We start from the raw sequence: 72089 nt of genomic DNA on the forward strand, positions 1-72089 counted from the left end.
AGCCTGCCAGCTTTCTTGGGACAATCTTTGTATGCACCCCAACTCACGCCATACCCACTTCTTCACCCTTCTTACCATCACACCCTAACTTCCACAAATGGCCTTCTCTATTTGCAAGGATACACAGATTTTTTAACTACTTGATTTCCTAACAGAATAACCAACACACCCCCTCCAGTTTTCTTTTGATCAGTAATGCCACACCAAAATAAAAAAGAGAGGGAGGGGATCTTTGTATTCACAAGTCCAACAGTGCAGACAAAACACGTCTGCAAACACAGTGCAGCTTTCGCACATTAAGAAATCTGTCCTCGGTCCAGAGGCATTTGATAGTTTCATTTCGGCATGGATCCCAGAGGGGCCCGGGTGCAGCTGCTTCCATTCTACTCATCTATATTGAAGGAAGAAAGGCAGACAGGCCTGTCATGGCAGCATACGAAGTCTGTTGCTTAAAAACAAGCAGGGGTCTAAATGTTACGTCTGCATAACAATGACCATGACCAATTTCTATTGACCTCCATGTTTCACCCTGAATCTACTATCAACACAACGTTCTTCGGTCTCACAGTTCAACTGCGTACATTAAGTCATGTTTCCTGTAAATATTTGCAAAATATGTATGACAACATTTTGTTAAGCACTGCTGTTGTAATACGGTGGTATTTCCAGATGTATATTTTGTCACTATTTGTGTAAATATCACTGACATTTTTGTTTGTATAGTACATTGTATCTACAAAACAATTCAAAGTGCTTCACATAAAAAATTACAGCAGGGTGCAGAAAGCAATACAAGTGCATTAAAAAAACAAAGACTAAATTAAATAAAATTAATTAAATAAAAACAGACAGAAAAACCTCAAATAAAATAGATAAAATGCAAGAATTAAAGTTCCAGTGTGAGGAAAGACAGTTTTAAAACATGATCAAGTTTAGAGATTCCAGCTTAAAAGAAACAGATGCAGATCTGGACAGGTGGGACTTTAACCTGGATTTAAATAAACTGAGTGTTTCAGCTGATCTGAGGCTTTCTGGGAGTTTGTTCCAGACATGTGGAGCATTGGAGCTGAATGCATCTTCTCCATGACTGGTTCTGAGAACTGATAAGAAACTGGATCCAGATGACCTGAGGGTTTTGGTAAGTTTATACTGGGTCAAGAGGTCACTGATGTATTTTGGTCCTAAACCATTCAGAGCTTTATAGACCAGCAGCAGAACTTTAAAGTCTACTCTGACAAAGAGGCAGCCATTGTAAGACCTCAGAGCTGGAATGATGTGGTCCACTTTCTTGGTCTTAGTGAGGACACAAGCAGCAGAGTGGTTTTTAGGTGTATAGATGAGGGTCTGTGGTGACCTTCAATCATTTATCTTTCGCTCCAAAAACAATCACCTCAGTTTTGTTTTTGTTTAACTGAAGAAAGTTCAGACACATCCAGTCAATAATCTCTCAATGCATTTACCAAGAACCTGTACGGGGCCTCGGTGTCCTGATGACATTGCAATATATATCTGTGTGTCATCTGCATAGCTATGGTAACTAATTTTGTTTTCCTTTTGACCTGGGCTAGCGGGAGCATGTAGATGTTAAACAAAAGAGGGCCCAGGATGGAACCTTGGGGAATTCCACATGTAATTTCTTGTCTGCTCAGATGTAAATTTGCCTGTTGACACAAAGATTTTCTGTTCTCTAAATAAGATTTACACCAGTGTAGCGCAGTGCCAGAGAGGCCCACCCAGTTCTCCAGTCGTTTAAGCAATATATTGTGGTAAACTGTAGCAAATGCAGCACTGAGGTCTTGTAAGACAAAGACTGACATTTTTCCATTGTATTCAAACAAATGTCATTAATGACTTTGGTCAGAGCAGTCACAGTGCTGTGGTGCTGTCTAAAACCTGACTGGAAGACATCATAGCAATTGTTTTGTGTTATAAAGTCATTTATCTGATGAAAGATGACTTTCGATGATCATACTTAGAAAAGGAAGAGTTGAGATTGGCCTGTAGTTGTTCATTTTTTTTCTTGTCTAGATTTCTCCTTTTTAGCAGACGTTTGATTACAGCTGTTTTTAGAAACTTTGGGAAGACGCCTGAAATTAAAGACAAGTTCACAATCTGTAACAGATCTGGCTTTAGTGCCATTGAGACCTTTTTAAAAACAAACCTGTGAGCAGGATGTCCAAACAGCAAGAGGAATTCACCTGACATAAGATGTCGCTCAGATCTTTGCTGTTAATGGGATTAAACTGTGTCATGGTGTTTAAACTGGTTTTCAATCGACACAGTATGTTTGTAGAACCTGCTGCTGATGAACCAACTGCTTGTCTGATATTCTGGATTTTTTTATGAATAATTTGGCAAACTCATTGCAAGCCTTGGTGGAATAAAGTTCAGGTGCTACTGACACAGGAGGGTTTATCCTGTCCTAAATAGCAAATAAGACCCGAGCATTATGATAGTTTTTGCTAATAATGTCAGATAAATAGAACTTCCTTGCATTCCTCAGTTGTAAATCATAACAGTGAAGTTTATTTTATACTTGTCATAATGAACCTGTAGATTTGTTTTTCTCCATCTGCACTCTCTTCTTCCATTTTTCATTAGTATGGAATTTCTCCAAGACTTTTTCTTTCCATAGACAATCTTTATCTTAATGGGAGCAATAGCGTCCAATTAACATTTTAGCATTAAAACTAGTGACAAAGTCATTGACTGAACCCCCTGACAAGGTAGGTGTTAAAGAGAAGATCTGGTTAAACATCCCGCTCATGTTTTCAGTTATACACCATTTTGTGATCACCTCCACTGAGACAATTGTGTGAACAGGAATTGTACTATCAAAGAAAACACAGTAATGATCAGACAGGCCCACATCATACACAGTAACCTTGGAAAAGTCCAAACCCTTCGAAATCAGTAAATCTAGAGTGTGTCCTTTAGTGTGTGTGAACTCTGTTATATGCTGAGTCAGCCCAAAGTTGTCCAGACTGTTTTTCAGGTCTTTAGTCCCTTTGTCCTGAGAGTTGTCAACATGGATGTTAAAATCACCAACAAAAACTACACAGTCAAAATCTACACAGATTGTAGCCAGAGGTTCACTAAACACATCATGAAATGCCAAGCAGTGTCCTGGTGGCTTATTGTTACTTTAAAAAATTATTAATCTTAAATTGGCTTTCAGCCATTCTTTTTATAAACAAATTTTCTATACTGCCTTAATCACATTTGTGACATAGAAGTCTGATGTCCAACATGCTCCATTCATGTGAAACATCTATGGGCAGAGAATACAGCAGCATTAAGCCAGATGTTTATCACTTCTAGTATTTTACACCTTCATTCAGTATTTTTCAGTATAATTCTACTTTCATGTATGTAAAGGTTTTTTTTTTTTTTTTTAACATGCATTAACAGAAATACGCATGAATGATTTTAATCATGTAAAGCACTTTGTGTTGCCTTCGGCATGATAAGCGCTTTATAAATAAAGTTTGATTTAATTTGATTGTTCAGAAACAAATACTGTGAGATCTACCCAAAACATTTACTAGAATTTGCACTGACTGCTCAGGTTTATTTGTTTTTTATATATATTTTTTTTCTATAATGTTTTAATCTTGTATAGTAGATTTTATATTGGTACATATTTTGATTGTTTGTCATTCTTATTGTGAAATTTTGTAAGAACGAGCCAGTCTTTTGAATAGCTCTTTGGAAGGAACGGCTCCTCAGGATCTGGCTCTGCCCTGGCACCAAACTCAATTCCCAAGCAGTACACCGCCAAGGTGGAACAGCATGGTATGCGGCATTCAATATGACCTGGACAGCCAGTGGATCGCAACGCTGCAGAGAAAAAATCAGATGTAACTACCCAAGAGCTGCCACAGCCCCAACAGAGAAGGAAAGAGACCACGGCACTTACGATTGCGTGGGAGATAATGTTGACACTGTCACACAACTGGCCAGCATAGAGCGCATACTGCAGGGACAAGCACCTGCCCAGATATAAAGGTGCTCTACTCCACCCATTATTCAGTGCCATATGTGCTACACCTTGCAGTGGCAATGTGTGAGTGAGGAAATTGGAGTGAGAAAATTCCACTCAACTACACAAAGAGCAAGAGCAAAAGCAGCAAGCAAGTGCATAAGAAAGCAGGAAGCAGTAACCTGTCACTACCAGACATCCATGTTGGCTAAACATTTTTTTTTTTTTTTTTTTTTGCCTTACAATCTGGACTTAAAACTAAATTGTTTTGTGATTTTACATACAGAACCAATACAACCAAGTTAACATGGGTAAAACTTAATAAAAACAATAAAAAATAAAAGAAAAAATCAAAAGAAAAAATGAGAAATATAATACTTAAATCCTACTGCTTGTTTCCAAATTAGAACAAATGCCATTCTGAATTGTTTCCTATTGGGTGGGGTTCAACAATTTAAAACTGTATTTTAACTTTATATGAGTTAACTTAGTCAATTAGTAAATATTAATTTGATAAACTCAAATATATTTGACAAAGAACAATGAACAATGGTGGTTTATTGTTAAAAGGTTACAAATAGGCAGTATGAATTTTAAACCTGAGAGAAGCTGCCTTCCTTCTAAACATAAGGGAAAAATATGTATGTCATTGTATGTCCAACGATTAGGTGTGTTTCCCTGCTGGAACAGATAAAAAGCAGGATTAGGTCTTTGATACACCTTATGGTGCCCCTGGACATAAGTGATGTAACCATGGACTACAAGGGGGTTTCGGGTTGTTTTTTCTTTAACAATCAGACTTCCTCCCCCATCAGACTATAGATGGTGTCCAGGTAGCGCTACCCTACTTGCCACACCTTTCCTCTCCTAATCCACAACCATCACAACCAACCAGGTCAGGGGAGGTACTTCGGGCAGCTGCTGCAGGCCTCTCCTCAACTCTGACGAAAGTGATGGTGTTCCTAACTGGGCGAACGCTAGTGCTGTGGCTGATCCCACTGCAGATAGCATCCGCTATGGCCTTCAGGACCTGGTCGTGTCTCCAGCGGTAGTGCACTTCACCCTGGGTTCTCAAACAGCAACTGAGGATGTGCTCCAGGGTTCCTCTTTTCTGTCAGGGGGGCCAAGATGATGTCTCCATCCTCCCCAAGGTAAAGAGGTTAGATGGGCTAGGCAGCACATTGTAGACCACCTGGATCAATAATTTTATACAATGGGGTTCAGCTTTCCACAGCTCGGTCCATGTAACCTTGCGCTCCACAGCTTGCTCCCATTTTGCCCAGGGTCCCTGCTGCCTCATTTCCATCTGGCTGACCCTCTTCTCCATTACTCCAGCTCACACCTCCTCAAGGATTAGTGACCTCCTCTCTTTACCCTGTGCCCTACCATAGCGAGGTGTTATCCACACCATCTCTTCCCTGTTCCACTGTGCCCACCAGCACCCTTTACCTCTGACTCTGCAATGTCCATTGCCTCAGAAGCTCTCCATTTATGCCCTGTCCTAACCTTGATCCCAGCCTGGGCGACCTTTGGGTCACTAGACTCCCGGTTGAAGCAGCTCTCTCGACCGGAGTGACCATGAACTTCTCACTCAGGCTGCTGATAGGGAGATTCATCTTGTTGGTCTGCCTGTACAAGACAATGCTGCTCAGGCCTCGTGGCAGCCCCAGTCACCTGCAGAGAAACCTGCTGATCCTCATCTCAAAGCTTTCCACCTTTGAAATTGGGACTTCGTAGACCAAGAGGGGCTAAAGGATACAAGGAAGTATACCATGCTGGTAAATTCAGGCTTTGAACTTGCCAGGGAGGCCAGACTTGTCCACAGCAGCTAGCCAGGTCTCCAGCTCTTGGTTGGTTGCTTGTGTGGAGGCTGCATCTCTCAGGCTGCAGTTGAACACCTTTCCTAGGGTCTTCACTGGTTTCTTTGTGAGTGATGGTATCTTAGTGATGCTGAGTGAGTAGCAGAACTTATCTGTCACCTTCCCTTTCTTCAGCACAAGAGACCTTGATTTACCTAGTTTGAAACTCATACGAGCCCAGGAGATCAACTCTTGGAGGCCACTCAGGATCCACCTGCAGCCTGGAACAGATGTGGTTTTTACTGTCAGGTCATCCTTGAAGGCTCAAATGGGTGGCTGTCGGACTCCAGACTTGGTGAGGGGCCCCCTACACTGGACTTCTGCAGACTTAACCAGCATGTTCGTGGCGAGTGTAAAGAGGATGACTGAGATTGTACATTTGGTGATATTCCCTATTTCAAGTTTGTATAAGTTGGAAGTTGTTGATCTGGAGAAGACTCTCAGGCTGAAGTTCACATAGTAGTCCAGGAAAAAGTCTCTGAACTTTTTCGGGATGTGATGTTGGTTCAGTGCCTCTTTGACTTCTTTGTGTCACCTGGAGGCTTCGGGCACTGTGGGGTGACTCCAGGCCAGGCTCCTCCTGCGTCTCACCAGGTGTAGTTTCTCTGTGCTGTGACTCTAGAACCTTCTACACACACTTCACCTTGATCTGGTGGATCTGCATGCCATGTCGGTTCGTGCATATCTTGCCACAAATGCATTCCATAGTCATTGTTGGATTTCCATTGCAAAGTATTGTATTGTTCCTGTAGGTCAATCTGTAGCTTGTTAAGGGTATCTTTTTCCCAGAAGATGCAGCTTGGGATGTTACCCCTCACTGCCCCAGTTGCCGTCTTTCTGAGCTGTCGGCTGTTTCTCCAGCTCTCACCAATCTGTACTTGATTGTCAATCAGACTGTTCTTGGTAGTCAGTCCTGGTTTCAGTAAAACATTTCTTAGATACACCTTATGGTGCTCCTGGACACATCATCAGCAGTGTCACAATTTTCATCACATCTAGATTATCAAGGAAAGTCTGTTTTTTAATGACTTTTTAATGAAAAAAAAGAGAAAGAGAATTTTTGGGCTGAACACTTTGCATGGAAACTCAGTGAAATGGGAACAGTATATGTCTGGAAGTAGTTTTCAGTAGCTGTGTTTCCATTACACCTAAAACTGTGCAAAAACTACATATTGCAATAAAAAAAACTGGTAAACTGGTAACACCTACATCTAGAAAAAAAGTCTCAAATATCGCTAAAAAGTTTTTCTGCTATCATGAGGTGTTTTTTCAGATGTGGCAGTGTAGAAGTATATCATAAAAGTGTAATGGAAACACTTTTCGCATTTACACATCACTAAACGTCATGTTGGGGGTCACGTGACCAGTTCATTTCAAGTAATGATGTTACGGTATCAGTAGACGCAGGAGGAGATAGAAATCGTTTTACAAATAATTAAAGAGAAAAGTATAAGCGTCATCCTTGATGGCAAACACAGTATTACAAGGAATTAGAAATCTCCTTCCTCCTTGAAGTGGAGTCTTGCGGGATGAGAATTTACAAGAATTACAGTTAATGCGCTAAACACCATTTAATGTAAACAACAGGAAACCTGCAAATCACAATTGTACTTTGTCGAAGTTTTAAAGAAATCACTTTTATTTTGCGAAAAACTGTAATGGAAAGCAGCTAGTGATTACATGCTTCTTTCCTCATGAAAAGTGCAGAGATTCAGCGGTTTAAGTGGAATGGACAGAAAAGAGTCGTTTTAACCAGGAAGACCTGCTGAGAGCAACGAAATATGTTAATGATGCCAATACAGTCATATATTTTTTACATGGAAGATAATGAGCAGAGTGATGAAAAGAAAGTGCACAGTACATCATGAGACTCCCCTCAGCAGTCTAAGCCAATGGCTAACCATCCCCAACTATAAGATTTGTCAAAAAGAAAGGTTTTAAGCCTAACCTTAAAGGTAGGTAGAGAGGGTGTTTGCCTCCTGAACCTAAACTGGGATCTGGTTCCATCAGAGAGGAGCCTGACAGCCAAAGTGCTCTCTTGGGAATATATTGAACTATGAGATATTTGATAAACAATGAAGCTTATGATGATGTCCATTTCAAGCCAGAAGTCCCACTCTCTGTGAACCATGGTTTGTATGTATGTGAAATCAGAGCCAGTGAGCAGTGGATTAAGAAAAAAATGTCAACATTAATTAATTAATGGGTTGAAGCCCAGCTCTATAGCTAGACATATACATAAAGGGATCCCATGCTGTTCATCAAAAAAAAAAAAAAAAAAAATCCTGGGATTTGGCCTGTGTTGCATCAGAGAGTAGCAGAGTTGGAGAAAAAAATCATTTAAGTCAACTTCTATGCAATCTGTCAAATAATCTGTCAAAGTGTCAAATAACCTTATATTAGTATACCTGTCATAAAAGACCCTTAAGCAGGGATCTCAAACTTCAGTCCTCAAAGACAATTATCCTGCAGATTTTAGATGTTTCCCTGCCCTGGCACACCTGGTTCAAATTAATGGATCAATTAAATGGATTTGAGATCACTACCTTAGTCTGAAACACAGTTAAGTTAGCAACACAGTGAAATTGTAAGAAACTTTCAAACACGGTCGGGAGGAAGTTTTTGAGAAGCTACCTTATCATTATGCTGTACACTGTCTTCACTTAACAACACACTGAGAATATTAGATGGGTCCCTTATTTTTCTAATGTAATACCTCTATATGTCCTTCCATGTTCACAACATCCACAAATCCTCCAGAATAGTTGCCCACAAGGTTATATATTGTGCAACCATCTGTTTTTCCAAAGATTTTACAAGGGTCCTGGATGAAAAAGTTCCAAATAAAGTTCTAGAGCAAATGATATAGGCAGTTTTGTTCTCCCATGCCACTATTCTGGAACATTTCTAGAACATTTTCATGACTCCATGGATATGTGAAAGTGGCTAAAGAGGTTAAAGATAACCCCTACAAAGCTCCAGAGCAGACACTGGAGCCTGGACCAATACGCCGGAAATTTTCAGGGAAATCTTGCCTTTCAGCTTAGCTTGAGGCTTAGGACACCTGGCGGCCCTGATTGTGAGGTTGGATTATCAAGGAAGGCAAGAGCTTATGGTCTCCGCCTCCACAAAAAAAGACATGTTGACTATGATTATCTTCAGTAACCAGTTTCAACAGTTTTTGCCAAACCTTTACATTTACAATGTGCTCACTTACATCTACAGATTTGTTTCTTATTCTTTTGTTTTGTTTTGTTTTGTTTCATGTACATCCTTTTCCCAAGTTACCTGCAGTAAGAACTGCCCATCTTTACATGTGCAAACAAAGAGTAGATGGTGCACAACTGGAAGTCAAATGTGCAACTTCTGTCCCAAATTGTTGACACAATCTGTGCTGTGTCACCTAATTCCCGGATGCCGAATCATCCTGTCCTCCAAATCTCCACAAATCCCATGGACAGTGTTCCCTGAAAGGCCCTGTTTACCCTGGGCCTGCCAGCCACAGCAGCCCCCGACACTTTGCCCATTTTCTCCCGCACACAACAGTCACGCACTCATCAGTTAATGCCGAACATCTGGAGGGATTAGCAGTGTCAGGCCAATCAGAACTGAGCTGACAGATCCCAGTGAAATGCCATTCTGCAGCTGCGCCCAGCATTCAAGCGCTTTTGGATTCCCATTTCTCCTCCTCTCTTTCCTCTTGTGTCCTTTCTGTTTCCATTCATCTCCTCCCTCTTTTTTTTCTTCTTGTCCTCATTACCCTCATTATTCTTCTCTTTTTAATTTCTTTTGTCGACTTGGGTCCCCCTAAGGTAAAAACTTATTCCGACAAGAAAACTACAAATATCTTCATGAAAAATCTGAATGGATTTTATAGATAATTTCTTTACATGTAATGCGTTTTGCTTTTCTTTAAACTCTTCCATGGTTGAACAAGTTGGAAGACATGTTACTTGTTAGATAGGAGAACAAGCGAAGGGAAACATGAAGAAAAGGGTTAAGTGAAGTGGGTTTGAGGCACCACCTGCTCCAGATGTTTTTCAGCTATAAATGATCTGTTCTGCTTTCACCATGCTTGCTGCTACTAAGATGGATAAACAGTGTCAAAAGTGCAAAGGAACTTGTTGCCCAATTGCTTATTTGAGTAATATATCAAGGAGCCATGTCATTTTAGTTGAGTTAGCCGCTAGTATTTTATTGTTTTCACATTTTTGCTGGAGTTTCAGCTGCCATGACAAATAGTTATGTCAGTTAAAAGTTATGGTTTTACAATAACATAACCATTACTGGTATCTCCAAGGCTATATATTATTTTAATAAATCTTCATGATAGTTATATAATAGCTAACTTTGTTAGTTAATATCCAGATAGATTACAGTGGCTGGAACTAGCTACTTAATGTAGCGAGAGAAAGCTTTAAATTTAACCATTAATTTGTGGGGAAAAAGGTTTAAGAAAAAAATATATATACAAAAGAAGTTTTAATTAGTCAGCCATAAAAAGATAGCTATAATGCTAATACATCCCTAAAGAGTCCTTTATGGGTCTGTTCAAGACAAGAAGCCACCTCTCAGGTCCCGTTACATAAGCTCTAATTTTAAATCAAAAGCTAAATTGCATAAACAATTCTAACTTTCCAGCTCAGGCTCTTCTGACGTTTATCCCCCTCCACTAGTGATGAAATGGGATGAGATCAAGTTGCTGGAACACATTCGTGGTCTTGTTTCTACTGGGACTAATCAGAGGGTTTGCTGAGCCTCGCATGGACACGAGGAGCTCGCATCTGATCCCACACAGCTGCTTAACAGACAGGCTTTGCAACTGAGAATGCCCCAATCCAAAACCCTGCTCTAGTCCAGGCATTTGAAAAACATTGCTCTGACCCTCAGGAGGTCTTGACCCTGCAGTGAAGGCATTTTGTCGTATTTCATTGGGGAAAGCACCTGTCTTCTCATGGGGTTGGGCTTTTTTGGAGCAAGTTATTTTCAGCAAACAAGCATGCCTTTGTGCTTTTAGCAGGCTAATGCTGACGTACTGAGAAATGTTTATGTTGAGTTGGAAACTTTTATACTTCAAGAAGTATGGAGAGTTGCATTTTAGATTGCTTCTATTAAAAATGTGACCACATTTTACACAATATAAATAAAAATGAAAATTCACAGACCAGGGATAGCAAAATGAGATTATCCTGCTACTAGGAATGATGGGACAAAGAATCCACCTTTCTATGTAACCATGAAAAAGCTTTATGATAATCTGAGCTGATAACTGTCTGTTCTGAAGACAACATTACATTGAGGCCTGGCTCTGTCTCAGTATGGAGTAGTTGATTTCTACTTACAAGGTTTTTGCTCAATCTCAGGCCCTCTGTGTGTCCTTGTGAAAGACACTTTCTAGGTTTCTATTACTGATTTAATTTGTGTTTAGAAGAGGTGATGAATGATAAAAAATAATAAAACAAAATAGTAAAAAGAAAACTTGCACCAATGGGCAAAAAAGTTTATATGCTCTGCTGAGATGTTTCAAAGACATCTTTTTGTGTATTTGTGGGAATGGGTACATGTCTAGTACATCAAAAAATAAAATGATGTGACCAACTTTAGTTTTACAATCTAAACCAGCAAACAGTAAACTCACCAGACTGACTGCCATTGTCTCAGTTATGATTTCATGTCCCAAATATTTCCAGAGATCAAGAAAAATAAAAATGGAGACTTATTTGCTTTTTTAGTGTCACCAGGAACAGTAAAAACTAAATGTTTGCCAATGCACACTATACAAAGTGGATTTCCACATTTATATAGACAATTGTTTTGTGCCATGTCTTTTTCCTGTTTTATGCTTTGTATATTTTACCAATCTAAACATGTATTTTTAAACCTTTTTATCAACAACAATTCTAACCATAACCATGTATTTTTTTATTTATTTATTTATTTTAGGATAGAGTAGTAGAAGAGGAAAATCAAATGGAAAAAGGAATAACTTTTCTAACCCGCAGTCTCTCAGTTGAAAGTTGGGGGATGCAAACAAATGTTTTTCCTCTTGTCCACCACAGGTATTGTTTTGTTTTCCCGTCCTTGATTTTTTTTTTTTTTTTTGGTTAGGAAAACTATATTTTCTATTGAATTACAACCACTAAGGCAGGGCTACTCAGTTCAGTCTGACAAGGGTCGCAGTCCAGCAGGATTTCCATGTATCCCTGCTCCATCATACCTGACTCAAATTAAGGAGTAATTGTGCACAACCTTTATAGGCTTTTAAATCCATTTAATTTGATTCAGGTGAAACAGGAATACACTGAAAATCTGCTGGATTGCAGCTTTCGCAAGACAGGGTAGGTGCAGTAAGTGTTCATTAATGCTCCCTTTACAAATAAATAGGTACACCTATTTCAAAGATCAGTGCCATGCTTTATTTGCATCGGGATGGTTGTTAGGCAATTAATCTAACATATATGTCCTTGGACAGTGGGAGGAAGCCGGAGTACCCGGAGAGAACCCACACATACATGGGTAAAACAAAGAAACTCCACACAGAAAGACCCCTGTTGGAACCCCTCCCCAGCTGAGGCTCAAACCAGCAACCTTCTTGCTGTGAGGTTGGGATGCTAACCACCACACCACAGTGCAACCCTGTTTGGATTATGCATGCATATTGGGTTAATTGGTCATTCTAAATTCCCCCTATGAGTGGGAGTGAGCGTGTTTGTCTCTCTGTGTTGGCCCTGCTACAGTCTGGCAACATGGCAAGGTGTACCCCACCTCTCTCCTGATAATTTCTGGGATAGGTTACAGCTACCCTGCGACCCTGAATTGGGTGGATAGACGAATGTTATTCAATACATCCACAAGAAATCCATGTTCACTTCCAAGTTGTAACATCAGTTTTGACTGCACAAATATGCCTACAGTGGAAGCGCTCATGATAATTTACATTTTCAAACAGTAATAGTGCAGTTGACAGCAGTGGTCTGTGCGTAGCTGTAATGTGGGAGCTTCTTCTTCTTTATTCCTTTTGTTGTTTGCATGTGAGCTATACCACCCAACACTGCTCCCACAATTTCCAGTTAATGCTGTGATGACTGCGTTTAGATGCGTTTCCACAAATTCTCTGAAAACATACCATAATGCGTTCAAAATGAAAACAGAGGACGGACAAAAGGCTCCATCTTTATGTTATATATTTTTAACATTGAGCATAAATGAGCCTTGACCAATGTAGCCTGGTTTGCAACCTAATGTAGAAGCTGTGTAACTTTATTCACTTCCAACCACTGAGCCCTTACATTGGTGTGTGACTGGGGCAAAAAAAAGAAGCTCTGCATTCTGTATATAGAGTGCAGAAATATAAATATTTATGTGTTTGTATGAACATTAGTGTAAATGAATGAAAGACAAAACCATTAAGTACAATTAGATAAAGTTAGACAGCACTATCTTCATGAGAACCATTTTGCAAGGAACAGTAGGAACATCAGAGTTCTGACACAATAGGATTAAAAAATGTTGCTTATTATACATGGAATTATAAGTGAAACAGTTACATTAAAACTATAGTTCATTTATATTTTACAAAGTTATAATGTACACAGACTTATTTGGGATGGTATGTTGTGAGCATAGATGGCTAGTTAAGCCAAGGGGGTGGAGTCTATAAAAGGGAGGTGGAGAGTTAGGTCTTTCTCCCTGATGCACCACCCTTGAGAGCAATGTGCAGGAGTGGCCTTTGTGTGGTAGAATTTAATGCTCAAGACAAAATCTTGAGTAGTTGCTTCAACAGAACAGTCAGGACATAAGGTATGCCTAATGAGTAACAGGAGCATGTGACCTCCTTTAGTAATTAGAATGTTAGCATTTACTGATTTCATTCATACATTGTTTTAAACAGTTTTCAGTCACCTTTATGTGCCTACAGAAGTGAGAGAAAGGAGTGGGCGTCTGTTTGTTGACCAGGTATATTGTTTTTCCATTAAACATACCTGGACAATTTAAGCTTTACTTTATGTTAATTGCTTTTGCCTTGTGGCTCTTTTATTAGGATCAGCATAGGTGTACTAACCCCTGTTTTTCCCACTCTTGGTCATTTTCTGTATTTGCTCAATTGATCCATTGGACGGACCACGTTTGTTTTGGTTTAGACATTGGATAATGTAAAAGGGAAGAGTTCAAAAGGGAGAGTGGTCTTTGCATTTGTTTTGTTGTGTTTCAAGAGTTATCATTTGGTTGTTTGTTTTAATTCCATGCATGGTAATGTGGTTTGTAACACTGCCCTGACTGAGCCTCTCCAAATATAGTATTGCCTTATTTTGTTTTTTCTTTGTTTGGTCCATTTCTTTGGTCTGGAATCCATCAGCACAGAAATACTGTCCACCCTTTCATTTGCCCAAGATCCAGACCATTATAGGTTTTAAAAAGATTTTATTCTGTTTATAAAACAATTGTTTATTTAAATATAGTGGTCTCTTGTTCCAGTTCATTCTTGTGTTTTCCTGGATAAACAGCAGTTAGTCACACATAGATAAAGTTAATGCTAGAAATGGATCGAACTAGTTTATATCAATAAGCCATGTTTTAATTTGAGTTCAGCTTTAACCATGCTAATTAGGTCAACAGCTCCATTGATTATATCAGTGTATAAGGGGCAAATGACCTACAATTTTGAGTTGTGTAAATGGCAGGACTTTTTGAATAAAACTGCTCCTAACATAGTTATAAGTCAACTTTCATCTTAAAAGTGTTTCCTATAATTGTATTTGTTAAAGTGATCATACTGTTGAGTGAGTGTGGTTTTTTTTTTAATCTAGTGATCACTTTACATGAAGATAATTAGAGAAATTAGCCACCACATGGAAAGTTTTTTCCTGATAGAGAGAGAGAGAGAGAGAGAGAGAGAGAGAGAGAGAGAGAGAGAGCTTCCAGGAGTGCTCTGTTTTTGATGAGGACCCTCAATGCACACACATACCTGCAGTCTTGATCCCTAGTTTTACAGCCACTATCTTACCCTCTTTACTTCTTTTAGATCGCACACCATGCTTGCATGCTCACTTACAGACACACAAAATCCAGTGTGCCTTTAAAACTGAATCAGATGTCTTGCATTAAAACACAGCAAAACTCTTCTGAAAGCCTCTGCTGAGGAGTACAGTCACTCCTCAATATTTACTTCAGTTTCTCTTTTATTTATAATTTCATTGGATTGGAGTTTGCTCCTTTGTTTTTAACTGACACTTTTGGAGCAAGGATGGTAACAATATTAGATGTTGTCAATTAAGTTTTTGGTCAAAATATTTCCCAGTAGAATTATAGAGAATATCTATGGAAATTATAAAATATGTTATGAGACCTTTTTATGGCTGCCTGTCATTTCATTAATTTCCCTCTGTGTGTCATCACCCATCGGAGATTGGTTATGCTCTACACACCTTGCTTCCTGCCTACCGAGGACTGGCTCCATACACCACACCTCTGCCTTCACCCAACTGATTGGATAATTGCCAGGCCAATCATCATCACTACAGCCACACGATGAGAAAATAAAAGCAAACTGCAGCTGTGGATTCTTTGGCAACTGTTTGCACAGTCTGTCCTTGGCTTGAGAACTTTGGTTGTGATCGTGTGCTTTGCTTGGTGGTTTTGTGCTTGGTGCTTAGAAGAATTTAGAGTTTTATTGTGGATTTCCCCCAGCGTTAAAACTGTTTGGGCTTTTGTGTTCTTCTTTTGTGGTTTACTGACTGATAGTCTTGATTTATGTTTGTGGTAAGTCTTAAAGCCCTTTTGGCTTTTCCCTTAGTTATATTTTGTTAGCTTAGTGGTAAAAGTAGAATGCGTCGGGCTATTTCTTTTGGTTAAATTTTAGATATTGGAGCTGCTTCACCTTTTGGTACTACATAGAAGATTACTTGGCCAGTTTTTGTTCACCTTTTTTTTTTTGCTTATTTTCGGTTTTGCTTTTTACTGGCTTGTTTTGAGTTTAGAAACTTTAGAAAATAGCTGTTATATTGGTTTCTTAGTTTAAGCAGCTTCGCTAACCCCAACACATGATTCACCACCATTGTCTTTGTATTTATCCTCATTCCCACTTGTACCAATAAATTCTGTTATCTCCCGGTTTTGCATTTGTCCACAATTCTCATTCTTTTGTTACGCCCATCATACCCCTGTACTGGGTTGTAACAAGACTCTTTTTCTATCTTATTGTGTTTCTTATAATGATACACAAAATACTTTCACCTGCTATCAATGTAATGTCAGCTGTAAATGTCGTGTCTGAATGAGGGCAAAGCAAATTCAGAGATTTTCATGAAAGCATTTTACACATAAGAGGCTATTTAAATATGCTAAAAAGTAATAAAGATATAATTTAATCTGTAATACAATGTTTAGTTAGATCTATTTAACAGTTTTCAATCATTTTTTTCTGTTCAGGATTTTAAGTCAGAGCTCCATGATGCCAGAAAACGAGAACTAACAGTTCCCCCAATGCTATATTGAAGAATATATTAATTAAATGCATTAGCCTAAATCTCATTATGTATCTGACAACTAGCTAACAGTTTTACCTTTCTCGAGGCAATTAATCTATTCTGGATGCTTGAATTTGCAGAACTTGCTCTGCCTGTTTAAATTGCTGAAGGATTTTGAGATGAAGTGTGGATTCATTTAATGATAAGCAAAGTTGAAATATGAAGAGTTTAAGTTTTGTTCCATGCTTGTTTCAATGCAGCTATTGCATGCACAGAAGAAACCCATGGGTTAATTTTAAAAAGCAACAATCTCAAAGAGCCAAAGTTAGAGTAAATGGAAGCTTGGTGGTTTTTTTTTTTTTTTCACTAAACCACAGAGAATTGAGAATCACAAATATTTGCCTCACTTATTTAATCCCTTAAAATCCTTATATTTTTGTCTTTAGAAAGTGAATTTTGCATAATATGTGACCTTTAAGAAACCAGGAAGAAGGAAAGAGCTACACAGTGCGCTGAAGTTATTCCGTCACGTAACTCTTACGTTGAAAGGAGAAAAAACTTGACAAAAACATTGTTGATGTAGAGAGACAGATTGTTTATAGGGAGGCTTCATTTTATCCCTTGCAACAAATGAGAACATTTTGAATTATTTTTACAGAAAAAAATCCTAATTATTTAGCCTTTAAGCAAACTCACTTCCAGTATTTCAAGAGTAGTCTCACATTTAATTGTGACTTTAAAATCTAGTTTTATATACTTAGTGATTGTTTACATTGTTTGCATTTGGCTAAGTGGTAAATGATACATATTTCTTTGAATGTTGGAGATGTGGCAGTGTCAGCCCTCTATTATCCTATAATTCTTTGCTAGCTTGTTTTTAACTTTATCAAATTTCTTTTATATTTAGACTATCAATCTACTAGGTTCAGATAAAAGATCATATACTGAATTTAAATGAAGCATTTCAAAATCATGCACATTCCTAAGAAGTCTCCACTCCATAAAGGAGTGACATCGGACTCTTTTGGCAAAATCAAAAAATGAAAAAGAAAAATAGTTGAGATTATAATTTCGAAACAGGGACTGCATTTTGCTCTTACAACTCAGCTGCTACTATCAATACAGAAACGTTTCATTCAAGCAGCCCAAAGCTGGCATCTATGTAAAGCCAACTACTGCTAGAAAATAATTACCACTTTTACCAGGATATGTGTTTCCATGTTTTACTCCTAGTAATTTAGTGTTTTTCACCTTTACTTTTTGAGGCACCCATGCTGTGAGATCACTAGCATGACTGCTTGCTAGTGATCTCATTAGGATGTGCAACAGCTCAGCTTACTGTTCCTCGTTTGGTCAGTGTCCCAAATTCTGCAGATGTCCAGACTAAACAGTGAAGATTGTAACAGAGGCATTTTGTAATACCACAGTTTTTAGTTTTATGAATAAATGTTGATACAGGAGAAAAGAAAGAGAAGAATTTGCCTTATTTAAAGATTTTTTCCTGTGTAAGGAAAATTCATTTGGTAATTTTACTTCTTTTGAATATTTTAGTTTTATTTTAAGGGTAGTTCCTAAAATCCAATTTTTTAATAATCTACAGAACTCCATGACACTGCAAGTTTAATTAATGAATTTTCTGAATTGTCATTTATCTTTACTGATTTTAACCATTTTATCTTAACTGGGGGGTTTTAACATTCAAATAGATAATATGACAGATGGTAATGCCTAGGAAAGTTCTTCTGTGTTGAACATGTTTGGTTTGTGGCAACATGTAGAAGAACCAACCCACATTCAGGGTCACATTCTGGACATGGTAATTTCTAAAGGTGTTGATATTTCCTTTGTTACGGTCACTGACTCGTCCTCTTCTGAACATGTATGTATTTTGATTTACTGATCACTTTGAATGTCCAAACAACCTGCTTCTCAGTTAGGAAGAGGTACATTAATGAAGGAACAAGTGTTCAGTTTGTCGTGGCCATAGCTATGTTACCAACAACCGGTGCGGAGTCAATTGGACTCCTGGATCGTTTCAATCTAAAGATTTTGAATGTTATGGATACTGATACACTGATAAACAAACAAAAGACACCATGGAGAAACACAATATGGCCAAAAACCTAAAAAGAGAATGCAGGGAAGCTGAACGTTAGAGGAAAACAAAACTTCAAATTCATTATGAGCTGTAGAAACAAAGCCTGCATAACTATAACAATGAGCTCTGCAAGGCCAGAGAGCTGCATTTATCTTAAATGATTAACAAGAATGTCAACAATTCTTACACTCTGTTTGCTATGATTGGAAAAACTTAGAAATCTTCCTAAACAGTTCAGCCCAGAGCTACTTTCCACTGAGAAATGCAACCAATTTGCCAACTTTTTTAGCAAAAAATGTAAACAATTAGAGAAAATATTAATGCCACATAGTCAAACACAAAAACTACTCTGTCTAAAACCTGGAAATAACTTAAATTGTTAATAATTACGTCACAATTTAATATGGGCGATTTAAAAATCCTACAAGAAATAGTTTGGCATTTGAAATCAACAACATGCACTCTGGACATGATACCATCTAAGTTTTTAAAAACAGTTTTTACCTCAGTAGAAAGTGATCTCCTACTTAAAGTTAACAGCTTAAGCCATCAGACATTTTCCTTACATTCTTTTCTTTTTTATTACAGATAGCTGACATTAAGCCACTCCTAAAGAAAAGGACTCTAGACGCCTCTACAATGAACAACTATAAACCTGTCTCTAACCTCTCTTTTATTTCTAAGACCATTGAGGAAGTTGAATTTAATCAGCTTAATGACTTTTTAAGTGAAAGTGGAAATCTGGATCAATTTCAGTTTGTCTTTCAACCTCATCACAGCATTGAAACAGCTCTGGTCAAAGTGTTAAATGACATTAGGTTGAACACTGACTCTGGACAAGTATCAGTCTTGGTCCTGCTGGATCGGCTGGAAAACTGGGTTGGACTTTCTATAGCATTAATTATCAAAGTTATGCAGATGATACACAACTTTATGTGTCTCTGTCACCAGATGACTGCAGTCCAATAGACTTACAGTGTTACTGTCTGGAGCAAATGAACACCTGGATGAGAAAAAATTTTCTACAATCAAATGAAGACAAAACTGAGATTATTCTGTTGGTAGCAAAGAGAAGAGGGTCAGCACTGGTAAACACCTGGAGACTCAGGCTCTTAAATCACTGACCAAGTTTGTAACCTTGGAGTGTTGATAGACTCAGATGTGACTTTCAACAGCCACATCAAAGCTGTCACTAAGAAGCTTTTTAACAGCTCAGAAACATCAACAGAATTAAAAGTTTTGTCCTCAAAAACGACCAAGAGAAACTCATCCATGTTGTCATCTCAAGTAGACTGGATTACTGTAATGCTAGTTTTAACAAGGACAAAGAGATCTGAACATATCACATCAGTTTTGAAATGTTTACACTGGCTTCCAGTCAGTCACGATTTTAAAACTCTCCTGATTGTTTACAAATCCCACAACAGCTTAGGCCCAGAATTCATCTGTGATATGAATATAAACCTAGCAGAACTCTTAGATCCAAAGACAACTAGTCCAGACCAGAGTCCAGACTAAACATGAAGAAGCAACATTTACCTGTTATGCTAACAAGTGGAACAAACTGCCAGTGGAGATTAAACTTTCACCAAATGTAGACACTTTTAAATCCAGGTTTAAAACCTTTTTTTCCTCATGTCTTATGCATGAAATCTGCATGGTAACCTTTTAACTAATCTTGCTTTCAATCATTTTAATTTATTTTAAGATTCTATTATGCTTTTTGCTATTTGTTGCTGTCTTTTACTACATTTAAATGCTTTCTTTGCATCGTCATTTTGAATGCTTTAAATGTTTTATGTAAAGCACTTTGAATTGTCTTGTATGTGAAATGTGCTATACCAGGCATCGGCAATTTTTACCACTCAAAGAGCCATTTGGACCCATTTCCCACAGCAAAAAAAAAAAAACAAAAAAAAAACACTGGGAGCCAAAAAGTCCCTTTTGACATTTAAAATTAAATAGCACTGCATATAATGTTTTTCCCTTTGCCTTCATTTTATATATAAACAAAATGTGTTGTATTTATTAAATCAATGAACTGCTGAGAAAACATTACATTTCTGCATGTAACAAAAATCTTTTAAACAAAAAGACATTGTGTTGAAGATTACTTTCAAGGAAAATACCCAATATCTATTTGAGTCCTTGTATCTATTAAAGAACACAGAACTTAAATTATCCACCGGCAGCCAACCAAAAATGTCGTCCTTTCTTTGTGTGCCATCTGGCGTGGGAAGTCAGCGGTATACCTGAAAAATAAAAGGACTATTTCACTGAACAATGAAAAAATCTAAATATATGCAAAATAATAGGCAATTAAAATATTTGTCATACTTGGTTAGTGTGATTTCTGCTCATGAACCTCAGCGTACAGTTTCAGCACACCAGGGCTGTTTGCTGCCACCTTCATCTTTACTCAGGACTGTAAGCTATCATCTGTGGGCATGCGCGATGTTTGCTTTTAATGACGTTCATGTTGGAGAATACTTGCTAATATTGACAGGACTCCAATTGCATACCTTTTCCTTTTCATGTTCACATTAACATCGGGAAAGCATTCCAAGTTTCGAACACAAGTTTGTCCGGTTTGGGGAGGTTTTCAGTATCACACCATTTGTGATTCTGAGCAAGAACGGCCCTCTGATGGGTAACCTCTTCAAGGTTTGCTGCCAAGCATTTAAACTTGGACACCCATCTGTCTTTGTCTGCTATGTCGGCCAGTTCCATCTCAAGATCAGGTTAACTCACACTGGCCAATGCAGGTGTATTTAGGATAGATCGAGGCTTAGGAGAGTGATAGGGAAGTATAATGTAGTTTTTTTCCCTCTCTGAACTCACAGAATCGTTTCCCAAATGATGTTTGCGATGATTGCAGAATGTAAATACTCTGAATTTATCATATGAGCTTCTTTGATCTCTCCCAAACTGGGGAAGTGAGACAGTATACCTTTCTGTAAATCTCTGGCAAGCATGGTCAACTTGCACTCAAATGCCAAAACTTCCTCCAACATGTGTAGGGCTGTGCGTCCTTTTCCCTGAAGAGCTGTGTTCAGCATGTTCAGGTGCGCTGTCATGTCTACCATGAAGTGTAGCTTTCCCAGCCACTCTGGCTGTTCCAACTCAGGAAGTGTGAGCCCTTTGCTGCTCAGGAAAGTTTTCACTTCTTTCAGACATGCGGCAAAGCATGAAAATACATTTTAATTAAATACACATTATTTTCAAAAGCCATGGAGCCGCATCAGAGGGATGAAAGAGCTGCGGGTTACCGACCTCTGTGCTTTACAAATAAACTTGCCTTGTCTTACCTAACGTCCCAGGAGCTGGGTGGCAACACTGATTCACGAAGAGCTTTTAAATTGGTGCTATCCTTTTTTTTTTTTTTCAAATCCTCCCCTGCCTCCTACATCCCCTGCTCACCCTTCAACCCTCTACTCCCACTTCCTAATGATGACAGGCAGTTTCTCTTTGCATTCCAATCCATCCAGTCTCATCCCAATCACTCCTCCCAGCATAACTTATATTTGCTGGAGGACAGGCTTAAAAGTGATGCACAATGGCAACTTGTATGTTGATTTTTTTTCCTCAAGTTTTTGTCCCCACTGCTGAAAATAAACGTTTTTCACCTTGGTGATATGTCCATATAGTGTTTTTTATGTGTTGTAAGACATATCACAAGCAAAATCAACTTGAGAATTTCTGCATATTTGAATTTTTTGGACAAACCAGTACCAACCAATCCTCCTTGCTCGAACAAGACTGACATCTAAAAATTAAACACATCTCCAACACATCATATTCAGATGAAATGGTTCTTCAATATGTTGTTGTCAAGTTCTGCACAAGCCTCTTAAGAACATTTTAATTTGAGTGAGGTAGAGAAACATTTAAAGCCTGCAGAACCCTGGCCCTAGAGGTCCAGAGTGTGTGATCCCTGAGCTAAATGATGTGATACTTGAATCTCTTTTTTTAGGATCCCCATTAGCAGCAGCAAAAAGCTGCAGCTATTATCCCTGCGATATGTATAATAATGTATAATAATCCAATCCAATACAATGAGAAAAATAATCACACAAAAAACAAAATGTAAAGACCTTATGGATATGGGCTGTCAACCCAATGAAGGCAGCTGGACCTGATGACACCTCTGGACAGGCAAGGACGTCACAGACCATCTGGGTAGTCTTCATCAGGATCTTCAACCAGTCCCTGTCCCAGTCCATGGTCCCTCCCTGGCTGAAATCCTCCACCATAGTCTCACTGCCCAAGAAACCCCACATCACCAGATATCAGTGACTACGGTCCAGTCATACTCATCCCAGTAGTGATGAAGTGCTTTGAAAAAATGGTATGGGGTCATATCACATCATTTTTCCCACCGACGTTTGACCCACAAAAGTTTGCTTACAGGGCAAACAGATCCACAGAAGATGTGGTTGCAACAGCCCTTCATGCTATACTGTCCCACCTGGAGCAGCAGAGAAGCTACGCATGGCTGCTTTACGTGGACGACAGCTCTGCTTTTAACACCATCCTCCCCCACAAACTGGTGGACAAACTGGTTGATACAGGGTCTCCCACATGCTACCTGCATGTGGGTCAGGCGCTTCCTGTCCAGTTGAAGTCAGGAGGTGAGCGTGGGCCCACACACATCCACAGCTCTCAACACTGGCTTCCCACAGTGCTGTGTGCTGAGCCCCCTGTCTACACCCTATAACCTACAACTGCACCTACCACAGTAACACCATCATCAAATTTGCGGATGAAACAACATTTGCGGACTCATCTCAAAGGGGGGATGAAACTGCCTACAGGGATGAGGTGAAGTGACTGACTGTGGAAACAACCATCTGCTGCGCAACACCTCCAAAACCAAGGAAGTCATTATTAACTTTGGGAGGACAAGGAAGGACATAATGCCACTGAATATTGGAGAGTGGCAGACTTCCACTTCCTGGGGTCCACATTGCGGAAGACCTGACCTGGAGCGTGAACACCCCTGAGCTGCTGAAAAAGGCATAGCAGAGACTGTACCTTATGAGGGTATTAAGGAAGGACAAAATTTCACAAAGACTGCCATCGGTGCTCCATTCAGACCATCTTAATGTACTATATTTGTGTGTGGTACAGCAGCTGCACAGTAACTCAGAGCAAAGTGTTCCAGAGATGCATCAAAAGGACTCAATGATCGTCAGCTGCCCTCTCCAAACACTGAAAGAACTACACAGTTCCCATAGCCTCAAAAAAAAAAGCACAGACTATCATTAAGGACAAATCACACCCTGGGCACTCTCTGTTTGAACTGTTGCCATCAGGCACACATTACAGAAAAATAAAACACAGGACAAACAGAGTTAAAACCAGTTTTTATCTAACTGCAGTCACCACATTTAATACTAAAAAACACATATAATGTGTAATATGTTTTCTAAGGGATGAGGACAATGACGGAATGTATGCCTGTGTATTAGTGATGGGTCTCTGCTTGTTTTGCTTTTTTATGTTGCTTTTATTTGTACTTTTATACAAATTTTATATAAATATCTGACTGGATGGCACTTTTAAATCTCGTACCTGTTACAGTGACAATAAAGATATTCTATTCTATTCTTATTATGATAATACGATAACAATGAACATGTGCTATATTAATAAACACGTATGCATGGACACTAAAAGTATATAATAATATAATGATAATAAGAACAACCATTATCATCATCATATCAATAAAAACAACAGCAGCTTTGGAAATATTTTAACAGGATACATCAGTATACTAACTTACAAAAATGGTGATGTTTACAATAATAGTATGAAAATAATAATAACAAAGCTAAAAAAAAAAAAAAAGAAAAAAAAAGTACTACCTTGTGATATTATAGTGACATTGGAAAGTACTTTTTAAGTAATAATTTAAAACTGGATTTATGGCTGGTAGAATAAATATTTATTAGAAATGAATTCCATTAATGCATTTCTTAAAATAAACTGTCCTTTTAATAAAATTACTTTTTACAGTAGTCAGAGTGAAATTACTGGCAACAGCATGTCTAGTCATATAATCATGTTTATCTATGTCTAAATTCAGATATAGTTTAGAAGGGGTCTTAGTTAATTATGGTCCTACAAAATACTAAAAACGTCTTTAACAAATAACTAATTTAAACTTTTATGCATTACTGTAACATTTGCCCTGTAATTACAACCTAGTGCTGAGCATGTTGCCCAATTCTGAACCATGTTAATTTTATTTAATAATGTAGTTGAAGCACCAGGTCATACCATACGATACAGTCAAAAGATTTCTTTAACAAGACTATCAGCCATTCTGTGGAAAGACTGCCAAATTAAAAACTAAGAAAATAATTTATAAAAAGCATGCTTATAAAATCACAAGCATACTTCAGCTACTGACATGATGGAAGCTTAACTATATGGAAACAGTGCAAATGTTTTGTTTTGCTTCCAAAAACAACAAGTCTAGTGTCATTTGGGACAAACCCCACTCAATAGATAAAAATAGTAAAAAATATGGCCTTGTGTCATAAACCACAGAGACACAAGATGAGGAATAGGACCCATATGCTGGTCTGAGACAAAACTCAGGCAGATGATGGATGATTTCATGAAAACAACAACAACAAAAAAGCTCTGCAAAAGCACGGATTTCCAGAAACTAAACAAATTACAAAATTTTGACGACTGACTGACTAAACTGGTTAGACAGACTTATTGATAGACTAGATGACAAACAGAGACAACAGGGACTGACATGGCAAAAGAGCAACAAACAATGAGGTGGCAGGAAACTGAGGAAACCAGGCAGAAGATAAACTCAGGGACTAATAAAATGTGGAGCAGGTGTGGCAATTAACAACTGAAGACATGGTGTGTAATGAACAGGAAGTAATGTTAACAGAATATAAAAGAGAAAAACCTTTTGCAAAACAAAACGGGAAACAAGATAGTAAAAGACTCGACCTGAAACAAAGACCTCAAACAATATAAACCCAACAAGAAGTAAAGGCTGGTACACACATAAGGATTTTCTAAATCTGAAGATATTTTTTTTTATCTGTTAGAGACCCTACACATGAAGATAAAAAATCAGGCATTTAACAGTTTTGATCATACTGTGTGTGGTGTGCTCTGATAATCTCAGCACAGAACAACACACACATAACAATTCTGTCCCACAACCAATGTAGAATCTAGTCCTCTGAGCCAGAAATCTTGGGTGATCAAACGTGATCTAACAAAAACAAAGAAGAAGTAACATAGCAACAACCGGAAAAACGAAGAAGAACCATGGCAACAACCGGAAAACACAACACCCAGCATGGCAGAGGAGCTACATTTTGAAGTTATGATGGTGGTTTTGTGACTACTGTTAACAGAAAAATCCAGGACTGAAAAGAATAACAGACTGGAGTCAGCATGAACACGGACTTTATATCCTTTCTTGTTCCCCAGTCAGCTCGCTCTCTGATTGGCTAAATTCCATTCCACATCTCAATACACAAAGTCACAACTTGGTAGTTGTCGGCTTTCCACACACAGGTAAAGATTTTTGGTTGTAAATATTAAACATGTTTAATACTTGCGATTGTTGGTCCTGACCCATTTTGGAGCCGATTGTTGGGACAAATTTGCTCTTAACACACCTCAGACCACAGGATGATCTTAAGGATAATCTTAGAAGACTTAAGAAAATTGGGCATTTGCCATCCTTGGTCAGGAAGGGGGAAAATTGGGACAATAATCTTTATGTTTGTGCCCAGCTTATACTGAAACCCATAAAACATGACACCCTGTGACCTAGCTTACCAAATAAGTTAGCACCTTTTGGATATGCTAGCTAGTTGCTAGCTAACTAGAATGTTGCTATGCTGTTGCAGTTTTTTATTTTTATTTTTTTCTGCATAGCATTTGACTGGAGCTTTTACGGATGATTTTCTAGTTTTTTGTGTTGCTGGTAGCCTCTAAGATATCACCTGGTAAATTCTACGTAATGTGGTTAATAGGACAAATATGGTCTGCAAGGAGTTCTAGTTCTGTGTTGGTAATGTTTTGCATTGTCACTTGTTTAAAAAATAAATAAATAAACATGCTATTATATAGCTATTATAGCACTGTTATTACTTTGTGCTTGGCCACAGTATTTGTGAATGTTATAGAGTCACTACATGTAGGCTGAAAATTATATTTGGGTCACTAGCATCTTGTTACAGAATGTTGTCCCATAGCTGTTTGCTCTCTGGTTTGTATTTATTTCTGTGTACCACTTAAAGAGCCTAGAGTGTTTGCTTCATGAGCTTGTCAGTGGCAATGATCTAAACTGCCACAAAAATTCTACTAACACTCTATGTTATGATGGGTAACAGTAGTTCTTAAGGCTCATTTTGTTGTCCACATTGTAAGTAATTGTGAATAAAAGTGTTACATAAAGTTGTGAAACATAAATGCTTGTGATTGCAATTCCAATAGTCAGATCTTGGACACTGAGGTGAGGGTTAATCTGAGCCAGGACATGGTTATAGTTAGAAATAGAAGGAGCAATCTTTATGAGGTTTTAAGCTTTTGGATGTTAAAGCAATGTCACATTTGCTCTAAAGACAAATTGCACTAGAATTATGTGGCCAAAAAGTCCATCAAATCTTGGTGCGTGTGTGTGGCAAAACATGAAAAGATGTCATAAAATGAAATCCAAAAGAAAGAAAGAAAAAAAAGATCATGGAAAAGTAGTTTGAGAACTGGTTGTGTGTGCCATGTGTGAAAAAGAAGGAAACAGAAAAGGGGAGGGTTGCACCATATGGTTAATTATATTGCATATATTACAGTTTAACAGGTATTATATTTCTGACAGATTTAGTTCTCCCTGAGGGAGTTAAATGGGGTGCTGCTATTTAACTTCTTTTTTTTTACATTAATTTAGGCTTTTCTTCATTTATTTATGATGTTTTATGACCCATGGCCCATTAAAACTTCCAATAAAGCTAATTCTTATGCAGCTACCTAGAAAAATGAACCTTTCTTTCTTTATTGTGAAAATTGTAATTTCGTGGATACACTTGGTAACGAAGACACGCACCATAGCGTTTTAATAACATTGATGCCTAAGCCATTAGAGGGCCATTTCCGTGTAATATTGCAGGTGTTCTCTTTCCCTTAGTCACCACAAGGCTCAATGTGAAACCACCCATGATAAAGAAGCCCACGCAATCATGACCCATCAAATCTGCTGCCTGCAGGTGTGGATGAACACTGCACTCATTTCCTCGTCATCTAATCACAAGTGTTTTTTTTTTGTTTGTTTTTTTTGGTTTGTTTTTTTTTGTTTTCTTTTAATGATTGTATTGTGAGAAACTGAGCAAAAATTTTAACTACTTTTAATTGTTTAGACTTCTTATTTATTCTGCCTGTGAACTTTTTCAGTCCCTTATAAAATGTCCAGCTTAAATTTAAAATGCAACTTAACATAGACTATTTTGAGTTCAAATGTGTTTCATACCAGACTTGTTCGGTATCATTCTTGTTATTAGTAACCCCATTTTTTTTTTTTTCCAGTGCTGTTTGTTCAGGATGTAGACATGCATGGCATTGTTTTGCCTTTACTTTCTCTTTGTTTATATTGCTAAAGGAAGTGACCTGGAACAATAGACTTGAAATCAACAAGACGTAACACAGGTGCTTGGAGTGCTTTGCAAAGAGGCCCAGAGAGAAAGTGCTTTGAGATATTACTTTTTTTTGATAGCTGAGATACTTCCCCTTAATGATGCACCCATTACTAAAACTTTATTAAAAAAAAAAAAAAAGAGGGCAAGAAAATTATACACTGTGTATTCCTCAGGGGGGAAACAGGCTTTCTGTCCAGTTTAAACCAGTTAAATATATTTCTTGTCATCTGAAAAATATATGGAGCATTGCACTAATGCCCGTCTGACTCTCAAGGTTTCAACATTGGGTGTGTTTGCTGGGTCAGTGGATTAGTGAGCACTAAAGAGGAGGAAGAAGGTTATGGAGGGGACATGAATGGAAAGCTTGAAAGTTGTATCGAAGGATGCCGGTGTTGGGTTTCTCATCAGCCAGGCTGGCCGCAGCATAAGCCTCTCCTTTTCTAGTTCAGAGGTTAGAGTTCATCCAACAGGCCTGGGGCCTCAAAAGTGAGCTGGATTGAGAGAGGTGAGGAGGACGGCCTATGCATGGAGTGCATAAAAAGGTCAGAGAGGCAATATATTGATGTAATTTATCCTTTCAAATATAACATACTTCTTTTAAACATGTAATTTGGATGGGTACTGATGCTCCTGAAGCTCATATTGTAGAGCATAGTCCATATATACGATGGCTAAAATTCTCATTTTTCTGTCTGCTTTTAAAAAAAGGCTAAAAACCTCAAAAGAAAGTCTGTTTTTATTATTGAGACTGATTATTGCTATTATAAAAACAATACAGGAAACAACAGCCATCCTGAATGACTTAAAAGCAACGTCATTGGAGTATGTAACCTCTGGGAAGGGGTTAACAAGGCATTATGGTCATTACTGGTAGAGAAGGAGCAGCAGTTCCCCTCTTTGAAAACTACCTTTAAATTATATAGCTGATGCATATCAATTTTCAGGGCTACGTTAAGTATCACCTAAAGGCAAGCTAATCTTCATTGAATGGGCTTAGAGTTCTGGGTGTGTTCACTTTCAGATAAGGAGACATTTTCAGTCCGTGATCATATAACAAACTAAGGAGTGAAAAGTTTCCACTGGAGACAATAGCAGACACTGAAAAAATGGGCTTTTGTCAGAGTTTCTTATGCAGCAAATACAGTGATGTCTTAAAATATTTGAACACTGACAGTTTTATTGTTTGGCGAAGCCTATTTAAATAACAATCATATAGTGAATATGCTTTAAAAAAAACAGGGTCTGAGATTTGATTTGAGAGTTTTCACATTTAAACTGGAAGAAGAAATTTGGAAATACAGGTCTTTGACAGAAATAAGATAAGTGTTGTGTTACCATGGAAAATAAGTCCTCTTCTGACGAATTCAGTGTTATACTGAATGGACAAATCAAACGGTCTCTAAGCAAACATAATCATTTATCCTACATTGTTTAATTTTGGGTCTTTCATCCACACTTAGTCATTGCAGAATGTTCCATTTCCTTTCCTCCAGAAATTCCATGCTGTGCTTGATGCCAATGGATAGTCCTCACCTCATGATAACCAGTCTGTCTTTGAAATCTTGGAGGTTTTTCTTCATGACAGCTTTGCATATAACTACCTCTTGAAGAGTGCCCCTTTCCGTGTTTAGCTGTTTATGCAAAAGGCAGTACAAGAAATCAACAAGTTGTTTTACATACTAATTTTTTTTAAGAATTAGTAAATGAATAACCACCACAAGTTAGAACAAATTAAATAGCAAGAATTGTGTTATTTTCTGGACTTAATGATTCATGCAAACCAGTGAAAACTTAAAGAAAATCTATCCTAAGAAACAGAGATGTAGTGATCTTGAAATCAAGTTTGGTTTGTGCAGTTTGTACAGTTATACCTTCTGGACTATAGTGGGCTGGGGTTGTTAAAAGACAGTTAACTAGGTTAAGAAATTCCTACTAATTTGGATAACATAATTCCCTTAACTCTTTTTCTCCAATGTCATGTCTTTATTGGTGTGGTAACAGCATGTGCTGCAAGACACATCTTGCTGAAGGCTTCAGCTACCACAACTCAATCAGAGTTGCTCTTTTACCGTGTGTTCATGTCAAGTGTGGCCATTATAAGACGTCTGACTTTTATTTAAATCCCTGTTTTTAATTTGAAAAAACACATATCTTTTTTTTTACAGAAATGTTGTTTTTCTAATACTAGTTTTTTTTACTAACATTTGGTGTGAGAGTAACTGAAATAAGTCATTATTTGGCCCTCTACAGCGTGTCTACAACCCAAGTCTGCATCTGAGAAAGGTTCCTTCATGTGAAAAATGACATGCATCGTTCCATTTCCAAAAAAGGGTCACCCTCAGGAGCTGAATGACTACAGGCCAGTTGCGCTCCTGTTATACGTGATGAAAACACTGGAGAGACTCATCCTGCAGCTCGTGCAACCTCAGGTGCAGGCAGGCAGAGAGACATCATGGCTGTTAACCCCCATCTTGTGTGCTGGATTTCAGACTGTTTGACCAACACAACTTGATCTATCCACAGTTTGCTCGAGTGGATCCTCAACACTGATCTGCAGCACTGGTGAAAGACTTTTGCTCCTGCTAAACACCTCTAAAACAATGGAGGTGGTGCTTGATTTCCACCGGCGCCTCCCTCTCTGCAGCCCATCATCATCGATGCATTGGAGGTAAAGGGGGTCTCCACCTGTAAGTACCTGCAGCTGCAACTTGACAACAAACTGGTCAGCAAACATGGATGCTGTGTACAGGAAGGGGCAGAGCAGAATGTACTTTCCTAGAAGGCTGGCCTCATTCAGGGTCTGCTCTAAGTTACTGTATATGTTCTATCAGTACGTTTTGTCCAGTGTCCTTTTCTATGCAGTTGTGTGTTGGGGGGGCAGCACTAAGAAAAAGGACATGAAGAGGCTGCTGGCTCATATGGAAAGAGGGCTCTGTGGTTGGACTGTGTCTTGACTCTGTGGAGAAGTTGGTGGAACCTGCTCTTCTCCCGCCAGACGAGCTCCATAAACTCCAGACTCCTCTTTCTGGGGTGCTCCTGCACTGAGAGACTGAAGGAGTCTTTTGTCCCTTATGCCATCAGGCTGTATTAAACAGCCACTTCAGGGAGGAGCAGGACAGGAAAGCTGGAAATGTCCTAACCATTGTCTTTTACTGCCTCAACTATTTTAAAGTTCATTATAGTGACACATTTAATTGTTGTTTATTGCTACTTGTTTTTATATGTTTATATGTTTTTACTTGATGATTGTATTGATTCCATCTTATACTGCCACACAATTTCCTTCTGTCTGTCTGTCTGTCTGTCTGTCTGTCTATCTATCTATCTATCTATCTATCTTTCTACTTTGAGGTAAACTTTGTCTTCTCTTTTTTATATATATCTAGCCTCAAGCTACTTAATTCTAATTAAATTTTTTTATATAATAAAACTTTGTTCTTCATCTCTGTTGTTTATAAAATGTTCCTTCTGTGTTTTCTTCTTTTAGCTTTTGCTACAACAAGTTAATCAATTTTTAAACTCCAAATTTGAGAGGTTTTACTACAACTTTTTAACCTCCCAACACCATAAGCTATCAACTGATAGGAGCTCTTCTCTCCTGTAAACAGAAATTTAAATTTAATCTTTTATTTGCTCTTAAACACTTTCTTTATCTTAGTTTTCATAAAGCCTTTGAAAAAATTGCATTTCAGATAAATTATATTCAGTTTTTTATCTCAGAATAATGACTTTACGTCATGACTTAGCAAGTTCCTCTGCAGCCATGCCTGTAAAGTACAATGTTTTGTATTATATACGTTTTTAAAAATGTTGATTTATAATCAAATCGCAAATATGCTGCAAACGTAAAACATATGGTATTTAACATATGTCCCCCGACTTTCCTTCAATCTGCTGAGTATGTGCTGTTCTTCCTCCTTCCCAACTCTTCAGCCATCCCGTTATTCACGGCACCTCCGGCTGCTATCAAAAAACCCTATGAGCAAAGGGGAATGGGTCATATAAAGGAAACCGGGAGTCTTTTTATATCCGTTTACTGTTGGTGTTAGCAGCCATTTATGACTCCACTGGCTCCAGTGACGTGGGATGCAGGGCAAAGGGAGAGCCGGCCGTCTCCTACAACGCTATTCAGCATCTCGTAACCTTGAAGTCTTTTCCTTTTTACTGCCATTAAAATGTGTCTGGGAGTAAACCCCCCACCCCCACACCCCACCCCCTGTGGGCCCTGGCAGTAATGAGGCTCCTTCTCCACAACTTCAAATGATCCAGGGTGTCAGAGGGAGCTTGTTTGGAAAAAGTTCTAACACACATCCTGACTGGTTCATTTAGTTGATGGTGAAGCTTTGTGTTGACTGTACTGGTAATAACTGGAGAATTTACCTCCTTTTTCTTTTTTTTCACATAATTTAACTAAATAAACATTATTAGATGCTCTGCAGCATCCAGTGATATCACCTCAAGAAGTCTGCTAGAAGGCTGCTATTGTTGTACCATGTTAGGTTAGCATGTAGCATGCTAATATATGCTCATTAATACTACAACTCTGAATCAGTTGAGCTTTTATTCTCATATTTACTTTGACTCTCATTTTTGTGCAAACAGTATAAGACCAAACTATTTCATGTTTTGTTTTGTTTTTTTGTTTTTTTGCATCCGCTTTATTTGACTTCTTGATTTACATCCATTTTAGCATTTTGGCTGCTTAATGAACAACTGTATCAACACAAAGTACTGTTGCCCCCCTTAACTGTCTTTTCACTCAGTGTACCCATGAGTTTCATGTTTTTAAAACAGTCATCCATGAAAAGTAGCAACAAATATTGTTTTTGAGACAGTGGTGCTGGTCTGGTCAAACAATCTTGGTCCAGCATCCAGGACCACAGGGTCTTTGATGAAGTTGAAATGGGTCAGCTTGCCTTTACAAACAAAAACAAATTCTCTTGAAGACAAGTACGACAAAGAATATGCTTGGTTTTTAATGTTGTGTTTGTGTAAATGTTTTCTGATAATAGTTCTTCTTGGGAAAAGTTCCTCTCAAATGATCATTTCCCCTATACAATGCCCCCACCCCATTTCAATTAAAAACAGAATAGAAAAAGAAAAAGAAAATACCTCTGGCCAAACAGACCAGAAGTTAAAGGGACATTTTACGTACTGTAACTAGCAGCTCCAGCTGTTCTCTGATTAAGAGTCTTAAACATGTTACAGTGCTTTTAACTTTTTAAATGTTTTTATCCACACTCTGCCAGGATGGGAAAAGCCAGCAGCAGCTTTGAGTCTGGTCATAGAGCAGAGGTGAACATCTGGTCTGAAGCTGGAAGCTCAGACTGATGGTACGAAGGACCAAAGCTGTTTTTGGATGGGGGAGGGACCTAAAGGCAGATTTTTACTCATGCTGTGATTATGTCACCGCCATAAATGCTGCGTAGCTCTGCAGAGGCCAGACACGCACCTTTTCCAGACCTGATGTGCACCCCTGCTACGCAGACGGTTACGCGGATGTTATCCCTTATGATTGCTCAGTTTGGGATTACAAGTTTTCGGATTTCTGGATCTTCTCACTGAACTTGTGTAGTAACTGCCATTTTTAAAAACAACACCCAGTGGATCAAGTTGATGAGAGGCTGATTGAATTATTTCTTTGTTTTCTTTCACAAGCTAATAAAGACACTAAACCATACTGGGCACTATTGTTGTTTTATAACAGAAAATACCTACTGAACTGAAGTGAACCATCAAAAGAACTCCGACCTGGTGAGTTTACCGGCCGATACCACCCCTGCTGCCACCTTTAGATTAAGAGGAGAAACTCCAAAACAACACCAAAACGAGACAAACCCCCTACGCTCGAGCGTCAGAGCACACTCACCAGCTTCAGCTACTCCATAACCGACTGCACGCAGATGCCGTGTGAGTATAAATCCGCCTTAAGTCAGCACTGCTGCTCACTGAGAACAGTGAGCAGCAGTGCTTTCACATCAGTCTCCAAAAGCACCACAAAAAGTCTCTAGAGTTGTTGCTCCTCCCATTTTAAAAATTAGAATCCCTATAGGGGTCTGAAAACTAAATATAGCACCCAAACTCTGATGTGTCGGTGTAATCATACAGGAAACCATGCGCTGACAAACCTTCCGTTTTGTTTTTATTACAAACTGCAATTAAATGCATTCTTTTTTTTTGTTTTTTTTTGCATGTTAATTTTTTGTTATTAATTGATTGTAACTAATGTGTTAAAGTCCCACCCCTAAAAAACCAAAGAACATATGTGTCAGTTCCCAGCACTTCACACAATCAGCTACCTGTTTGAATGCTTATTGATGGTAATGATACAATCTGAGGAAAGAATAGTAATTTTTTTCTACTCATCATCTTCTTAGAACATATACAATGGACAGTAACCTCAGTAAAATTGCCAAGAACCAAAAGCAAGTCCACAGTATGGACTGCCCTAGCTATTTAAAAAGTTTGTACACTGGATGACTTGTAAATTCTAAAACCTGTCCCAGAAGGTCAGGGATATTCAGCTGAATTGCACTCTATAAAGCTAAATCTTAAATTCTTAGTTTGTCAAAATCTTGATTGTGCGCTTGCACAAGCCTTTCTATCAGGCAGTTTTTTAATGGTCTCCCACTCTATTGTTAAAGGTATTGCTTCCCTCTTATCTGGCACACATGAGTATAAAATGTATTTCAGTTTTGCGAGCAGTTCCCTGAACAAAAATAAAAACCTGAGTATGACCTAAAGAATGCAAACACTTGGTCTGGAATGGCAGGTATACATTTACCTGCAGTAAATCAATAAGAAATCAGCATATTTTTTGGCCACCTTTGCTTTCTTTACATTCTGGCTGAAGTTGCAGTAATCAGCATGGGTTCAGAGCACAAATAATACAAGCTGACTGTATTAAGTATCTTTGTGCTGACTTGCCCAGCTGCTCATGACTACCTTAACGCTGTGCTATCAGAGGGGTAATGTTTAACCAGCATAAGGCAGTTTTGTACTGACAAAGATGCCAGATACAGAGTTGTTCATTAAAAGCAGCAAATTGATTATTTCCTTCCTGTTGTTTACTTGTCATACAAGGCTTTCGGGTTTACTTCCGAACCCGAGCTAGTACAATGACCTTATCAAGTAAGGGTGCTGATTGTGTAACCATTGCCCTCCAGTTATCACTGTACCATGGCCAAAGTTAATAGCCGCTTCCCTTCTTTTTCCTGGAATCAGCTCTAGCTGCAGGGCATTTGTGAGACAGTATTGGAACCAGAAGTCTGTATAAAATGAGATATTGATTCAAAGGCATAGGTATACCTCTGAGAAAAAGTAATGGCAAAAGTAACTGTGAATGACTTGTTTGGACATGATTGTAAACTGAGCATGTTAGATGTTAATGCTACATCAACACTTGGGGGGGAGGCAACAAGGCAAGCTTGTGGGGGATTCTGTGGTAAACACAGTTTAACTAACTGCCAAACAAGGCAGTATTACACTAAAACCAGCTTAAGCTGACTTCATATTTAACTGTCTCATATATTTCCTATGAATAAGGCCTTTGTATTAGTGGAGACAGGTGTATTGTATAGCTTGCCATACACTGCAGTTGAGAGTATCAAAGCAAACAACCACACCTTTGGTACAGGTCACTGAGCGGCGTTAATCATACATGGAACACACTTACTGCTCTCCCATCTTTCTGCTCTAGTGATTTGTGTGTTTTGTGTGTGGTGTCCTGATCTTGTCCTCTGCCAATATAATAGAAATCAAATTCTAGTGTGTCATCTTTGGCAGCTTCTTAAAGCGCTGCCCTAACTGTGTTAAGCTAAATATTCAAATTAAGAATGCAAAGTTAGAGAATTTATAGACCAGAAATCTGGATAATGACATACTAAAGGCACATGGATAGAAGTTATTGTACATATTGTGAATATTTATCTCTCCTCACCATCTAGTGAGTGTTTATTTGTTTACTACAGGGGTCTGCAACCTTTACCATTCAAGGAGCCATTTACCCCTCAGCCCAGCTAAATAAAACACATTTAGAGCCACAAATGTTAAGATACCTTTTGAAAAAAGACAACTTATATATTTTTTTTTAAATATCTGCTATAGGAAATTTGTTGTCATTCTTTAAGAACCAAACTTTTAAAAAAAGTTTTAAAATAAAAGTAAAACATGAAACTGTGCAATAAGAGAATAGACAGTTTTGGGTTGGGATGTAGATATTTGTGGACTTTAAACAGAGGTATGGTTTCATCCACATAACCTCCCGTCCACATTACCCACAGGACAATAGAGCTGCTGCAAGAGCCGTCCAAACAGCTAAACACATCCTCAAACAGCTTGACTTCTGCCTAGCCTTGATGTGCTATCGCTCTCCACCAATACCAGCAACTGGAGCGAGCCCCACTCAGCTGATGATGACAAATTCACACCACTGTCCCAGCACTAGAGAAGTCATTACTGCCACAGCCAGCCAACTGAGACCTCGTCCACCAGAAAGACGCCACGGCCAAGGAAGCTTACAGGTTCTTTTACAACCGCAGATATTTTCGTCCTCTCGCTGAGCTGCACTTTGGTCAAACTGTGAGGGTGAAACTTAATGGAAACAAAGGTTTGAAGACGCCTGCTAAAATAATCAGCATGACCAAGGAGCCGAGATCCTATGTGGTGGAAATGGACAATGGTACAGTGACTCATCACAACAGGCAACATCTTCAGGCTTCCCTGAATATTGCCAATACAGTTGAGCAGGGCTACTCAATTCGGTCCTACGAGGGCCGCAATCCAGGAGGTTTTCCATGTATCCCTGCACCAACACAAATAAATAAATAAATGCAGGGACTTGGAAAAGATTAAAATTTGATCAATAAAACGATGCAGTGATTAAAAAAATGCATTTAAAATAAAAGGTTCAAATGAAATAAAGTTATAGTTTATCTATGCAGTGTTTTTTTTTACGTGAGATCTGCTTTATTTATGCATCAAAAACTGTCAAGGGAGTGTTTGTATTACTCACATATCCAACATATGCAGGATTGAGTTCATGACTCATATGAATTTATTTGACCTCAGAATGAGAAAAATAATCACTCTAAAGGCTTTAAAAAGTGAAAGAAAGACATATAAAACAATGTTTTTACACTTATTTCCAAGTGTTCTGGTGAGTAACTCTGATGCCAAGCATTGTTGAGTCAACTTCTTTGGCATCATTCAGGTCCTAAAATGAGTCTGTGTAAAAGCATTTGGGTGTTTATGCAACACCGTGCCTTTACTCAGGAGAAATCCTGAACATGAGTTACATAAAATGTTTTATGTGTGGCTGAGACAGGAAATATGCTGAGTTGTTCATCTGACTAGCAAAAAATGTGACATTTGTGCTATTGGTCTGTTTTAAAAAACATTCTCTGTATTATTTTTGGCAGCTTTGGCCAATATAATTTTATTTTAAGGTGTCTTTAATGGGATTTTAATGTTACTGTCTTATAGGGAACCATGTTCCTTAATATTGCTTTAAGGATATTAAAGCAAGTTAAAGACTTGTAAATCAGCAACTTGTGCACATGCTGAGGCACTTCATATATGAGTGTACTGTAAATACAATAAATATAAGCAACTAAACCATCTGCAGTATGTACAATAACAGTAATCATCACTATGTTTTTGTTTTTCTTAAAGTAACTAATTGTGTCATTCATTAGCAACATATGAGCAACTCATTCATATTTGTCACATGTGTCTGAAATATACTGTGTCAGCACATCTTGAGTGCAAATGCATGGCAGCTTGTAAATCTCATGCCTTCAGAGACTAATAATAACAAATTTATCTCTGGCGATTGCGTTTCATGGGTCTGTGTGATGTAAACCACACCAAAAGCTGTCATTAATGCCGTTTTTTGTGGCAGATCCAAAGTGGAGGACTTGAAAGCAGCTCATTATTCAATATTTACACATGGCGCTTTGTATTGCGCTCCACAGAAGCTTTCTATTTAGACTCGAAATTCGTCAGAAAGTTTCCCTATGCCTCTCATCTTGTGGGAACCGCTGTTATAATGAAACTATTGGTAACAGCTTTTGTAGTGATTGGTAGTTTCTTTTGAAATTCTGGGCAGGATGAAGCAATCCTGGCCATTAACACATTTTAGGATCTTCATACCAAATCTGCAAACACGTTTTCAATCTGGATGATGTTTTGATGGAAATTATTCAGAACTGAGACAATTCCTTGCAGATTGGGACCTCCAGGGACATAAGCAATGTTAAACTTTCCATTAAATAAATTCAGTCAATGCCTTTTTTCTACAGCTATACGCAGAATGTATTGGTCTCAGATCCCCTTAAGACTTACGTGGTTGTAGTTCTGGTACTTTATAGTTTTTTACTTGCAGCTTTAAAAGAAACAAGTGATTTTACTCATGAGAAGTAAGAGTGCCTTGTAATGTTATCACAGAACCAAAAGGATCCCGCAAGAGCCATCCAAACTGTCAAAGAACAATCTTCCTTTAAAGGCTTCTTTGGCCATCATCCAAACACAAATTAATCATTAACATGGAAAAAGCATGAATGATGATGTGTCAGAATTTTTTTATATTCATGGGATATATAAAAAAGTTGGGCAATGGCAGCGCTTATATGGTATCCAGTTGCATTTAGCTCCTGATAAACTGTTTTGACTGATACTGAATTGGCATGATACTTCTCAACACAGTGCAATTAAAAGGTCTGTGTCACAGAGTTTGGTTTTCTGTGCTAAGTTCCTAGAGTGATTTGGTGTGAAGGTACAACTTAAAAAAACATATCCTCAAAATGTTGACCAACTCTTTATTGTCATTTATTAAGGGCCTGGGATTTCACTGTTAAAAAAGAAATAAATAAATTTAAAAAATTGCTCTCTTTGGAATTCAGAAAATTCACATACTTTGACATTTGGCCATTACATCAAGTTCATTTCTGAAAGACAGATACTGTAAAATACCCTCCTTTAGCATTTTTTTTTATTTTTTTTTTTATGTCCAACTCCTGTTACTCTATATGATGCGCTGTTACGTCATCAATTTTGTCCATTTGACCATTTTTCTAGTGCTGTAATAACAGACCGCCCTCACCCCAGCTACATTTTCCAGTTCATCCGGGGGGATCCCAAGGCATTCCCAGGCCAGCTGAGAGATGTTATATTGGACAGGACAATGTGTTGGCTCAGGGTTTGATCACCAAGTTCACACAGGGGGTATGATCTTCTTGCACTTCTTGAGGCCGTTCAGAGTAAGGGTCAAGAAAGGATTTAGAGGCTGATATGGTGTTTCCTCTTCACTTTATTTATACATGTGTTTGGTTCCATATCAGGAACAATACAAAACACAACTTGAGTCAGGGTAAATAAACATAGCTGTAAAACAAAACACAAATCAAACAAAGTAGTAAGTAGAGCTTGCAATATTATATCTCTCTTATCGCATTAATAAACAAACACCAAACATCCAGTACAACACACATTAGCATTAACTTTGCACTTCAGGCAATTAAAAAAAACACTACTTAGAATTAATTAAGGTGAATTAACAATTAAGAATTACAGACATAACACTCTCCAACCTGTCCTAAAACCGGATGATGTACATACATGCATGACTCAATATGAACAGGACACATACACCCGAGTTGTAGGCACACATGAGCTAGATAGCGAGTCAGCAGGCACAGGCCCAACGCAGCCCGTAATTAACATATTCAAGCTCTGAACTCTTGTCTACACTGACTAACAGCAAATATTCACTGGCACGTCATCACAAATATAACAGAGGTTTTACAGTAGTTGTACTCACTGGTCATTCCCAGGGGTCTCCTCCCACAGGGATGCCACTGGAAGACCTCACCAGGGAGGTATCTAGGAGGCATCCTAACCAGATGCCTGAGCCATCTCATCTGGTTCTTTTTGATGTGGAGGAGCAGTGGCTCTACTCTGAGCCACTCCTGGATGACTGAGCTCCTCACCCTGTCACTAAGAGAGAGCCCAGCCACCCTACAGAGGAAACTTATTTCAGTCACTACCCACAGCTCGTGACCATAAGTGAGAGCAGGAATGTAGATCGGCCAGTAAATCGAAAGCTTTGTCTTTTGGCTCAGCTCCTTCATCACAACAGATCGATGCAGACTCTGCATCACTGTAGATGCTGCACCGATCTGCCTGTCGGTCTCCCGCTCCATCTTTCTCTCACACATGAACAAGAACCCGAGATACTTGAACACCTCTACTTGGGGTAAGACCCCATTCCCAATAGGGAGAAGACACTCCACCCTTTTCTGGCTAAGGACCATGGTGTCAGATTTGGAGGTGCTGGTTTTTATCCCGACCACTTCACACTCGGCTGTGAATTGCTTTACCTGGAGATCAAAGTCAGATGAAGCAAAAAGAACCACATCATCTGCAAAAAGCAGAGACGCAATTCTGAGGCCACCAAACCAGACCCCCTAAACAATTCAGAAATCCTGCCCATTTAAGTTATGAACAGAATCTGTGACAAAAGGCGGCAATGGTGGAGTCCAACCCTCACTAGATAGAAATGCGACTTACGGCCCACGATGCAGACCAAGTTCTGGCAATGGTCGTACAGGGACGGACACCTCATACAAGGGGGTCCAGTACTCCATACTCCTGGATCAGCCCCAACAGGAGTCCCCAGGGGACATAGTCGAATGCACGTAACAAACACAACATTGCCATTCAGTTCATGGTTAAGGTGTTACGGTGGTCGACAGGTGACAGTGAATTTGCAGCCCCCCCCCCCCATACCCCCCACCCGCGATGTACACAGCTTTAATGGAGCACTGCTTTCCCCTCCTGAGCTGCTGGATTGGTGGACCAGAATCTCCCCAAAGCTGCCTGGAAGCCATTCTCTATTGCCTCTCTGAACTCTTCTTACGCCCATAATAAGTTAGAAAAAATGATAGAAAGGTTAGCTAAACCTGCTAAACATGTTAGCATTTTATACAGTGCTTCAGTATCCATTTTATGTTTATTACTTTGCTCATAGTATAGGATACTGCTGTACATTTTAACACAAGGTAACACATAAGCTAACATATTCAAGTGATTAAATTCATTTACTAAACATCCCAACACTGGCAATGTCTAATAATTGTTTTCCTGTTCATAAAATAGTGTTGTTGTTCTTTTTTTTTTTGTTTGTTTTGTTTTGTTTTGTTTTTTTTTTTGTTGTTTTTTTTTACAACAGCCTGGTGCAAATATAAGAAATAATGAGCACTTTCAATCCCATAAATATGTTCAAGATACTATGCATGCTGAGTGCACATCCTGTGAAAAGGAATATTATGTCTGGTGCTAAATTTTCATTAGCACAATAGCAACTGGCAGCACAGCACCAATATAATAACACAGTAAGGGGGCAACATAAACCTGTCACACCAGCTAAAATGGATGGGCCCTGGCCAAAGGGGGCTTAACAAGGTTTAAATCAATTTGAGTGAGGAGGCTAGATGAGTGGAGATTTTGCAGGGTGGAGGGCATTTAGTAGTGTATGACCTCGGACTTGAGGAAGGAGGGGAGTAGGGAGTGTTTAATACTGTCTGTTGAGGTTCCGTATGTGAGAATGTCAGTGAGGCCCAGGGAAGGCTCCAGGCTCAACGGCCATCCTTCTCCCACCCCTCTGTGGATCCTCTTCTGGCTCCAGTCAGGCTCTACCTTTGATTAATAGCTACCAGAGGTGTCCAACGATGGCTGATAAGGGACCTCCATCCTCCCCTCCCTCCTCAGGAATAGAGAAACTCGTTACAAGCTTGCTCCCTCTCCTTCCACTCCCCGGGCACTTAAGCATGTCTTAAAACTCAGGAGCGGTGACAACTGGTCTGGATTGCCAACTCAGGGCCACTATGTAACAATTGTTTTCTCTCAGAAGATACTCCAGCACATTTTACATTGAATCCAAAGCCATGCGTCAAAGGTCAGAACAGCCTGTAGGGAAGAAGAACAAGACAGCATTTTTAAGCTAATTAATTAATTAGTTTGTTTACCATGCAGAATTCTCACTAATGCAAAGCATAATTATTTCCTTAATACAGTATTTCAATTATCCAACTGCCCCCAACCTTGCAGATTTAGTTCTGAAAAGGGAATGGGGGGAAGAGTGCTTCCCCTGTTCCTGACAAAAACACAATCTAATCCCAGCAGCCTGTTTCTCTATTTTTTTTTTTTTTTTAAGTTGATGGCCAGCATTTCAGGTGATCAAAGGACTGGACCCTAGGAAGGGGCTTAAGGTCACAGCAGTGCAGCAAATGGGATTTCTTCCCAGCGATTTGTAAGTAGGAAAAGACTTTTGACATGAAAGACAGCTTAAACAGCAAAGGCATAACAATAAACCAGCTGTAAAATGCTTCTTGTTGCAGCTGAATTGATGCAGAGGGTGGCTCCCACAACTATTTTTCTTTATTTTATTTTTTTATTTATTTACTTTATTTTATTTATTTTTTTTATTTTTATTTTTTGCGGGTGTCTGGCATTTCCTACCAAGCCATTTCTACAGTCACATGGCCACAACAAAAGGCGACATCTGAAGGGGTGGGGTGCTTTGGGGTGTTAGGGGTAAAGAAATGCTTTGTGCCAGGGATATTGTGAAATCAGACAACTCCCATTTCTTTTCATTGAAGCTATGTTCAAATTATGATTGCGTTCTTAGTCATGACAAAAGTGGTGGGGATCCTCGAAACGACCACTGAACACAAAGAAAGAAGAAAAAAATCCATCTCATTGATTGGCCAGGGCCGAAAATGGCTTATTCAAAAAGTGAACAATGAAGCAACAATATTTATTCAGTCTTGGGGTTTCTGTTTTCATGTTGGTGTTTGAACTGAATGCGGTTTTCACAAGAATATTTCAAGTATTGGCAGCAGGAGAGGCAGCGAGATATCTGACATGTTGTGGGATGTCACATCCATACGTTACTTCCTCTCTTTGGTCAGCTAGATAGTCCATTTGCTTTCCCACTGTCAGCACACTGGATCAGTGTTTCTTAGAAACCGGGAATATCTATGGTGAGTGGGAAGTGCAAAACAATATTACATCAAGTGAAACACTTGCATTTCCACAATACATATTTACATCATAGAAATCATGTTTACATTTACAAAACATAAGTACAATGCTGAAACACATTTACCAAGAGCTAAACAACTTTATAGTTAAAAAAAACAACTGTAAAAAATGTAAAACACTTTTACAATCTTTGATGCAAACTTACAAGTGCAACTGCATAACACTTTTAATCAGTTCTGAATACGTTACTGAAACACTTTTATCAAAAACAAAGCAACTTTACATTGAAGCAAAACACTTTTACAAGTTCAAGAAACACAATTACATAGATATGACCTGGTGTTTCACCAAAAGCTGTGACCCATCAGAATCTGTGACTGCCAGGGGCAATAGTGTACATTTCTCTGCATGTACGTCTTAGAAGACAAGCAAAGTCTTGAAAACACTTGCATTGAAATCCAAGTTCATTATAATGCAGGTACAGTAAAGTCACACATTCTGATCCCAAAAGCAACTCAACTCAACAACTCAAAAGCATCTCCTAATGAGAGCGATAATTTACTTACCTTAAGTAACACAAACTCAAAAAAAAAAAAAAAAAAAACAGCTATACAAATGCTGTCAAATCCAAAACAACAAATTGATCTGAAAAGCTCAGCACAAACCAAACCACCATCTAAAGTTTACCACTCAATCAATAATCACTGAGCAAGAGCAGAGCCACCCTGGTGAACTGTGTGCCTACAGTACACCCAGCCGCCCTGACAGGTGGATTCTCCACGGTATTTAAGGACGCAGTGTCCTTCCGGGGTGTCAGTCTGGAAGCAAGTGACCAATCCAGACCCCAGAGGGTGGAAACTTTGTGCGGAGCTGGGAGCCAATCGCTGAGTCGCTCCCGCACAGCAGAATCTGCACAAACGGCGACAGGCGAGCAGAACTGGGGCCGTAACACCCCCTCCCTTAAATGCTGGCTGGCGATGTTCCATTATGCTCCAACTTCAACACATACACACACAACATTATACACTGTAATCACAAAATCATTTCATTATACACGTGACAGGGCATCTGCAAAGAGAATATCCACCCTTTTTTGTGTTTGATCTCCAGGTTGTATTCTTGCACTGTCAGTGCCCATCGCACTAACCTCTGATTGTAGTTTTACATTTTGGCAAGGAATGTTAATGGGTTGTGGTCCGTGTAAACCTGAATGTGCACCTTGGAGGATCCCACATACACGCTGAAGTGCTTGAGTGTGAGCAACAACGACAGCATCTCCTTCTCAATGGTTGAGTAATGCAGTTGGTACCCAGCAAACATCCTGGAGAAGTAACTGGCAGGGTGATCAGTCCCATCAGCACAAGCATCTACTTACAGCTTAAATGGCTCACTCGTGTCTGGAGCAGCTAGTATGGGTGTGTTTTTGAAGAGTGCCTTAGTGCTCTCAAACGCATGCTGGCATTCTTGGGTCCACCGGAACTCATGTTTCGGGCTCATTAAGGTGGTTAAAAGATTTTCAACCATTGAGTAATTCCTGCAAAAATTTGGGTAGTACCCAGCCGTCCCTTAGAATCTTCTCAAAGCCTTTCTATTCTGAGCAAGGGGGTACTGTTCTAAAGCAGCTATCTTCGCATCAAGAGGGCGCACTTTCCCTTGTCCTACCTGCCTGCCTAGATACGTTACCGTTTCCCGGCCGAACTCACACTTAGCAAGGTTGAGTGTGAGGTCTCCTAAACGTGAAAACACAGTTTCCAAAGCAGCTAAATGTTCTTGCCATGTGTTTGTGTACACTACGACATCATCGAGATATGCCGTACAATAGGGCAAATCAGAAAATAACATGTTCACCAGGCGTTGGAACGTAGGCGGAGCGTTGCACATTCCAAATGCCATCATGGTGTATTGCAAGAACCTGTCTGGAGTAACGAATGCAGAAACCAGCGACACCCATTCAGTTAACGGTACCTGCCAATAACCTTTTAACAAGTCTGATTTGGTGATCACCAAAAACCACTACCCAATTTTTTGTTTCCAGTTTAAACCTGTTTGTGAGGTAAGGACATACTCACTATTATGCTGTTTATTTCACTTTAGTATGAAGTTGCCTCTAGATAAAAATGCTACTCATTTGAAGAAATGTAAATGTCTCCGACTGGAGGTTTAAGAATTACTTTAAAAAAAAAAAAACTTACTTTTTGGAGCAGAGCAATTAACAGACGCTGGCTAAAAGCAGTATTGCATTGTGAAGTATGATAGACTTACATTACTGAACACTGACAGCTCAATTCAGCAAATGCATCATAAAAAAGGGGCCTCGTTGCATTGCTTTGACCATTTTCTCTGTTTATATTGGCTCTCATGCATGACACACCTTTTTAGAGATGACTGGTTCTTTTACGTTCTTGAACTGAAGCCAGAGTTCACAAGGTGATTTTGTTAACCTCCAGACAAATGTGGCAGTACAGCATTTCAGTTTAACACACCAACAAGATGCCAATGTCGATAGTGGAAAATCCCAATAACATGCATAATCTGCCTGCTACATTTTGTTTTGGTAATTTCAGTAGTCAAAAGTTCTTTGGTTGTTTCATGTTTTTTCAAATATTTGCAGATCAGCAGCTACAATTAGTAAGTTAACTTGAAATAATCTCTAATAAAAGACACTCAATGGATCTTTGGTTTAAAAAAATCCTTACTAACCCATTAGCCCATGCTAAAATGTCTTCAACCAGTTTGTCCACTGAAAATCAGATTTAGAATAAAGCTCCCTCCAATAATTTTAAAGATGCCCTCCAGTGTGAAAATTCACACATGTGCATAGACACACACATTCAAATTGAAGAGAAACCATTTAGTGAACAATTTTTGAAATTATCCTTAACAGTCAAACATATAAAACCCACAGGTAATAAGCAACATACCGGTGCAGCAACAGATGATTTACAGCTGTAGCTAGCAAATACTTGGTTTAGCTTTTATCATTATTTCACTATTAGAGCCATGACAGTATTTTAGTAAGATAAGGGGTGAAAATGTTATGTATTATTATATGAAAGTGATCACATGGGTCCAATATCTGGAGGAACAGAGTTGGAAGGATTTTGCCTTCTTTATGACAGCAGTTGGAAATTCCCTGTTCATCCTGGAAAGCCTCAACACAGACTGCAGTGGCACATGTGACATGTTAGTATATTTCATGACAGAGATTTAGGTTGATGCTTCAGCCACTGGTCATGTTCAAAAGCACTGTCAAGACAGGGAGGAGGTAGAAAAAAAAGTAAGGATAAACTTCCTGTGGGAGGAATGTGGCTGCTACCTATCACAGCTGGAATCTGTGGGGTCACATACCAGGGGAATGGTAAATATTTAACATTTAATTTCCTTGCTGTAAGGTAGACTGGACACAGAGCATATCCAGCAACCATATTACACAGGACCTGATACAAGTAGGTGAAGGCTCAGGGGGGGGGAAAGAGGTACAGTAGCTCAAAGAAGTGAGTACACCCTTCACATTTTTGCTAATATTTCAGTATATCTTTTCATGGGACAACACCATAAAAATTAAACTTTGACATACAGAATATAAAAGGTTAGATTTTATAGTTTGGTGTCCTATATATCAAAGTTTCATTTCTGTAGTGTTGTCCCATGAAAAGATGCAATGAAATATTTGCAAAAATGCAAGGGGTGTACTCATTTCTTTGAGATACTGTGTAAATTAAGAAGAGGTTGTTAAAATATTTACGCAACATTTCTAGTTTCTCTGGACTATGAGCCTACAGTGTAAATATTGATCTTCTCTGCAATAATGCATAGGGAGAAAAAAATCAGTTTTTCTTTTATTTTTGTATACCATTTATAGAAATTGAAAACAATAGTCAGCTTTTTCTCCAGCACTGCCGTTAAACTAGCAATGCATTGCTAAATATGTCCAATACATACTTAGCAAAATCTTTACTCCTTTATTTTTAAATGACTGCACCATAGGACAAAACGGGGTTTTCAAACAAGCGCAAAAAGAATAACCGACTGGGTCCCTATTCAGCATGCACACAAATCTGAATTTCAAGATGGCCGCTGGGCATGTGTTCTCTTCATCTTTACTACCTTAGCTTACCTTACCTTATGAGGAGTCTATTGTGCTTTAACCTAGTTCCCTAACAGAAGATTCACAGTCTGTCATGGCTACAGTTGAAGTGTACAAAGCAGAGGCAGACGGTCAAATGACAGACTTATCCGTATCCTCGTTCAGACAAAAGGTAAGCTAAGAACCCAGCCCTGAAGGCATAGGAGACTGATACCAACTTGACAAGTTATTTGGAATGGGGGTGGGTGGAGGGGGGTTCTTGCTCCAGTTCCCAGTGATCTGATATAAATCCCTTTAATATTAGGGGCTGCAGTGATAAAATATAAATGTCATTAAGGCTGAATTCAAATCTTGTATTTGATTATGTTTGCACTTACATTAACCAATTCCACAGAGGAATGTCTATGTTTAGTCTACGCTGAGAAATACATTTATGGGCAAGGCATTCTTTGTATATTATAAGAGTTTTAAAGTTTACATGTGGAATTCCTTTGCATCTCCCCAAAACATTATTCTGTTTTTGCAGATTGTTAATATCAGTGATTACCAATACCTGTCAGTGATCTCAACAGGCCCAGAGCCCTTCTCAGACATAGACACATTCTTGGCTACATCTCTCTCTGAAAGTATGTTTTAGTTTTTTCACTGTCCGAAAATACAAAATTACTCAAAATCATAGAGCGCACAAATACCAAGGACCAGGTTATATTAGAAAATTACTTATTCGAATGATGTGTTGTCAGAGCATTCCAGAAATCAAAAGTGTTCACATCTGATATATTACACCTGAGAGAAAAGGCAGAGAACGAAGATACGCGATACTGTTTGAATATGTAGAATTTGACCCACGTTTTTGGATAGTCTCTCCCAGAGGGCATTCATGTTGTTTTCATTACGTTCTTCACATGAAATGTGACAGAAATTGCTGGGTGAAGAATGACAAAACAGCATTACAGATTACTTTAAACCCTGATTACCTTCTTTTCTCACCACGGCAGAGATTATCTCTCATCTGGTCACTAAGTGATACTTGGTCAGCATCCTGATGTTATTCTTCAATATTTAAGTTTAACCTTGTGAAAAGGGTGCACGTTGGACCAAACAACAGTTTGGAAAAGCTCATGGTACCAAGCAGTTTTATTGTCTTTAAACTAACAAAACAAAATTAAACAAAAGAAAAGAACAGAGTAAAAATCCTGTGACGCCCATCCTGGCATGTAACGTAATCAATTAGCAGGTGCAATCCTCTGTTTATTCTGTAGTTTAGAATTTATGAAACACTTTGATCTGAAGATCAAAATCAAATGCTAGCATAAAAAGTCTGTGAAAATACAAAGTTTATTCTGCAGGGACTTGAATGTCCAAATTTTTGTTACTTCAAACCACAGATGTCACCTCTGCTGTTAAAGAAAGGCTCAGAAGATCATCGAAAGTCATTACGATTACATCTTTTTGCACCATGAATATCTGGAGAACTTTCGTTGCAGTCTAATAAATATTTGCTAAATTTACCTGTGGACTAAAGTAGCTAAATTACTAGCACAGAGGCCTGAGCTTCATCAAGACTCACACAGCATAGAATGGATAAAAAAATAAACAGTAAAAAAGTAAGTTATATTACTTCAAATAAATGGGGTGTTTTTGAATAGATATTCTTGGTCAAAGTGGCATTTCTTCTAAAATGGAAATTAATGTTAATGAATCAATTCTAGTTACTCTAAACCCCAAATGAGGGAATGCATCTTGCAACAATTAATCTACAGGAACAGAGCTGAAAGGATGTTCTGTGGAGCAGAACTTTAATTCATTGTATAAAGGCATTTGGACCCTGTGTGCTGCCAGTGAGGAAATTTGAACAGTCATGGAATGAAGAGGAAAGAGGAATGACTGTGTCTGGACTCTTTCACAAATATTCCTCCAGACTGTTTAGTTGACTCACAGATGACGCAGGCTTCGACATAGTTCTGCTTTACTTCCTGGAAGTGGAGTAACTGGGGTTGCCTTAAAATTACTAAGAGAATCATCATCATATTCAGTCATGGAAGTATTGAAAACACACACTAACTCCTCACAGCCGTCTCCATCGTCCACCGAAAACATAAAACATCTGGACTTTATTTCCAAATAAGGTTTATTTAGAAAATGTGGTTAGTTTCTTTGGCGCAGTGACTTTCTATAAATATTTAGCTGTTATGAGCTTTTAGAGAAAAGACGTTTAAAGAGAGACCTGTGCCAACATTGCAGGTGCTTTAGGAAAATTTCCAAAGATCAGACCCCATCATTGACAGGCCATAGTAGGTCACCAAATTTTACTTTAGAAATAATATTACAATTATTTTCCTTATTTACATCATATTGGTTTTTGGCTGTCATTATTTGGTTTCTAACATGTCTAACTTGATATGTTGGCTAAATTTTGCCTCTCATTTTGAGAAGTGTTGTTTTTTGGGAATCTACACGGGTTTTTTTTATAATTGAATTAATTATTACTGAACCATTAATATTAATATTAATTGTTGTCTTGTTAATTTATACTGATTTATACATTTTATATTACATATCATTTTTACAGTAATTAATGTTATTTGGGAAACTTAAGGTCACATTTCTATAAATAATATTGTGGGGAAAAAAACAGCTATTTTGTATGTAAAAGTAAGAATGTTTGATTTTATTTTAATTACTTCCACCAAACAAAGGTTATGTTTTCGATAGTGTACGTTTGTCTGTCTGTCTGTTAGCAACATAATTCAAAAAGTAATGGACGGATTTTCATGAAATTTTCAGGAAATCTCCAAAATGTAATAAAGAACAAGTGATTACATTTTGGGGATGGTTTCAGATAACCGCCTGGTTCCAGGAATCTGCAAACATCTGGGAACATCAGTGAACTTTGTCACATCCAGGTCTTTCACTGATAAATATAAAAGTTTGCTAAAACATGACACCATTGGATTTCCAGTGTCAATCCTCATAGATTTTCCTTTGATTTTCATAGTTTCCTTTAAATTTGCCTAAAAGTTGTGTTGTGATTGGCTGCCTTAAATTTAGCTGTTCCACAGAGAGCAAGAGATCATTCTTCGAACTACTGAAAGGAAACAAATTGATAATTTTCTATTAAAAGAAAAAAAGCTGTTCATGGTCAAGTTACCAATGGGTTGTGATGTAGGCTTGCACCTACCCATGGGGAAATATGGGTAATTTTGCCTTTAGAGCTTCTAACTCTGCAACAATGCCCACAATCATTGGCAAAAAAATAAATAAATAAATAAAATTCTATGGCTTGGCGGTGGTCTGCGCTCTGAGTGCTTCTAGTCGTATACAGTATATGTTTTAATTTGGATCTGAAATCCAGTCCTCTGATTGCATAATTAATTGTAAATGTGTGTGTGCATAGTCCCGAAGATGTTCTAAACCTATATATTTGAAGAAGCAGACTAAAATGTATGGATAAAATTTTTTCCATTAGTGACACAGCGTGCTATCCTTTCTTCACTTTAAGGGTGACAACAGAATTTGCAGTTGAGTTTTCACTGTTGAATATCTAAATGCATTTTTATTGCCTAAACTTACTGCTACAATTCAAACATGAGACACATTAACATACAGCTCACTTTACATCCATTCAACTCTATACGCCAAACTCTAGGAATGAGTTTATCAACAAGAAAAAGAAGGACACTAAGGTTACATCCACATGGAGATGAAACCAATTTTGTTTAAAAAATTTCTTCTGCAGCATGAACACAGCACTGTCATCCTCTGTTGTTGTAGCTGCCGGTGGGGTTTGTGTATGCATGTAAAGGCAGAGGTGAGGAATCATTAGTTCAGGAAAGATGCACATGGGTTGTAAACACAGATACTCAACAGTGGCATTTTCAGATTTATTTGCTAAGGGACCCAGTTTGACACATTGGGAATTTGGGTCTCGCACAATGCTGGTTCCATGTAAAACGCAAAAAAAAAAAAATAATAATAATAATAATAATAATAAATAAATGAATAAAATTTTAAAAATTTAACTGGAAAACCTAAACTTGTCTCCATGTGGACATGACAGGAATGCATGATGAAACTGTAGAAGTCTTTTTTTTGTTTGTTTTTGTTTGTTTGTCTTTTTAATCTACACCAACAATTTCATTAATAAATAAGACAAATAATCCATTTTATAAAGCAGAATGGAATTTTTTTTTCTTTATTATGTAACAATACATTTTAATCAGATATTAAGACCTTAAAGATAAACCATTAAGAATTGGTATTATCCTGAAATTTTCTTCTGCATCATAAGAGAACTTACTATAAAATCTGGATTAAATTATGCGGTATTTGTCTAATTATGCCATCATAAAATGGGAAAAGAAACAAACCTATACTCTTTTAACTGTAACAAAGTTGCACCCATATACTTTCTGTTGGGTTAGCCTACTTGGTTACCGTAGTGACTAGTCCCACTCCATGTAATGATAACAGCATTTATTCAGAGAAGAGCAGAAATTCTATTTAATGATCCTTATTCAAGTATCATCAGGCTCCTAAAATAATTTATTTTTCTAACTCTAAGCAAGTATGTTTAACCAAGCAATATATTTTTTTAACCCTATATTTGATGCTTGAACCTAACCAAGTGTTTTTTGTTTGGTTTTTATTTATTTATTTATTTATTGTTTTTGTCTTTTTGATTGTGTGTTCTGCCTAAACCTAACCAAACTCACTCTAAGTAAAAAGCAAAACAATTTAACAAATTAAAAAAAATAGAAAGAAAATAGAACATTGCAAATAATGATTCAAGTTTGCATCTTCTGCTTTAAAGACCTGCTTTGCTTTCACTCCTGTCTGTTTTGAGTCTTTATCCTTTCTGTACTAAGCAAGTGAGTGTATGTATTAGCCAAGACTAAATTTATAACTAACTTAATATTAACTTAATACCGATACTCTTTTCAGGTAAAAAAAAAAAAAAAGAAAGAAAAAAGGGATGCTTATTTTACATTTTTCTGAGGGATCAGGTTCCACCCCGGAGTAGCAGAATCTCAAATCACAACAAACAGAGCCAAAACTAAAAATTAATCATAAACTGGAGCCTTTCAAAAAGAGATTTCTATATTTGGGGAAATCTAAAATAATATGGTATCTGCTTCCAAAACATGTGCTGTAACAGAATTTTGATTTATGACAATCACAGATGTAAGATCACAACATAATGACATAATCACTTTTTTCACAAGCAAGTAATTCGTATGGAATTTTAAAACATCATAAACTAAGCTTTTGTCAATTTGCTTGTCTTTTGATTTATTTTATGCAGATCAAAGTTTAATTTTTACAACAATTTCTAATCTAACCAACACTTTCTAAACTATAATGATAGACATTGCATGTATGATAGCAATGTAATTATATATTTTTTATAATATTTTGTTGGTCTATACAGTGTCCAGTAAAGTTCTAAAATATTTTTATTTTTCAGTCATTTTTCCCATCATATTTACTAAAACTTAGTGTTTCAGGCAAACGGAGCTACTAGCATTGCTGCAGGCTTAGCCTTTGTGTTTCTGATGGTCATGAAATCAAACTCTTAAATGTGAATTTAAAAAAAAAAAGAAAAGATTAGTAATAAACTCGGATATGATATCTGCAGTTGTGTAATTGTACATTGGAAGCATTTTGTTTATGTGACCATGGTTGGTTTGGTGTGTGTGTGTGTGTGTGTGTGTGTGTTTGTGTGTGTGTGTGTTTGTGTGTATTCTTTTTTTTTTTTTTTTGAGGGGGGGCAGGTCGCGCTGCAACAGCCCAACAGCTGGGAATGGCCCCTCAGTCTGACAAGACATGCCGTTCCTATGACAAATACCCGTAAAGCAACAGTAACATGTGTCTCCCACCCCTGCTAGTAGCTCCCTACTCCCCAACTGACTCCCAGTGCATGCACACACACGCACACACGCACACACACAAAGCTGCAGTGTACCTAATGAATAGCACACTTGGGGCTGCTGGGGTTTTTGCCGGAACAGTGAGAGAGGAAAAAAAACAGCCCCTTGTGACCTCCGAGGGCCATCTGAGATAATAAATCCATGACCCTGAGTTCCGGAGTGCTTTGGGCAAGGTTGTGGTGGCAAATTTCCCACTTCCACAATATCATATGTTAACGGTAATTCCTTTTAGCCAATGTGTAATGGCACAGGAATGTCTTCTCCCCAGCCTCATCTAGGGCTGGTGGAATCTGTTGAAAATGTGTGACAGCTGTGAAAGTTGGCCAGTCCCAGCCTGTGAACGTATAAGATTTGGATTTGATTCAAGGCTGAGGGGTGCGGGGTGAGGTGCAGTGGGAGAAGGAGGTGAAGGAGGAGTGGGGGTTGTGTTGTTATGGTGAAGTGAGCTCAACTGCATGTCTTATTGGTGTTTTGTTCCTCCTCATCTTCAGATATGCTCCAGTTTAACCCTTGTGTTTTGTCCTTCCAGAAAAAGGAGTGGCCTAGAACTTATAAAGTAGGAGGGACTTAAGAATATTTGTGAATATTTATTGTACCTGTAATGGCTGCAATGTAATGACATGGGGCAATTACATGTGGCTACGTAGAACTGGTGCTGGAGCTGGAGCCTAATCCAGCATTTAGCAGGTTACAGGACAGGTCACCAGCCCATCGCAGGGCCAACACGGAGAGAGACAAACAATCATTCACTCATACACTCACTACTAGGGATAATTTAGAGTTATCAATTAACCTAACATGCATTTCTTTGGACGGTGGGAGGAAGAGAACCCAGAGAGCTGGAGAGAATCCACTCAAACACGGGGAGAACATGCACACCCCACACAGAAAGGCCACTGTTCGAACCTTTCCCCAGCTGAGGCTCGAACCCCAGTGCTAACCAACACACCACCGTGCAGCCTTTATTTGGAGAGGGGGGACTTATTTGACAACATTATTCACAGCAACTCTGTAGAAAGCACTCCACTGAAGGAGAAATCCCACTTTGACAACTGGTGAGAAATTGCTTGCTGCAGGGAGAGAAATGTTAAGAAGAGAGTCACGACACTTGCATCAGAACTGTTTTTATTAGTTCATTATGGACAATGCAAAAACACATAGAGGACATATGGAACCACTGGTGTTTTGCATATAGAGTATATAGCATTTAGCTAACTCACAACTTCTGTCCATTGAAGAAGTTGTCCTGAAAATCTTTAAATCCTTAAAAAAAAAGAAGGTTTGTATTTGTGCTTCTTTGAAGAACGGCAGCAAAATGCTGAGCCACTTCTTAAAAGTTTTCACAGACTGGAACTTTCTAAAGCCAGTTAGCTAGTTGTGCTACAAATGGATGCAAACAGATCTGTCCAGTAAGGCTGGGTGGATCGATCAAAATATCGATAGTATCGATACCAGAGCTAATATCAGTATCGATTGATACCAGCGTGATGAGATTGACTTTTTTCTTGCAGAGCACTTTGAGTGCTAAAAGCCAAAGAATGTAAATAAGAGCCAACTTTTGTTTAGCTAATTTGCACTCTTGCCTTTATTTTTTTCAAACAACTGTGTGTGAACAAAGGGAATAACAGAATTAATTTATCATTTTGTTACATTGTTGATGTTATTTTATATTTTTGACAAACAAAATAAGCTTAAATTTTTAAATTTCACTTCTCCCATTATGTTTGTTAATGAAAACATTTTGACAAAAAAGAAGACCAAAATATGCTGTGTTTGAATGTGATCACAATAATGATCAATAAATACAGGCAAAATTATTAAATGACTCAATTTTAAGCAAAAAGTCAGTCAGTATTGGTATCAGTGATACTTTCCCTGGATTTACTTGGTATCGGATTGATACCAAAATTTGCAGTATTACCCACACTCTGTGCCTTGCCAAGTAATCCTACATCAATTTATATTTAACTGAATAAATATACTGTGAGTTCTGCTGTGGACTGCCAAAAGGCAACTTTTTTGGCCTGTTTGTTCACTATCTACGTATGTTTATATCTATTGCTGTAATTGACTTATGTTTCTCTTTTTCTTTCTCAGCCAGTATTTCTGGTTTTGAGTTTTAGTGCTTGTTGATTCTTCTTTCCTGTCCACTTCACTCCCAGCTGGTTGAGGCAGATGGTTGCACCATCTGAGTCTGGTTCTACTGGAGAGTTTTCATCCTGTAAAAAGGGAGTTTATTCTTTCCACGGTCGCCCACCACCCTGTGCATGCTGAGTACAGGGTACTGAATTCAGGAGACAATTCAGTGTAAAAAAAGTGCAGTTTTGAATTATCATTAAAAGAACACAGTCGTGAATTAGTCTTTTGAATTGTGTAATCAAATTAGATTGATTTTTTATTACAGCTTAGATCACAGTTGAATAGATTGGATTGGATTTTGATTAGACTGGACTGTATCATTAATGCCTTGAGATGGCATTGTTGTGGATCGGTGCTACATAAATAAAGCTGACTGATTGGCCTTCTGCTTCCTCTTCTCTATGTCCCTTTTAATTGTCTTCAGTATAGAGTGGCTCAAAAAATAGGTACGGTCACCACATGCCCCAAAAAGATAACATAAAATCAACTAATTTTAAAATTTTACATACATAAATGGATGTGTCTGTGTAAAACAAATGTTATTGATTATTGATATATGTTTGAACAAATGAATAAATGCCAAACATTACAATCCACATTTCTCATGCATGCTACACATGGGCATGGTCATGGTAACCCATCCATTTTAGAGCATTACAGGCCTTTGGATTCACTTCTGGGTACCAACATCAGTTTCAAGAGCTGAATAACAAACATAGTGACATGGAGGTCATGATAATACACATTCTCAAAAAGGGACATACAAAAAGGCACTGCAGGCAACGATGGTGGGGCGGCCATAAAATACATGACTGTTTCTTCTTGTCTGTTCTTTCCACTTGTTGCACATGAGCTATACCATGCAACACTGTCCCCAAATTTCTGGTGGTACTACTCAGTTTTGGCTATGCATCCACAGGCTCTCTGAAAATGCACTAAAACATACAAAATAAAGGTCTGACAGAAGTTCTGTCCATATGTATATTTAATGTTGGGCATAAATGAGCCCTAATGTGCAAATATATTAATACTTGTAGTTCTTTTTCTATTCAGCTATTGTTAATGTAAGCTAACTAAAAGAAAAAAAAAAAAACAGATGTGCTGCTGGAGGGTTGTTGAGCCAGTGTTCTTTCTACTACTGCATGATCATTCTGAATGATACCCAAGGTTCTTAAGGAAAAGCCCATTGAGGGTCTTAAAAACATGTCACCTTATATAGCAGAACTAAAAATGCTTTTCCAGTTGCTGCACATTCTCAAGCTTGACAACAGACAGCTGTAACCATCTGCACGTTTGAAAAGAGGAAAAGCTTAGATGGGAGGGAGGGGAGATGTTTTCCTGGATCTTTGCAGATTCCACAGCGATTAGGAGCACCTTCTCTTCTCTTCATGTAATGACTTTAAAAGCAAGCCTGTGAACTGCTAATTGGATCTAATGGAGCTGGTGTCATATATTGCATGTCTCACCAGTGCAGAGGATGTAATGAGGCCATTTATAGGTCCAGACTTTTGGTAGGAATTCTTTCATTCTAAGTAGCTGTGATGGTGTTTTAGCAGTGCTCTCTCGCAAATCACCAAACAGCTTGAAATCATGTCTATGCTCTTTAGGAAGTCAAAATTTGCTGTTAAACATTTTTATAGTGTGACTGAATTTTTTCTGCAGATGGCACATCAGATATTTGTCAGACACTGGAGTTTTCATACATCAGGAGTAGGAGACTGTGTTCAAAAAAGTTTTATAATGAATCTTTCCAGATTTCCATGTAAGTTGATGCAGAACTTTTCTGAATGAACTTTCCTTCTGGGACTTTTTCAAAGTATATATTTTTCAAAACATTTTATTCCCAAATCAATACATCCTGTGTTTAGATTTATGAGTGAACCACAGCAAAGAGAAAATTAAAGATTTTCGAACTCTTAAAGTTGTTTTTGTTTCTTGTCCTCATGCAAGTGGTCAGAGCCGACCACAACAATTGGCACTGGATCTCCGGGATGTGGCACTGGCGCAGCAATCTGCCCACTCGGCCCTTTTGTCATAATCAGCACAAGAGGCAGGATAGGGGGTCCAGGGTGAGTGGGGGGTGGTGAAGGGGGGGCATGGCAGCAGATAGTATTTCTCCCAGGCCAAAAGGCGCTGCCCAGACAGAGAGCTCTTTGTTGCCCCCCTCTAAGAACGGCTTTCAGTTTGCAATTGTGGAAGTAATTCCTGAGCTGTACCCCGTGAGCCCAGCAGCCCACCCCACCAAAATCGTGACCTGGAGTAGAAAAAACTTTTAGCTATGGTTGCCTGCTTGTCAGTTCTTAGTCAATGCATGAAATTAAAAAAGAAACTGATTTTTTGTTGTTGTTGTTGTTGTTGTTATTATTATTTATTTAGTTATTTTCATGGAAAACTGTACTGTTGGAACAAATTATCACAAATGTGTTGGGACAATGCGTGACCAAATGAACATCAAATCAGTTCTCCACCATTTATTAATCGATCGACACAAAGCAGTTATTAGTATAAATACAAGTTTATTAAATATTCTACAGAAAGCCATAAAACAACAAGCAGGAAGATATTTGCAGTGGAAGCCATTTGTTGTTATTTTCAGCTATGAACTGATATTCACCTTGCTTTACAATAAAAATGAAAAATGTTCTGCCGATCATGGGAAAAAGGGAAAACATGTCAAAAGCATTACAATCATATTAATTCTGTCATTCATGTAAATACAACTGGTGGGATCCCTTTATCTAGCGTCCATATAAACATGACAGCTGGAATCTCTCATCAGATTGATTTCAACGAGATAGATGAAATATTTGTCCATGTGAACGTAGCTAGTGTATTCCTCTCTTTGCTATTGAAGATGCATTCCTGGTGCACCACACCCAAGATCATTGTAATGTAAATTCCTGTGCCTATGCCAAAAGGATCCAGTTGCCACAAATCCTTTTGCGGAGCATCACCTGATACCAGGGCCAGCGGAGATTAGACTGCAGCCTTGCCAATGGCTGGAAATGTATGAAACATGGATGGAGTGTCTGTATGTGGCAGCCAGTGACAGGAGATAATGCTCAAAACCCATCGGTTGAATAAATACTTCATGATGCCTTCATCGCCTTTATTTAGATTCAACTCTACTTCCTCTAATTATTTTATTTTCTGCAAGCTGTCTTACATGCCCAGGAATCTGATCATTCCACCATCACAGGAATATTTCATTGTGATATCTTTAAGCCTCATAATATTCACCATGAGGTTTGTAATGTAGAAAATAACACTCTTATTTTGTTATATTACATGATAGAGGATTCTTAATGCACAAAATCTCGAAATGACAACAACTGTTCACACACACAAACATGAAAGTTAGGAAAAACATTTTATTTTCTAGAAGGGATAATGATTCAAAGAGCTAAATAAATATATAAACAAGCAACAAAGTATAGTTTAGTAATTTATTATGGCTAAACCTGCATTTTATGGGAATATTATCACCAAAACCATGAAGGAGAGATGATTTCAGACAGCGGCATCATCAGCTGATTTTCCCCAGGGCTCCAGCCCTGGATGTTTTGAGTCTTGACCCGGGTAGCCAAAACAACTGTAACCTGTACTCAGAATTTACTGTTAAACCTAGCTGCCACCCTTTCCTCCAGCTCTGTTCTGTTGTTTCTCATCACCCACCGGATCTCTCACGCACACCCACATGCATGTTCACTCACTCACTCACTCATTAGCAACCAGAGCTACGCTACAGGGCTGGCTGGGCTGGAGGATGGACAGGTGTCTGATTAGCACTGACATTACTGGGTACCAGGTTACACTACGTTGCTACAGTAGCACAACACACACGCCTCCCTTCCGCTAACCATGTCCGCTCTGTTTGTGCACATTGGCAGAACAGCAGAGCAGCAAACCAGCAGATTAGCTAATTTTCTAAGACCAACGGAAATTACATTTGCAACAGTTGCAAATAGTTGCAACTCTACAGCATTTTCAGAAGAAAGTTAAAAAGTAAGAAGTCACATTTGGAAACTAAAATAATGTTCCACAAAGTCTGATTATCATTCTGGCTTACACAGCTTTTCTGTTTATCTAGTTTATCAATCACACTAGTGTCTACGTCTTCTACCAGGAATCTTGGTGTTATGGTAGACAACCAGCTGACCTTTAAGGACCATGTTGCCTCGGTTTCCCGGTCTTGCCGATTTGCTCTCTACAACATCAAGAGGATCAGACCCTACCTGACTGAACACACGACCCAGCTCCTGGTCCAGGCTCTGGTCATTTCACGCATTGATTACTGCAACTCCTTACTGGCTGGCCTGCCTGCATGCTCAGTTAAACCTCTGCAGATGATCCAGAACGCAGCAGCACGTCTGGTCTTCAACCAGCCCAAAAGAGCTCATGTCACTCCGCTGCTAATCGCTCTTCACTGGCTTCCAGTTGCAGCACGCATCAAATTCAAAGCTCTGCTTCTGGCTTACAAAACAATAACCCAAATGGCTCCGGTCTACCTTCACTCCTTAATCCAGAGCTACACTCCCTCTCGACAGTTACGCTCTGCCAGCAAAAGACGCCTTGTGCTCCCACCACAACGTGGCGCAAAATCAGTAGCTAGACTCTTCTCTGTTGTTCCCCGGTGGTGGAACGATCTACCTAACTCCGTCCGATCCGCAGAGTCCTTATCCACTTTTAAGAGCAACCTAAAGACTCAGTTGTTTAAGGAGCATTTCCACATTTAGCTTAACTAAATGAGTTAGAAAGATTTGTCCAGCTTTTTGGCTCAACCAAGTACTGAAGAAGCTGTGTGCACTTATGCCCAAGATGATATTGTGTGATGAAATCATGCACTTATGACCAAGTTGGTATTGTGTGATGAAATCGTGATCTTGTATTTAAATAAAATGACTTAAAAAAAAAAAAAAAAAAAAATTATATGCACTGCCTCTAGCACTACATGACAGCACCTGGGTCCAACTGGACTCAAAGCAGTCTGACTATCACTTAATTATGATGTCCCATCTTGTTTGAATTCATGCTTGTGTTGTTCTTACTCTCAAATGTAAGTAGCTTTGGATAAAAGCGTCTGCTAAATGACTGTAGAATAGAATAGAATAGAATAGAATAGAATAGAATAGAATAGAATAGCTGTCATATTGCTAGCTAACTAGCTGTCATTAGTGTACATTCCAGTGAACACTGCAGGTCTAGGAGATCTACTTATTTTAACGTGCTTTAAAAATGTCATGTGACTCAGCCATGGCAGCAGACCATAGATCAAAGAATAACAGTGACAAACCTGGTCCAACTGGCTGATGATTTTTTAAGTAACCAGATTTACTGTGATAAACGAGCTTGTCTATATATCGCTTCCATAACTCTGTGGACCAGGGTAAAATGTTTTTAAGAAAAAATTATCATCCTGAACATGACATGAGAAATACTAAAATAGTTATATATGTGGTTTATTTTGTACTTTACTGTTAATTTTATAATTCAGAATTATTTTATGACTCAACATTTTTATTCTCTGACATTTTATTGTTTTTTTATTTTATTTTGTCAAATCCCTTCTGCAGTACTCCCATTTGAGCCAAGCTAGCCAAGAAGTGCTGAATGCTTTTGACAATTTCCAATTACATTTAAACCATATCATTTCTTTTCACCACCATTAATTCAACTTTGACTGTTTTTGTCTCTGTTTCTTCCTTCAGTTGACATGATTGTGTAAACAAACACATTGATGCCAAATAACATTATTTTCTTAGTTTTTAGTAGCTTTTGGTCAAACATTCAACAATCAACAAAGTTAAAACAAACTAAAGCACATTTTGTCAGGCATGAATAACCAGTGCAAAATGTAGCCACGTTTATTGCACAAGAGAGTGGTCTAAATTAAATTAATGATTTGGCTTTTTCAAATAATAGTTACTGTTGCTGGTCTATCCCAATGTATTCTTGTTCATAGGAAGTCATATACTGAAATTCTGTCAATGCCCCTAGCATCATGTGCATAATGTTTCAGTTTGGTTTAAGTTCCTGAGGGACTGCTTGCAGCAATTTTGAAAAAAAAAAATGCAAATGAGTCATTTTTTGTGCTCATGACCAGTCATCAGCATTGTAAGTTGGCAGGAGGGAAGTGGACCTCTGAAGATAACGGTCAAGATTAGGAAGGGGTGCTATGCTTTTTATAACTGGGAAGTGAAGAGACAACATTCAGTCAAAAAACTGATTTTTATTTATTTATTTATTTTTCTCAGCAGAAGCCACGGGAGACTACTGCTAATTCTCTTCAACAATCATGTGAGTAAAATAGGCTAAATCAGCAGGAGCTGTTTGGCTTGTAGTGTAACATCATTGATTAGAGACACAGGCTTCTATACATGACAGCTGGAAGTGCTTGACAGAGATCAATCAAATGAGTCCAGGGTTCAGTCTGACAAAAAATCTTTAGTGCATACCCTCCTGCTATCCAATTAGCTGTGAAGAATGACCACAGTTGAATTTTAAAACTGCCAAACACAAAATAAATCTGTTTTGGAGGAATAAAATGACAACATGACAAAGGAAAATCTTGGCTATATTTATCATTTGGCTCCGTTTAGAGATTGCAAGAACTTAAGTTTAGGCAATCAGGTTTCATGGTTAGTTTTAGGCACTAACAGTGTCCTGGAACTCAAAGAGGTTTTAGTACTTATTTAAGAAAAAGATTGTGTCTACACCCCATATTTATGATTTAATAGCACTAACCTATCAGCTTGATAAAGATGTAGTAATTAAAATTTTCAACATTTGTACTTGCTGCATTGAAAGCTGACAATAATGAAAAGAGTGTTTTTTTTTTTTTTTTTTTTTTAATTATTGGCCACTGGTCACATCTGGTCGCATAAAAGCTTTCACTTTAATGAGTGATGTCACATTTGGTGTCACTGATAAACTTACATATTTCATACAGGGAGATAAGCAACAGAGATAACAATTCCTCCATGCAGTAGCATCAACAGACACAAACGCAATGCAGCTGCGATGCAGGCTGTGGTAAAACTGTAAGTAACTTGTACTGTGTAACTCACAGGTGGATAAAACAAGTTCAGGCCTGTTTTCTGAGGGAATTCGATGTCACTTTGGAAGATGAAGACGCAGCATAAGTTGCAATGTGTTTTTACCAAAATAAGAAGGGGGTGGGAACATTTGGATACATTTGATGGATTTGATGGATAAACACAAAGCATTCAAGTTTTTTTTCTGCAAATTCAGTTTGTTCTAAAAGAAACCCCCCCCCCGTAGTCTGAGAAGTCACTTCAATCTTCCTCATCCTATACACTGCTATATGAAGATGGGGGAGATTGTGTGGTGAATGTTCTTGCTTGGAAATACACTATGTCTAATTTCAGCTTATACATCCTGATGAGCCAAAAACGTATGTTCCAAGTTTTGATTTAAAACAAATGTGCTACTAAAAGCATAGAGGAAATCACTAATGAAATTTTGGCAGAACGTAACCCCCTATATACATCACCCTTTCATTAATTTTACATGGGCTTTTAATTTACAGCATTAAAACATGCTACGACTGCATTACTATTTGCCTTTCCATATCCGATAGCCCCGGCCGGTTGCCATGGGGTTTCAGTCATATCCAATCCCAGCCCCTTTGGTACACACTCTTATCTCTGTTTAAATATCCGGTTACTTCCCCCTCTGGTCCAGACACACAGAGACATGTCATTAAGAGCAGTATCTCTCTCCAGGCCAGGCTTCCTTCCTGTGCATGTGGTGATGGATTGATTTTCTGTGGTTGGGATACACTGCAAGAAATATTAATCTTGTGCTGAGTCTTCAAATGGACCATTTCCTTGTTTTGCAAAGGCTCCAAAAAAATATTTCATTCCAGTGAAATCATCTTAAAACAGATGGACTTTTCAACCATTTTATAACTTTTTCCAGTAATTTGAGTTATATATATATATATATAAAACATGGAGTACCTTTGGGAAAGAAATTATCTTTTTACTTTATGAAATTGTTTTATAGTATAATCCATTGGCAGTCAAACTAGCTGGAAGTTGGATACATTAGGGTGCTGTCACACTGTTTTCTTAAACATCTGGAATTTGGTAACAAAAAATGGCACAATGACTCTAAAAACTGCTGGTTGGGCTTTTTAGTAAAGTCAAAAGTGGCCATATTCATCACTACCATAACATACCATGGTACATACATACATACATATGTTACATAACCGTAACATGGCTCTACAAAATATTTTTATTGCATAAACCTCTAAACTAAGCACACCATGTTTTGTCGTCTAAACATTTAATCGTTTGGTCCCTTTATTGCTCCAGTGGTTACTAGCATATTGCAGCTTGCAAATACATAACATTAATTTCTGAAGATGTGCAAAAACAATGCTTCAAACAAAAGCAAAGAAGTTGAAGCAGCCTTTATTATTGTGCATAATAAAAAAGCAAGTATATATTACGGCCCCAGGGTCAATTTTCAGCATCTTGGAGTGAACTTTAAAGTAAGCTATTATGATTTCCTAAATCTAACTAAGAAGAATCATTGTCTAAACCTGAAGAAATTACAAGTGAAAAATAATCAGAGAATAAGTAAGTAGAAAGGAAAATACTCTAAACTGTTCTTTAATTTAAGATCATGGTTTACATGTATAGCCTTTCTTCAATCCCCAATTTTCTCTGACTAAATTATTTGACTCTGACTCTTTGCCTCTTGACTCTAGATTAGACAGAGCCATTTCTGATGGTTCCTGGAACTCTGATGTCAACAATCTTCCAAAAATACTCCAATTTCACAGTGTTAACCCATAAATGCCCAACCCATGAAAAAATGGTAAGAAAAGTCCAGTTTTTTTAATATGAGGTCTTTATTTGGCCCTTTAACAAAATGTAACAAAAAAAAATTACTTTTTCTTTCTTTTGGGGGGGGGGGGGGGGGGGGGGTATTTACCATTTATTACCATGTGATAGTTTAAAAATGTGGTTTTCTGCTTCTGGGTATCTATTAGGGGACAGAACACAAGTATCAGATTGTGTTCAACAGGATTTTAAGCAAAGTTTATACCATAAATTGAAGCAAAATGTCTCAGAAACTGTATGTGACAAATATGTCACGTCGGGCTCTTATGGGTTAAGCATATTGTGAGGAAATAAAATCAGAGTTAGCAACCATCAACACAACAAAGTGAGTGACTCAAAGGATTTAGCTAAAGTTCAACTAATCTCACCTATGTTTGTCTCCCTACCTGTTTACTACATTCAACTTAAGTTTTGATTTGTCAGCATGAACGTTCTATATCTTCATATTATCGTGTTTGCTGCTCTGCTGGGCCTCCAGTCCCTCATCAAGCTCATCTGCTCCACCTGTGGCACCCCTGATTATCACACTACCTGCACCTGTGCTCTGCCCTACTTAAACACTCTCCCGTTCATGTTTCCCTGCCAGATGGTCAGCACTCTTGTCTTGTTGATATCCAGCATTTTCTCTTGTTTACAGATTCTGGTATTCAACCCTGCTACAGCCTGTGAAGTGTTCTCCTGGATTTTGACCAGTTTTGGAATGACCACGGATATTCGCCTGCCCCTGCTAAGTAGTCTGCTTCTTGCCTCTGTGTGTGACCCTTGGCTTCATAATCGCTACACCTTTTGATTGTGGATCTCCCCTGACTATATCTGGAGTCTTTTCAGGATCCTGCGCCCTGCACCACCTAAGGAACTCCCTGCCACTTCCTGCCGGACTGCACCCTGCTCTTCTCCTCCATTCCCCGGTTTCAAAAAATTATATTGTATTCAAATGAGTATGAGAGTGTGGCTGAATTTCTGGATCTTCAGGGAGACATCATTACACATATGTGTTTGCATGTTATGATTTCCTCTTTCCACACCTGTTTATATAGACAGAAATGCTTATAGAAAAGAGGGGATGACAGATGATGCAAGTCCCAGACCTTGATGGATTATCATGTAACGGCTTGGACATACTTGCTATTAGCGACACACCCATGTATGTAGCATGTCTGCCACGTGTTCCTAGTGTTTGTTTGGCATGTAGGCTGCTTGCATTGACACTAGGTAATGTGTCGTGAGCGTGAGTTGTATTAACTTGAACACTAGAGAAGCTCATGTGAACAAGAGCATGAACACAGCAGGTCCAAAGTAAACACAAAGGCAGATAGTTTTGAAGACTCTCGGACTTTGTCTGCAACTGCCGGCATCTGTATGATTTTTTTCCTACCCGTTGCACAGTGGCAACATTCATGCCTTAACAGTTGAAAACAAATTGGAAGCATTTTGGGGGTTGTTGACCCAGAAATACAATGTGACCGGTAGCTTGACCTTTTCACCATTTCAAAGTCCAAGTGCTGTGTACTCCCCTAGCGGTGACCTCCAATATTGAGTGTTTTTGCTGCGCCAGGATTCCATTGTCTGCAGCATGTATATACACAAACATTGCAGAACATTGATGTGTATGCTAGCTTTCACAGCAAGTATATCCCAGCCCTAAAGACGGATTTATACCCGCGCGGCCTTTGCGTGCAGTCGGCTACAGCGTAGGTGATGCTGGTGAGTTTGCTCTCGCACTCAAGCATAGGGGGTACTTGTCGTTTTGGAATTGTGTTGCAGTTTCTCTTCCTAATCTGAAGGTAACAACAGGGGTGGTATCGGCCGGTAAACTCACCAGGTCGGAGTTATTTTGATGGTTCACTTCATTTCGGTATTTTCTGTTTTAAAACAACAATGGCTTCCAGTATAGTTCAGTGTCTTTATTAGCTTGTGGAAGAAAAAGGAAAAAATAATTCAATCAGCCTCTCATCAATTTAATTCACTGGTTATTATATTTAAAAACGGTGGTTACCACACAAATTCAGCGAGAAGATCCAGATATCCAGCAACACGAGATCCCAAACTAACCAATCACAAGGGAGTACCTCTGCGTAACCGTTTGTGTAGCAGGGGTGCACATCAGGTCCGAAAGAGGTGTGTGTCAAGCCTCCGTGGACCTACACAGCACCTATGGTGGTGACGCAGATGCCACACGATTATAAATCCGCCTTAAGAGATTGCTGCTTCCAGACTTACACTGCACAAAGTTTTCAATAGTCAATTTACTTTTTCCACTTTCCTCCCATTCGTGACTCCTTACTTTTATGTTGCACTCATGAAAAAGGTTTGGGTTTGGCTTGAAAGGCACAAAGTAAAGGGTGAAATTAATTAATTAAATACAGTTGCCATGTTGCTAAAAGGAACAAGTAACACATTTTACATACAGACGGAAAGACTATCTTTAGGTTTTAGTGTAAATGCTTACTGATGAGGCAATCCATCTTGGCTTGCAAAAGAAACAAATTAGGTTCATAGCTTCTATAAAGCTGTTTGCTTGACCACGATTTGAACCACAGTCATGTTTTGTGATTTCCATTGTTAAAAAGTCTCTTGAACACAATTTTAAGACTTAGCATCAGAAAGTTTTAAGAGAAATTTTTTGCAGTGGAGACTTGGATCTGTGGCTTGGCGTCTGCTCTCCGGAGCAGCCCCTGGTACCCATAGGGGTCAAATCTCCCTCCTCTGTTTCTAAAAGAACAGAGGCCATTGGCAGAGGCTTATACTCCAATATCTCCATATCTGTACAAATCAATGGAAGCACTTCCTCTCTCTTTGTCCTTCACATGCACTAAGGACATATCGATTGCAGCACTGTATGTAATACACTTCCATGTGTCTTGACTGCTTGTGAAGGCGCAACTTGATGAGATTTCTGGTCACGTGTCGGAAGGTGATGTCTTGTCCGCAAAGGTCAAATTTTTCTTTTTAAGACAATTTGTCTTTCAGCATTTTTTATGCTTTACCAAAAACACTCATCATGGAGTAGTTTTAGCTGCATAGGGATGAAAAGGTGGTCCTTAAAGTCATCTAATGTACAGCTGTGAGGAGTGAACCCCCTGAAAAGAACACATTCATCTCGAAGTATAAAATTTTCTTTCAGCACCCCTGATCTCCCACAGGTTTCGTCACGATCGTATTACATGTCCTCACCATAAGAGTGTGGGGAGGTGGGGGGGGCACTTCTGCACGTCTTTATCAGAAAAATGTTTGTCCATTGTACAGATGCCCTGGAGTTGAACTCTTGGGGAGAGTAAACAGAGGGGGGAGGGGGGGGGGGGGGGGTCTATGCAGGCCTTTCCTTCTCTTTCAGCTGCACTAATGATGTTGTGTCGGGCCACAGCTGTTTCTCTGTGGCAGGTGTGCAAGTGGGAGCCACAGCAGACTGCACTCGTCCCGGATCGGAGGAATGCCAAAAACAAGACGGAAGGAGAGGAGACAGGGTGCATAGTGAGGCGGTGAAATGAATATCCACACAAGATACAGCTCCCTGAGCTCCCACAAAGTTGGATACAATATTCAATTGAGAATTTCCCCTCAACACCTGGCCACCAGCATAAGTAGGATATTGATGTGGGTCCCGCGCCAGAGCCCCACAGCTTGAGTCATTTGAAATCCTGTGGCGATTTCATGCAGTATTTAGGCGAAATGCTTGGACAAGAACTCGTCTGGAGTTCTTTCCTGAGACAGGGGACACAGCCAGTATGTGTTTAATACACACTCCGTTGAGCTGGCGGTGTGGACAGAAATGGCCAGGATCGTTTCCTACTTGGAAGTGTTCTGGATCAGAAGCACAGAGGGGGAAATCTGAACAAAATATTTGCTGTAGCCATTGGAAATCACTGTGGAGTTACTACAAGGCTCCTTCTGAACTGTACTGTTCGTACTGTCCACCTTGCTCATCATTTGAGGTGTGGCATAGCCTATTAAGATGTTTAAACTAGAACAAAAAATTCAGTTCTGTTGTTTTGTTTGTATGTCAGTAGCAATCCTTGGATTACTCTTTTGCTGCTTAAGGCATCCATAATAATCATTCACTCCTATTTTTTACACTAAAATTCAATAGTTGCATTCAAAAAAAAGAAAGTTTTACCAGCAATGAAAAAAAAAATAATAATCAACACAGACTTTAAACATGTGACAGAAATGTTTGCAAGTATTAAGAAAAATGCCAAAGCATGGATTATTTGTGAGTTTTCCCGCTGTGACAATATTATCTGTGCAGTAAATCTGCTTCTCATTTGTTTCTCTTCCTCCAATATTTCCAAGTTGGATACCTTCCACTCTATCTTGTCAAATAAAGCAGGAAAGGCTTGAAAAATAAATCTCCAGAAATTGCTTCAGGGTAGGAAGTGAAACCAGAGTGAGAGTTCTGTTCCCCTTCAACTAGCACCTCTAGCTAATATTAAAGCCGAGGCCATACGTGGTAAATATTAGCTTTTCTCTGTCATGTTGACAGTGTGTGCTTTTCCACACACACATGGAACAAAGGTCTGCCATACTGCACACCCACCTGGGAACTCAAATGGGACAAAGTGGAGGTAGGTGTTCATTGCTTAAGAGTGGTTGTTTTTCATTGTAAGACTTGTGATTATATAGTTGAAAGACCCCCCACTCCCCCGTCAGACTGGATGTTTACTGTTGATAATGAGAATAGGAGACTTATACTTTTGCCGCTGTGGTAACAGCTAGATAAATGTTTAAAAGTGGGACACTCCAGCTTCGTTTTTAGATCTATATGTAATCGTTTCCATATCAGTGGCTGCTCTGTCGCTGAACTGTACAACTCGGGATTTAAAATGTAAGTCACTCAAGATTCAGTGCATAAAAGTTTCTGTCACAAAAGTAAAGGCAAAATAGCTGAGTGCATCAGAAATGCTGTAAACAATTTCTCAGACTATATGCTAAGTGTCACAAAAGTTTCAGCTGTTCAGGGTGTCATCTAAACATCTGACAGTCATAAATCCACCAAGATGCTTTTAGGATGTGATGCCAAGAAGAATTATATTAGAATAAACTGTAAAGATTGGTGCAGATCATAGAAATAGCATTGCACAAGACATCTAAAGAGGGGCCGGTTGACCTTAGGAAATCTTTAGTGGTAGTTTTGGAACATACCATACTCCACACACTGAAGCATGTACAGCTCAAAAACCTCTATAACTTACAGCCCAGTACACAATCTGTATGGCTGAGATGGTTTTGTGGCATCTTTCATTGTGACTTGCCTGATAATCTCTTTTTTGGGGGTCCTTAAAAACTCTTTTGTTTATGTCCTGATACACAGAGATTAAATTCACATTTTGAGGCTCATATTTTAACAATTGCCCCTGTTTTAAAAAAACAGGATACCCACTCCCACCTGACGGTCATCCTCAGTTGAAAGCATCCAGCTTCCTGTTGCCTGATATAGTTTGACTCTCCAAATCTTGCAAACACAGACATGCATCCATGCTCACAAACACATAAAAAAGATTCCTCTGTCTACTCAGGTGTTCTGCTTACCTACCTGAAACACTTTGGCTTGGAGAACAGAGAAAGCTCAGTTTTGCTTTTTTTTAAATAAAAACTAACTCAAATCTAGAAGAGACACATCCTTTAACCAAAGGCTTTCAGCTTTGCATGAAATAAAATTTTAATAAAACAAAGAACGAGTGCTCATCGCTCAGATGTTCGTAAACAAACTGTCCCAACATGGCCCTTGGTTCAGAGCGAAGGAAAGGTCAAAAGTCAATTCCTAAAAAGCTAAATACAAGCAGCAGAGGTCCTATCAGAGCAGCACTGCCTCCCCCATTTCCCTCCTCCTTCAGCTCCCCCCACCACCTCCTCCCACTTCCTCCCCATCTCCTTCTTTTCCCTCTTTGGCCTGGCAATGTGGTTTGCCTTGGCTGACTGATAATAGGACACACAAAAATCCTCTTATGCCTCCCTCCCCTCTCCTTTTCTGTCCACTGAAATGAGTCACTTCCTTGCCAGGGCCTTGGTTCTTGGACAGCAGCCAGGAGATACCCTGCTATTTATTGCCCCGATTCCACCCCAGAAGAGGAGAGCCTGGGAAGGCGTTTTCAAAAGCATCTACACACACACACACACACACACACACACACACACACACACACACACACACACACAGAAACATTCAGAGTGCATCCACACATACAAATCCAACAACACATCTACACAAAGACATGCACACATGCAGAGAAAAGCCGAGCATGCTCAGACGCACACATACACAAACTTCCTGGCCTGGTTTTAAGCATCCGACAGGACCCAGAAAAACGTTCTTCTTGGATTCCTCGATTGATGTCTGGGTTCCTCCCCTGTGCTGCAAGCCTGCTGCCTTTAAGGTCTCCATTTTCCGTGACGTCCTACCGGGAGCTGGGGGAGATTTATGTCCCTTTCCCTGCATTTTTCAGAAGGAAATGGTCTGACTTTTTCTGACCACACATGAAACACAAAAACAGCTTTGTGAGGAGGCACACAAACAGGCTCTCATGATAAAAACAGATATGGCTAAAGCTGCGCCACAGCTGGAGCAGACTGAAAGTATGCATGATTTTTCGCACAGATGTTTTGTACACAGAGCCCATCTTTCACGACTGTATTATGTATGCATAAAGCCGATGATATGGTTTAAGAAGCCTGCAGCTGCGGAACTTTTGCTAAGTTTGTTAAATTCCTGCATATGCATGCAACATACTAACAGGGGTCAATTCATCTATTCACGCAGTGCTTTACGACACACTAAGACAAACACATACACAGTCTCACACAGGATTCTTGTAAATCCAAAACATTCCTTTCAGCTCAAGTTCAGACACATCCCCCTAATAGAGGGGTTTGCATTTTATTCATAGGCCTTTCTTTGGAATATAGCTGCTTTATAACTATCAGCCTATTACTTGGTAAGCCTTTTTCTTCACTACACTGCATTGTCCTTCCAGCATTGCTCTGGAACGCAGAGGTTTGTAATTTAGATTACTCTTGAGTACTCCTAATCCACCGGAGGCACATAAGTTGCACAAAGGTAACTCATAAAGGCCAGGTGAATTCCTGCAAGCAAAGAGGAAGTCTTAAATCCAAAGCTTCATTTAAATACCACGAAGGTGAATTAATAATGGAATGATTTTGACTTGTGTGTATAGATGGCCCTTAACTGAGTAAGATGGGCTCAGATGGCTGGAAATAATTCTAACACAGCTTGACAAAGGATGTTCATAAATAGAAATTCTTTGATTCTCATTGCTTTTGTCCAGGCTAAAAGAGGAGGAAAGGTGTTTCCACTTCAGTCACACAGACTGCTGAGTGATTACCATCTGTAAAATGTTTATTCTTGTTTTCCTCTTCTACTTGCCTAAAGGTTGCTTGACCTTTTCATGTTTGTGCTTCTATGACCAAGTCAAGTTTTCCTGTCTTTGATCACAGTTAGTAGGATTCCTCATTTCTTAAATGAAGTCCATTATTGAATCATTTTGGAATATATTTGAATCTATTTTAGAATTTTTGTTAAGCTCATCTAATGTTGGAATTTGCACTCACTGAAATTTAAGACAAAAATGAAACATACATTCAAATGTAAGACAAATATCTTAATGGTTTAAAACTGCAACACATTTGCAGCCTATGGATTGAACACCAAAGTGTTATAGAAGTATCCTTTATAGAAATACAACACAAGTGGAGTGTGGACCCAGGTGAATGACTGACCAACATTGTGTCAAATGCCAAAACTTCTTTTGTTTTGCACTGCTCTAACTTGTTCCAGATTGGAAATTTCTTTTTTACAGCTTGTTTCACCTGCCCGGTGGGTGGGGTTTAGTAAAACAACAGGACAATGTGTTCACTGTCAGAAAGTTTTTATAATAAAATGAAAGCATTTGGAACTAAATGATAATTTTACATGACT

Source organism: Melanotaenia boesemani, chromosome 7 (assembly GCF_017639745.1).
Source record: "Melanotaenia boesemani isolate fMelBoe1 chromosome 7, fMelBoe1.pri, whole genome shotgun sequence".
Taxonomy (NCBI): Eukaryota; Metazoa; Chordata; class Actinopteri; order Atheriniformes; family Melanotaeniidae; genus Melanotaenia; species Melanotaenia boesemani.